The sequence below is a fragment of the Anolis sagrei genome, chromosome 5 (assembly GCF_037176765.1).
Source record: "Anolis sagrei isolate rAnoSag1 chromosome 5, rAnoSag1.mat, whole genome shotgun sequence".
In the NCBI taxonomy this organism is placed as follows: Eukaryota; Metazoa; Chordata; class Lepidosauria; order Squamata; family Dactyloidae; genus Anolis; species Anolis sagrei.
This window is the reverse complement of record NC_090025.1, coordinates 140,095,902-140,167,990: the sequence shown is the minus strand read 5'-3', so window position 1 is coordinate 140,167,990 and position 72,089 is coordinate 140,095,902. Positions and strand designations below refer to the sequence as shown.

Sequence of the window (72,089 nt, the reverse complement as noted above, 5' to 3'; positions counted from 1 at the left end):
CTCCAGTCCTTTGATCATTTTAGTTGCCCTCCTCTGAACACCTTCCAAATTATCAATATCTGAACTGTGGTGCCCAGAATTTACTAAAACCCTTGTGAGCTATTTTAGTTTGAGAGATAGTTAGGCCAAGACTGCATAGTCACCAGAATCCCTAAGTAGAGATTTGTCCTCCCAGATCCTAACGAGTTCTCAAATTTAGGGGTAGTCTATTGGATCTAGGTGCTCATTCTTCCAAAGATCTATCAGATGGCTTACTAAACCTTCCAGTGAAAACATAAGTGGTTGGAGTGGGATTCAATGGCTCCAAAAATATTTTGTGGTTAACAATCAAGGCATGGGATGATTGCATGTCTTGTTTTAAAGTAGAGCTCCATTTCCTGGAAGCTTCTGGAGTATGAACCCCAATTGTTTAGCCATTTCACTCAGTTGTTGGGGAGTTTCAGGAGATGCAGAAATAAAGAGGTCACATGTGAACCACAGTTTCTGTGTTGCTCACTTGTACTTTGACCATTACTTCAAATGTTACCAAATGTGATAATTATGATCACAAAGACCCTAGTACACAGAATTCAATGTGACATAAAGATAGGACATGCTGAGTTTTATAGTTTTATTTTCCTTGCTGTAACTGTCAGAGATCACTTTTTCTCATTCCTTGGGTCATAAAGAAATTTTAAGTAATTACTCTTATGGAATCAATATGCACACTGCTCATGTGGTTAGGACTCCGTATATCAGTTCACATGTGCTGAGGGTCACCTGTAGAGGATCATGATTTTTACATTTTGTTTAGCGGTCTTACCTTCAGGGCATCTCATTTTGCAGTGACTTACCTGCTGTGCTGGTACAACAGGCATTTCACCCTCTAGGCAGATTGACAGCCAGCCTGTGCTTTGTTTGGTTTTGGCCAACTGCTAAATTCTGAATCTTTGGCATATCAGTGAATTCAACTCCTCAATTTGGGACTTCATCCACATTGTTAAGGGGACATTTGCTGTTGCAAGAACATTTTAAAGAGAACTCAAAGCAAATTGCTTGGGCTGAGGCAAATTTCCCTTATATACACTGGAAAATGTGTGCTTTGCACTGAAAGGACAAACTGGTTGTTCTGTTGTTGCTGGTAATTATTTCCACTGCATAGCTGTTGATATATGTTTCTTATGCAGAGTCCTTATGCAGTACTACTAGCATCTAAAAAATTATTGACCTTTACCTTGCAGTTTGGTGAGGCACTAGCACTCTTTGGCAGAGGTGGCTAAAAACCTTATAAAACTACAACTCCCAAGATTCCATACCATTAAGCCATGGCAGCTAAAGTTGTGTCAAACTGTATTAATTCTACAGTGTAGATTCAGCTTTCTATAGTACAACATGTCATAGCTGCCTAAAGTGGTACTGATCAGAGTTTAGAATGGACACTCTTGTAGGCTACAATTCACAGAATTCCCTAGTGAATATGAACATTGGGCAGGTTCCGGGAAGATTTCAGGAGTTTTAATACAAGGCTGGAATCTAATAATGGTAATTTTCCCTGTATCTTTTCAAAGGTCATGCAAGGAGGCACCAAGAGGTTCTTTGTTTGCTGAAGACATCTCTATCCCCTATACTGCAACAGCCACTGATTGGCCCAAGTAGCTCTGAAGATGCTGGAAGAACACACCGTTGTTTTAATATTCTAATAAAAATAACATTCAAAATGTCAAACAATTAGATAAATACCTATAAAATTCAAAACGAAAATTAAATTAAAAAATGAAAGTGTCAACTATAAATCCATTAAGACCACAGTTTGTTGTTGTTTATTTGTTCACTTGCTTCCAACTTTTCATGAACCAGCCCACGCCAGAGCTCCCTGTTGGCCATCACCACCCCCAACACCTTGAGAGTCAAGCCAGTCACTTCAAGGATACCATCCATCCATCTTGCCCTTGGTCGGCCCCTCTTCCTTTTTCCTTCCTTTTTTCCCAGCATTATTGACTTCTCCAACCTTTCCTGTCTTCTCATTATGCGGCCAAAGTACTTCATCTTTGCCTCTAATATCCTTCCCTCCAGTGAGCATCTGGGCATTATTTCCTGGAGTATGGACTGGTTGGATCTCCTTGCAGTCCAAGGCAATCTCAGAATTTTCCTCCATCATCACAGTTCAAAAGCATTTATCTTCCTTCGCTCAACCTTCCTTATGGTCCAGCTCAATGTGGAATACCACTGCTTTAACTATGCGGATCTTCATTGTTACTGTGATGTCTCTACTCTTCACTATTTTATTGAGATTGGACAGCAGTAATTGTTATTATTATTATTATTATTATTATTATTATTAACTTTATTTGTACCCCGCTAGCATCTCCCGAAGGACCCGAAGGACTCGATGAGGCTTACACAGGCTGAAGCCTCAAAACACAATACAATAGAAACATAACACAATAAAACAAAGCAAATCAAACAATTAAGCAAAATAACAACAATGACAATACATCAAGACACTATTAAAACTGGTTCGGCCGGCGCGATGGGGTACAGGGTTAAAAGTGCTGAAATGGCAGGAGGAACGTAGGATTAAAAGTGCGGTGTGCAGTAACATTGGTTGTGCTAAAGTGCTTCTAGGACTTGGGATGGGGGATTCCTAATCTGAGAAGGCACATCGGAACAGCCAAGTTTTTAGGTTCCTTCTGAAAACTGCTAAAGTAGGGGCCTGTCGAAGGTCTTTTGGAAGGTAACACAAAAAAAAATAACACACAAAAAAAACCCTTCACAATTTGATTACAATTTGCTTCAACATACAAATTAATTTGAAATGCAAATGCTAAAAATATCAGTAGAAGGATATTCCTCACTAAAGAAAAGACAATAGCAATGAAGTTCTTGTGGTCTACCTTGATAGGAAATTTCAGAGTCTGGTGGCAGCCATTTCTCACATTTCCAGCAAACATGCCCTGGATGATGGTGTGATAGAGCAAAGGATCTTATGTAAACCTTCAAACCTAGGCTGGTTCATACGGGAGAATGTAATCTTTCATATACATTGATTTTACATCATGTACAATATAGTTCAAAACTAGCACTTAGAAGCATATCAGTAACCAGTGAATCTGTTGTAACAAGATATTCACATGCTCTATATCATCAGCTCTGTTCAATAGTCTGAAGCATATTGTATATTGACATGTTAACACTGGTAAAACCAAGAGTCTTAGTTGGTGGAATGCCCCAAAGTTTTAATAAATGCAGCATTGGTATTCTTATCAATGATAGGTTGAAATCAAAGCTTTTCCTAACTACCCAGTAGATGTATCAATTAATACAGATGATCAACAATATTGGAATATCGCTATCCCATTCCAGAAAATAGAATGCTTGAATCAATGAGCACTTTAAGAAATTCTCAATAACAGGAGACACAAAAGTGTTGCAGCGTATTAGCTCAGTTGGAGGGTCAGGATTAGTAAATTCTCTGTGGTGCTGGTGTGAGAGATTATGGCAGTAGCTTTTGATAGTGAGCAGGAGGAAAGTCTAAGCTTCAGAAATGGTTAAGCCTCTTACAATAAATGAGGGACTGCTAGCTTTAAACTTTGGTGATAACTTAGTAATAGGGAGAAATGCTATTGAATGTTACATGCTGGCTGATATGTTTGTGTTTAACACAAGACAAAAGCAAACGTTGGAAACAACAAACAACCTAGAAAATGAAATGTCTTCTTTTTCACTTGCGGTTTGTGATGCTAAAGGCAACATTCAAATTGTGTACCTTTACTTTCTACCCAGGAATAACTATTTTGTATCATTTCTTCCCTAAGAGGAAAACAATCAGGATATTTGAGAGCAAAATTTAAATATTCTCTGTAGTCACAAAAGCAATTAGTGTTTGTATGTGTGTCTCTGTGTGAACGATTTAATAGTATTCAAAATAGAATTACACAGTTGGAGTACCTGAAAAGAGAGATGTTATGACTCAGAAAATTACTGCACCATGGTCTAATAGCATGTTTAAGCATTGCAAACCCATTCTCAGAGAAAGCTGAAGCATTCTAGCATTAGCCCATGTTCCTAATAGCACAATCTGTGTTCATAAAGTGCTATCTGTTTACTGCACCGTCTCATAGACCACTCCTTTTAACACACTTTGCCTATCCTGACCCTGTTGGGGTGTTATCACAAGAGTCTGCAATTTTGTGTTTTGTTAATGTGCCATCTGGCAGTTAACACAGTAACACAGTTTTGAGATGCTTTGCAAGTGTACATCTCCCCATGCATCCCATCATATAAATTATATAATAAATATGGATATTGCAAGTCCAAGCCTTCTACACATTAGTTTATGTTCCCAGGGGATGGTGTAGTTATGAATAACAAACCTGGCTTTGGGGTGCTATTTGAATTCAGTGTACCATAGCATGATTAAAAGTGTGCAGCCACATCCAAAAGGCAACCCTAGTTAAGAAATCAACACTGATGGCTTATTAAAAGGGTAGAAATTCAGATATGGCTTTTCTCTTGGAGTGTGTTCAGATAATGGACCATCTTCTTGCAAATTTCTATATAGTTTTCCCTTAGCAGACATCCTTGAAGCAGTATCTCTGATGTTTGAATTATAATAGTATTTCACAGATATAAATAATCACTTGATGTAGCATGTATTGTGTTTTACTTCTATTTTAAATATTGTAAGTTGTCTTCTACACTAAAGACAGAAAATTGTGGAACTTGTAAAGCTGGAAAGACTGAAATTGTAAAAGAGAATATTTTCCTTTGCCAGCTGCATGTCCACTTTCTTTTGTAACAATGAAATGGATCCAGACCAAGTCAGTCATGCTTAAGTCCATTGAAATTACGGTGAAAATTGACCATAATTATCTTATTTCTCCCTATGTTTCTGTTTACAACTGACTTTGTCATGGTGTAAAGCTATAGATTTGGATAGAGACTGACAGTATTGATATACACAAGAGTTGCTAACATACTGTGTTATAAGCACAAGAGGATGACTTTTAAAAAAGTAAATATTTAATTTATGATTTAACCAAAAGGAATGTGATCCACTGTCAGGAATGCTTCCTTCAGCAGAATTGTAGGAAGGTAATCTCTCTTGCTCACTGTACCCCCAAAAACTTAGCTCAAGAGACTGGGAGATTCTCTGTAGCCAAGTTATTTATAATACTGAAAAAGGAGGAGAGTGAAAGAAATATACAGGGCATCAAAAATATGTATCCATGTGTAACAGTTTGTAATTCTAGAATTGTTTTACAATCTCCCCTTCAATATATACCCCCTTAACAGGATTAAAGGTTATAATAGAAGAGTAATCACAAAATTACATGTGAAACATTAAGTGAGGTTTATAATGTTGTGCTTTGACAATGCAAGCAGAGTTATAATTGTATTTATAACTCAGATTAAATAATTATTGCAACACCTATTCTTCAATATAAATGTATTTGCTTAGCCTCCAAATAATCACCATAGCTTTTACATAGCTCTTACATTTTTGGGACATACTGTACAAAATCCTGAGGCAAAGCTCACGTAATATTGGATTTAAGTCCATGTTTCCTGCTGAAGGATTTTTATTTCTTATATATATTTCTTTTAATATATATTATCCAGTCTCCAGATATGTTAGTATATGTTTCTTGGGTCTTGAGGTCCTAAAATATTTGGAAGGTGTTAAGTTGGGAAAAGTTGTACTTTGGAATAAGTTTTATCTAAAGAAGGCTTGTCTAACCCACAGCCCCAGACCACTATGAATGTGACCCAACACAAAATTATAAAATCACTTTAAAGATTATGAGATTTGTTTGTGTAATTCAGTTATGTGGTTTTCAAGCACAAACTTTGTAGACAATAATAGAATCAGAGATGTTCACAAATATCAGAGTATTATCCATAATTTGCATTATAATTTCAAACAGTTGGTCCAAAAGAAATGAAAGATGGTTAAAATGAACTAATAAAATAATGAACAAAAGGACTCTGTTGCAATGTCACTCATCAGCTATCATTAGTGTTAGTATATTTTATGTGTGGCCCAGGAAAGTTCTTCTTCCATTGTGGCCCAGGTAAGCCAAATGTTGGCTTCCTTGGACCATAGTGTAAAGCAAGCTTCTTGTAGCTAAAGATATTCCTTGGAAGGGATATTCCTTTTAAGAATAATGTATTTGTCTTTATTTTTTAATTCAATTTATGCATTTTGAGCTTTTTAAAAACCCAAACTCAAATTAGAACTCCTGTGTGATTTACAATTAAAAGGTATACAGTGTAAAATGTTAGAGCATCACAAATGGAGTAAAGACCAAAAAGATGAAAAGAAGCAGAGTACCTAGCTAACACACATAAATTTATTTATTTAAAACATTTGTACCCTGTCCTTCTTGACCTCTGCGGAGAGACTCAGAATGGCTTCCAAACAGGCAACAATTTGATGCCAAACATAATATAAAACACATAATAAATACATCCACAAAATTAAAATTGAGTCCTCCTAGGGATGAGAAAAGCAGTATATAAATACTGTAAATAAATAAATAAATAAATAAATAAATAAATAAATATAATAATTCTAAATAGACATTAAGAACCTGCTCACTAGATTAAAATCACCAGAATTAAAATCGTCATCCAAAGTAGTCCAAGTCTGGTCCAATAAATCTTGTCGTTCCCAGTAAACAAACTATTCAGTGAACGCCTGATCCCATAACCAGGATTTAATCTTCTTCCAGAAGGTCAGGAGGGAGGGGGCAGATCTAACCTTATTGGGGAGTTCCACAGCCGAGAGGCCACCATGGAGAAGGCCCTATCTCTCATCCCCACCAAACGTGATTGCAATGGCAGTGGGACCAAGAGCAGGTCCTCCCTGGAAGATCTACAATAAAGTACTGCAATACCATGTGAAAGACAAACGTCTGAGGAACAACTTACCATCAACTGAAAAAAAGAAGGGAGAAAAGTCCATACATAGTTGGGGTACTTACACTGAAAAGCTAATCAATGGTCCACTGGAGGATTGTGGTCCTATACGGCCTCTTAACCTTGTAGTAGTCCTGTGGTCTGATCAATATGAATTTGCTTGCTATTTTAAAATGACTGTTTAAATTTAGATTTTAAGTACATTTACAACACAACCCCCTCGCCCAAATCACATTCAACATTTCAAGTGTTTGAACTGGATGTAAACATATTAAATGGAAGATGCGTAAACTTGCCTCTGAGAGAAATCTTCAACTGTGAGAAGTTTCACATGGGAGGTCTTCTGCCCTTCTTGTCAAATCACTTTCTGGAGAACATTTGATTTTGGACTTTTCAACTTTTCCATTTCTCATATATCATTGCAGTTGACTCGCTTTGCAACCAACTACAATGTTTCTCTAATAAGTGTTATGTTTTGCTAAGCTTTCTCATTCTTAATCCAGGAGAAACTGCCACTTGTCACACAAAGGGAAAAGCTGCCGTTAAAACATATTTTTCTGAAAAATACAAATCTGAATATAACTAAGCTACAATCTCTCACTTACAGAATCTGGGACAATTCTCCTATCTTGTTATGCATTCCCAGTTATACTTTACAAGACTAATGTCAACAGAAATATTTATTGAAAATGATAAGGAAATAAACGCACAATGTTCGATTCAATTACAATGATGTGCTCAGTTACTTTATTTCACTCAAAATGGAAGAAACATCTCTCCAATTTCAAATGCTTAATGGAAAATGTAACAATTTCTCTCCCACTCATTCTCTATATGTGTAATGGTCCACAGAAGCTAATATCAAACAAAACTTGTTAGTTTGTAAAGTACTATAAGATTGTTTTAGAAAACGATGTCCATTTGGTTTCTATATTACAGATGTTACTTAATATCGATATTTGAGTGTCAGTGCCATCATCCTAGTTATGAATCACAGCAAATTTGCTTATAAACCATATCAGGTTATAGCATAATGATGTTTTCCCAGGGATTGGGTATACAGATGACAAAATCAAAAGGGAATGAAATTTAAAGTAATTGGTGGCAAGGAGAACAATTATAAACTTGAAGATATTGATTAATATGTAAAATAGAACTCCTGTAAATGAAAATGTCCTCCATGAGTCAAGAGAGATCAGAAAATTAACACGAGAAAGTAAATTTAATAACTGAAATATAATTGAAAGAAGATAAAATAGTGATTCAGTGGTTGTGCTGGCAGTTAGCAAATAGTCACCATCAATAATTAAGAGGGTCTGTGATCAAAGATGTGGAAATGCATCAATTTAAGTTTAATAGAAAAGGAATATTTTTCTGAGCTTAGTCAAAGCTATGTATGTCAGACATACCATTGGCATCTCCCTCTCTTCCCCCCCCCCCTCTCATACTGAAAAGATATAGGTACTTTGCAGAAAGATTTTTTTTATTTTTTAAAAAATTGCCTACAATGTGATGTGGCTCTGTAGGCTGAATAACCATTTGACTGCTATGCAGGATAAACTTAGGGAAGAAAGGACAAAGGAAGGCCGAAACTAAGACAAGTCAAACCCGCATTTTGGACTTTAGGAGAGCTGATTTCCAAAAAATGAAGGAAACGCTGAGCAGCATTCCGTGGACACAGATACTAAAAGACAAGGGAGCTACGGATGGATGGGAATTTCTCAAGAGTGAAATACTCAAGGCGCAATTGCAAACCGTGCCAACAAAGAGAAAAAATAGGACAAGTGCAAAGAAGCCAGAATGGATGTCCAAAGAACTTCTAACTGTGCTAAGACACAAAAGAGACATGCACAAGAAGTGGAAAAAGGGAGAAATCACCAAAGAAGAATTCAAACAAATAGCCAACACCTGTAGGGAAAAGGTCCGCAAAGCTAAAGCAAAAAACGAGCTCAGACTTGCCAGGGACATTAAAAACAATAAAAAGGGCTTCTATTCTTATGTCAGTAGAAAAAGGAAAAACAAGGAGGCGATAGGACCTCTTCGAGGAGAAGATGGGGCAATGCTAACAGGGGATAGGGAAAAGGCAGAACTACTTAATGCCTTCTTTGCCTCGGTCTTCTCACAAAAAGAGAGTCTTCAACCTCAGCAAGATGGAGTGGATGAGGGATTGGAGGACATCCAACCCCAAATTGGGAAAGAAGTCATCCAGGAATACCTGGCCGCTCTTAATGAGTTCAAGTCCCCAGGGCCAGATCAACTACACCCAAGAGTATTGAAGGAACTAGCGGAAGTCATTTCGGAACCATTGGCAACCATCTTTGAGAGTTTTTGAAGAACGGGAGAAGTTCCAGCAGATTGGAGGAGGGCCAATGTGGTCCCAATCTTCAAGAAGGGAAAAAAGGACGACCCAAACAACTACCGTCTGGTCAGCCTCACGTCGATACCGGGCAAGATTCTGGAAAAGATTGTTAAGGAAGCGGTCTGCAAACACTTATAAACAAATGCGGTCATCGCTAATAGTCAACATGGATTTATCAAAAACAAGTCATGCCAGACTAATCTGATCTCTTTCTTCGATAGAGCAACAAGCTGGGTAGATGCGGGGAATGCCGTGGATGTAGCGTACCTGGATTTCAGTAAGGCCTTCGACAAGGTCCCCCATGACCTTCTGGCAAGGAAACTAGTCCAATGTGGGCTAGGCAAAACTACGGTGAGGTGGATCTGTAATTGGTTAAGTGGACGAACACAGAGAGTGCTCACTAATGCTTCCTCTTCATCTTGGAAAGAAGTGACAAGTGGAGTGCCACAGGGTTCCGTCCTGGGCCCGGTCCTGTTCAACATCTTTATTAATGACTTAGATGAAGGGCTAGAAGGCATGATCATCAAGTTTGCAGACGACAACAAATTGGGAGGGATAGCCAATAGTCCAGAGGACAGGAGCAGAATTCAAAACGATCTTGACAGATTAGAGAGATGGGCCAAAACTAACAAAATGAAGTTCAACAGTGACAAATGCAAGATACTCCACTTTGGCAGAAAAAATGAAATGCAAAGATACAGAATGGGGGACGCCTGGCTCGAGAGCAGTACGTGTGAAAAAGATCTTGGAGTCCTCGTGGACAACAAGTTAAACATGAGCCAACAATGTGATGTGGCGGCAAAAAAAGCCAATGGGATTTTGGCCTGCATCAATAGGAGCATAGTGTCTAGATCTAAGGAAGTAATGCTACCCCTCTATTCTGCTTTGGTTACACCACATCTGGAATATTGTGTCCAATTCTGGGCACCACAATTCAAGAGAGATATTGACAAGCTGGAATGTGTCCAGAGGAGGGCGACTAAAATGATCAAGGGTCTGGAGAACAAGCCCTATGAGGAGCAGCTTAGGGAACTGGGCGTGTTTAGCCTGAAGAAGAGAAGGCTAAGAGGAGATATGATAGTATAAATATGTGAGAGGAAGCCACAGGGAGGAGGGAGCAAGCTTGTTTTCTGCTTCCTTGGAGACTAGGACGTGGAACAATGGCTTCAAACTGCAAGAGAGGAGATTCCATCTGAACATTAGGAAGAACTTCCTGACTGTGAGAGCCGTTCAGCAGTGGAACTCTCTGCCCCGGAGTGTGGTGGAGGTTCCTTCTTTGGAAGCTTTTAAGCAGAGGCTGGATGGCCATTTGTCAGGGGTGATTTGAATGCAATATTCCTGCTTCTTGGCAGGGGGTTGGACTGGATGGCCCATGAGGTCTCTTCCAACTCTTGGATTCTATGATTCTATGACTTCCACTAGGATTGGTGCAACATGGAAGGGCCAATCCCCATTTCTGATAGCAAGCCCTGTGTGCTCACAAAAACCAATTCTGGAGGATTAGCCTCCAAGCCTGTGTCTCCCCCCTCCCCCCTCGGGCGGTACATAATACTGCAAGAAGTCAGGAGCAGAGAATTGGGGAGAAAAGTACAGGAAAAGAAAGCTCAACTGCAACCATCTGTGCAATATTCAAAATAAAAAATAAAGCAGTGCCGAGTAGTACAAAGTTTGGCTGAGTCTGAATTGCCTTTGCAGTCTAGATTTGGCAGGTGAGTTTTTTTTTTTTTTACACAGGACAATTCTACACCTTAAAATCAGACCTTTTTGGTATGGTTGCTGGGTCTTTAGGTCTTATGGCAATTCCCAGTCATGCTGTCATTAACAGAAACGTAAGCTGGTCCTTGGGCCAAAAGTAACATGCTCATAGAAAATGGGTAATCCAAAATGGTAGGCCTATACTAAAAGACAAAAATAAAAGGCTCCTTCTTGGAAGGAAGCAATCCACATCAGTCTCTGAAACATCAGCTGAAATAATACCTTGAAAGATGAAGAGTTCTTGACATTAGCTGTTGGTGTCAGATACTCATTTATTGATAAATACATTCTAATCACAACTTACCTCTACATGCCTATTTTGACAACATCCCTTTCTTGTAACCCCCCCCCCCCCCATTGTTCAGTGTCTTAGGGAACTTCTGCACTATAATCAATCTTGGATCAGGTTGGAGACGAACCTGTTTTACTGTGCTGGTGATTAGACTGCCATGCCTGGAACCAGTTTAAGGACAGGGATGCCATTGCACATGGAACCTGGCCTCAGACTGCTTTACAGGGTCCTCCCTCCCATTTCTGGGAGAGATGCACAGCAGTGCACCAGAGGCATTTGGATTTAAAAAAGGAGGAAAGTGACAGTAGTGGAGATAATTAAGTAAGTACCCCTTTCAGGGGGTTGTTTAGCCACCTGCTGCCCAGCAATGTCCTTAGAGTATTTTTCTTCAGCCCTGTTCTGGATCCTTTATTGTACTTCAGCAGGAGCAGGTGTCTACAATGTATTCCACATTTTGCACAATTGATTTTGGGATACAGAAGCATCAGCTCCAGTGAATTTTCTTTTTGCTGAACTCAGACTTTCCCCAAACTTTGTAATGCATTATATACCCTTAGATGCATGCTGCAGCATACATTGGTGTTACACATTTTGCAACCACCTTGGTCTCGAGATGACTTTGATCTGCAGTATATGGTTAATGTAGAAAGGCCCTTTGTCTTTGGATCAGAACCAAATCCGGCTTGCTCCCTCAATATGACATCCAAATAGTTAAACTTGGTGGTCTTGTCCCCTCTTGACCTTTTCTTCTGCCTGTTTAGCTAATCCACTCCTTAGACCTTTTATCATTTTCCTCCTTTCTTTCATTCTGTTTTTCAGTTTGCTGTGTGAGATATTATTTTCTAGTGAGATCTTGGGCACATAACATATGGCTCTCACAAAGTAACAGTCCTTTCTTGTGACAGCCAGAATTTTAGGAAAGTATATTCTTTTCTCCTCTTTTTGTCTTTCATTCCTCTCTTTGTTCCTCTTTTTCTTATCTGTTTCTTACATTTGCCTAGATTTTTCTTTGGGGGCCCATTTGGAATCATGTTATCTTGGTAACCTTTTTCTTTTTCTCCAAAAGGCATATTTATATGAATAAAATGTGCAAAGGCTCTTACTGAATAAGCGGTAATGTACTCCATACCCTCAGCATGTTTATTTAGAAAATTTAACAAGTGGCTGGAGGATGAAAGGGAAAAGCCTGAAAAATGTGTCAGCTTGCCTTTATATTAGTTTTATCTGGTAAAATATGGAGGGTACGGAAATTTCTTCTGCTTTTGAAGCATTATGCTGTGAAAGGTATACTGACTTTTAAATTAGATAAACATTAGACTCTCCATAACCTAGTTTTTTTTAATATATTGGAGTAGTTTTTTTTTCCTATTTTGGAAAGTGTCAGAGAGAGAAACACACATATACAGAAAGAAACACACAGATTTTTTTCCGATGAGGAAGCACATAAATTGGCACGTGTTGGAAAAATTTGATAGAATTTCCCTGAGAGTTGCTTGTGATGAACTTGAGATGAAATCCTCCTGTCAATTCTGTAAGGATCCTCAGTACAGCATCTTTATAATGGCTTTCCTAGTTTATTGGATCAACATAGAAGCATGGAATCTCACGTGATAACAATGGCTCTAGAACAGTGGTTCCCAAACTTTTTTTGAACAGGGACCACCTGACCAGTGACCACTTGACCAGGACTACTTAATAAGGGACCACTTTGACCAGGGACCACTCTCCAACATTAGTACAAAAAGGGTTACGAATTAGTTTTTGGTCAACTTTACATTCAGTTTAGGGTGCTACTTAAGAAAATTGCATTGGATAGACCACATCAGCTCTTTTTTCTGATACAGAGCATATGCCATGGTCAGTAACAGTGAAAGAGTGGCAGGTGGTGCAAAAGGAGCAGAAATAAAATAAAATAAAAAGGAAGGAGGCTCGCGGACCAGATTTTCGTCCTTGTGGCCCACTGGTTTTCCATGGCCCACAGGTTAAGAACCACTGTTCTCGAAGAACATATTATAGGCTGCATGAGAGAAGTAGGGAGGACCAGAACCTCAAGATAAGGGAGCCTCCTTCCTTTCTCCTTCTCTCCCACAGTGATTCCCAGCTTTCATTCACTACTCATCTTTCAGGTTAGGAACCATACTCCAAGCCCCATGAGGTCATAGCTTCTTTTGAGCTGCCTTTGTTTGCCTCTTGTCCTTCCAATAATAAGGGTTAGGAACAAAAGCTTTGGGAATGAGTATTTCCAGAAATCCCTAAATTTTGCTCCTATTCTTTCTGTTTTTATATTGGTGATCCATAGTATGTTTTGTTTATCTGTCAGCTCCTGATATGATCAGATACTTTTTATACCAGCTCCCCAGGTCACTTTATTTTAACCAGCTATAAAACTGGAAAGAATAGGAACAAAACCTGTAAGTCTGGATGTGTGGAGAAGGCTGTAACTTACCATATACAGGCACTCATCATTCCTCCATTGACAGGGGTTAGAATGAATCAGATAATCAAGAACATGAGAACAAAAATGGAAGCAATAGAAGGGAATAAGTGCACTTACATGAATGAATGATAAACAAACACTTGAATGGATGAATGATAAACAAATAGCTATATACCAGAGAACGGCAACTTCTTTTAACACTACATATATTTACAGAAAATATAATCCTCCTTTCCCAAAACATTTATGACCTGACAAATAATTACCTGATAATGAATGTGAAAATACAGGATCTCAATGCTTGAACACATTTTAATGTATTCATTCAGCTCTTGTTTTGTTTTGCTTTTACATGGTATGGGATGTTGCTTTGTTTTCTTTTAAAATAGTTTGTTGGCTATAAGGTGATTCCTATTAAGTATATTTTCTCTTTATACAGATACTGGTGTACATTGAGACATTTCTCTAGTCATTATCAGTTCAAGGGACTAAGTCTAACATCATTTCATCAGTGTAGGAAACAAGAGATTCATTTGATATTTTGTGATAGTCAAAACAACAAAAGAAACTTCTATGAATAAACATGATAAAGCAGCAACACAACTCCTTTCTGAGAATCCACACACAGAGTATACACAGACACTGTTATTTCTGGGGAATGTTTCCAGGATACAAATTAAAACAGGTTCTTGTCCATGTAAAATTTGACTAGAGATGGGTATGCAAGTAGCATCCCCTATCACCAATCATGAAATTGGCAATCCTCTTTTATAAATCAAGTATTGCCCCACAGGGAGTAGAATGAGAAAGAATGGAAGGTATGGAGATTAGGCTTATGTCGACATATTGCTTCAAACAAAATCAGAATGGTATTGAATGATGACAAGACAAAGTCTTTGTGGATAGGTGGCTTGAAATCCAGTTTAGGGTTGACCACCTTGAAGTAGTAGCATGTAACATAGTATACCTTGGTCCATCATTGTAACATTAGCTCAAAGCTCAGGATCTTTCTATGATTTTTAGCAACTTTCAATGTTTTCCTGGCTATGATCTCTCATGGATGAGGATTGTTTGACCACGATTACAATATTTATACCTGGTAAACCCTGGTGGTTTGAGTGCTGTGTAGTCGTTTGAGTCTTGAACAACAACTCTGGAGATGAGGGTTTGAATCCCTGGTCAGCCATGAGGGTTTGAATCCCTGGTCAGCCACTGGGCAACCTTAGATAGGTCACACTCTCTCAGCCTCAGAAAATCATAGAATCATTTAGTTTGAAGGGACCTCATGGGCCATCCAGTCCAACCCTCTGCCAAGAAAGGCAAAAGCAGCCCCCACCATGAAAAATTCTTGCCAAGAAAATACTTTAAATCAGAAAAGACTGGATGCAGAACACAACAACATTTATTTAGGGTGGCAGGAAATGGGCTCAGAAGGACCAGGAATGGAGCACTTGGCTATGTGAAAATGTTGCCAGTCCAGGCCCCTTATTGAAATCTTTGCCCCTGGCAGCTTACCTTGCATGAAGAATAGAGCGGAACTGGTTTTAAATAGATTTTAATGTATATGTTGTGTTAACAGTTTATGCCTATGTTTTTGTTTTATATTGTATGTTTTTGTATTATTTTGCATATATGGAAACCACTGAGTCCCCCAAGTTGTTGTTGTTGTTGTTGTTATTATTATTATTATTATTATTGTACTTCTTTGTCTTTTCCATATGTAGAGGTCAGCTTATGCTAACTCAGTGGTTCCCCTAATTTGGTCCTCCAGATATTCTGGGATCTGAAGTCTAAAACACTTGGAGGACCAACATTTTGGGCCAACATTTTGGACCATCTCCTACTCAGGAAGTGCCTCAGCACAGCTGTTGCAAAAGTCCTTGTTCACAACTAATAATCCTTCTGTAATTCAGGCCAAAAGGTAATATCTGTAGACTTTCTCCTGTTTTCTAGTTCTGCTAGTTCCTTTTCCACCTTAGGCAACAGAGCTGGGAACTGGTGCCTCTGATGAATGCTATTTTTTGTCACCTGTTTAAATTATTTTAAACTGCTTGAACTGATTTTCTTTATATTCCGCCCTGAGATCTCCCCCCCCTCCCCACACCCCACACACAAATAGTTCCTTGTACAACAGTGAGAATTGTTAAAAGCACAGTTATGTGGAATCATATTTGTAGGAACTTCTTTGGCTGTCTTATTTGTGTCTTAGGATCAGTAAGACAGATTTTTCTTGTTTCTGTTTCATCTGTTTTATCTCCTTTCCTTTTTTCATGAAGCTATGCTTCTGGTATGTTTATGGTAGTTTTTTTTATTATTTATTCATAAGTGTCCAGTACCCTGATACTGTTGTCAAAAGAGAGTAGAGCTAGTAATAATTGGGAAAAGATAAAACAACGAATTCTAACCTGCTATATTTCCCTTGATTATTTTCACTGTCTTTGTGCAACCTGTCCAATAAATGTTGTTGTTTATCAAGGACCCACAATTCATATGCCACAAATGACAACAGAGCATTGAAAATTTACATCTGGTGTGAGGAAAGGCAGGACTTTCTCAAGTCTCTTTCTAAAGTTGCTTGTCTTAGGGAATTGACAGGCACTGTATACATTTGTACAGCCTTGAGTAATGCAGCTCCCTAATGTGGCATAAGCAATTGAAACTTCAGCAGTGACAGGTTTATACAGCTACTTTGTTTGCTTTTAAAAGAATTATGGTGATTGTCTCATTTCAGATAGCTTTATAGGCTGTTATGTTTACATTTCAGGGAAGAAATGTAGTATTTCAAACTCATGAAAGCTTGCTGCTTTTTTTTAAAAAAAAACTCTACTAGCTTCTAAATTGTTCTACTAGCACAAATCTCTGTCTGCTCATCAGATGCATATGCTAGCATACTGGTCTTGCATGTGAAAATCTTGAAAATAATTTCCTATATTATATTTAACATTATTTGGATTTCTCTGTGGTATGACATGGTATAGCATGTGTGGATACCTCTCTGTCAGATATGGAGGCTGTAATGTACTGCAATTTCCAAAATGTGATCATAGAATAAAAAAATAGAGTTGGAAGCGACCACACGAACCATCCAATCCAACCCTCTGCCTTTCAGGAAGAACACAATCAAAGCACCCCTGACAAATGGCCATCCAGCCTCTGTTTGAAAGCCTCCAAGTAAGGAGTTTCCATCACACACTGAGGCAGAGAGTTCCATTGTTGAACAGCTCATATGGTCAGGAAGTTCTTCCTTTAATTGGTTAAAGTGTTTTACATGTGTGTTTTAATTGTAATCTTGGGCGTGTCCCTTGTAAACCGCCCCGAGTCCCCAAGGGGAGATGGTTGGTGCGGTATAAAAATAAAGTTATTATATTATTATTATACTACTAATGTTCAGGTGGAATCTCCTTTCCTATAATTTGAATCCAAATTACAGGAAAAAATGGCCTACCATATTCTTCTTGCCATGACTACCCATTTCCCCCTCATTACAACTATATGAGGAGCAATTGGCCTGTGGATTCAGCTGAGAGGAACTAGTAAAGGCACAGGTAAAGATTTCCCCTGACATTAAGTCTAGTTGTGTCCAACCCTGGGGTTGATTCTCATCTCCATTTCTAAGCTGAAGAGCCAGCATTGTCTGTAGCCACCTCCAAGGTCATGTGGCCAGCATGACTTCATGGAGCTCCGTTATCTTCCCGCAGAAGCGGTACCTATTGATCTATTCACATTTACATGTTTTCGAACTGCTAAGTTGGCAGAAGCGGGAGCTCACACTGCTCCCTGGATTTGAACCCCCACCTTTTGGTCAGCAAGTTCAGCCGCTTAGTGGTTTAGCCCACTCCCTCCTCCCAAGCCTTAAAAATAAAGACAAGTTTACCAGGCCATTAAGTTTTTCTTAGGCTAAATTTCTCTCCATTGTCCCCCTCCGGCTTTTTGGAGCATCATTTCTACATGCCAGGAGGCCTCTGGAGAAGCCTAATAGTGGCCCAGTAAATTTTTATTTATTTTTAAGGCTTGGGGGGCGGGTTGGGTGGCCCGATGCCATCCCGAAAGTTTTCAGGATGTCATGGGGATAGCCCCCTGGGAAAGCCCGGGTTTTGATGAGAGGTTTAAGTTAAGTCTGAAAGAGCCCTATGTTTCGCAGCTTGCTAAGAAATAGCAGGAGTTATTGTTGAGTGTCCAGGGCCACCATCATGTTTTTGCACTCTTCAGACCTCAGACCCTTTACAAAAAATGTAAGTGATTGGAAAGTCACTTCTCCCTTTTTTACAAAAACAATATTTTATGCCTGAAACATGACTTCCCAGCCCAAATAGCCTTTAAATGACCAACTGTGCTTCCAGGAGGCTTTTAACCATGTGTAACCAATTTCTTTCTGTTACAAGGCTCCAGGAAACTCCAAGAGACATCATGTGTCTCACAGGTCACACAACTTTCATATCATCTCCTAATGCCAATTTGCAAGGACAATTCTGATTAATCCTTTGTTCTCCCACTTTTCCAGCAGCTATTAAAATAATTCAGTGTTATCTCCTCTTATTTTAACTCTTAGAATCATAGAATCATAGAGTTGGAAGAGACTTCTTCATCCTGTTTACTTAATTTCACAAAATGAGTTCAAAGTGCAAAAGTAGTTTGTACTCTATTAAATTAGCAGGGAGTAAAAGGGAAAAGAGATGGAAATGTCCCTTTTCCAGTAGATTGAGACAAAAGCAAATTCTTTCCATCTCTCCTTGATTGAGGATTCCTCCACACTGATAATCTTTGCTATGTTGACTGATGTTGCTTGGCCACACATGCTTCTGCAATGTTGAAGGATGCGAATTTAGCAGAAAGATAAACACAAGATTAACAGCCCAAATATAGATCAGAAGTAAGAAAAAGTGCAAGGCAAGACATTGAATAATTAAAATTTAAAAATTTAAAAGAGGGAATGCCAACGCGCAGACATTAAGTACAATGATTAAACACCAAAGCACAATACAATGGCAAAGCAATGCCTGCCATTAGTGAACATCCATGTATCCTCGATTGCAATTATTTAAACTTAGACTTAGATGAACCCTCATAGTCCGAGGATGATGGTCCTCCAAGTGTAATGTTTTGGCGGTGGGTCCGTAGGTGGCTGTGGAGCCCTATTCTTGATCCTCATGTTCTCCCGCAGTGAGGACATCTGTTTCCAGATGGGAGGCGGTCCCAGTCAGGGTTGCCTTGATGCGCCTTCCTCTTGGCATGTTTCTTCCTTTGTGGCTCTTTGAACTTTGCAGCACTGCTGGTCACAACTGACCTCCAGTTAGAGTGCTCAAGGGCCAGGGCTTCCCAGTTCTCGATGTCTATGCCACAGTTTTTAATGTTGGCTTTGAGCCCATCTTTAAATCTCTTTTCCTGTCCACCAACATTATTTTTCCCATTCTTGTGTTGGGGGTATAGTAACTGCTTTGGGAGCTGGTGATGGAGCATTCAGACAACGTGGCCAGTCTAGCGGACTTGATGGTATAGGAGCATCACTTCAATGCTGGTGGTCTTTGCTTCTTCCAGCACACTGACATTGTTCTGCCTGTCTTCCCAAGAGATTTGCAGGATTTTCTGGAGGCAATGCTGATGGAATCATTCCAGGAGTTTAGTGTGATGTCTGTAGACCGTCCACGTCCATGTCTTGCAGGCATATAGCAGGATTGGGAGGACAATAGCTTTATAAACAAACACCTTGGTCTCCCTATGGATGTCTCAATCCTCAAACACTTTTTGCTTCATTTGGAAAAATGCTGCACTTACAGAACTCAGGCGGTGTTTTATTTCAGTGTCAATGTTGACTTTTATGGAGAGGTGGCTGTTAAGTTAGCAGAAATGGCCAACATTTTCTAACGTTGCACCATTATGCTGTATTTCTGGCATTGCAGAGGGATTGGCTGGTGACTGCTGGAAGAGCACTTTGGTTTTCTCGATGTTCAGTGAGAGGCCGAGCTTCTTGTATGTTTCTGTGAAGGTGTTTAGAGTGATTTATAGATCTTCTTCTGAATGCACAGAGACTATGTTGTCATCAGCATATTGGAGTTCTATAACAGATGTTGGTGTGACCTTGCTTTTGGCTTTCAGTCTGCTGAGGTTAAATAGCTTGCCATCTGTCTGATAGATGATTTCCACTCCTGTGGGAAGCTTCCCATCAACAAGATGAAGTATCATAGTGAAGATGGAAAATAAGGTTGGGGCAATAACACATCCCTGTTTGACACCTGATTCCACCTTAAATGGGTCATTTTGGGAGCCATTGCTGTCCAAGACTGTTGCCATCTTGTCTTTAATAAAGAGCAACAGCTAGACCTGGGTGATTTCATCAATTCTATTTTCTCTCAGTTACCAATTTTAGAGCATCCATTTTATTTAGCTCCCTTTCCACATAATATTAGTTTAAAGGCACATAAAATATTATTGTGGAATATTATGGAATTTTGTAAGCTCTCTGTACTCACTTCTGCCTAGAATAACCATGTTTGCAACACTTTCCCTTTTGTAATGGTTTTTACATATGTATGCTTCTCTAGTATTTCCACACATGCTTTTTGTGTGTGAAAATGGTCTTTTGGCCTGTGTGAATGCCAAGTGCAAACTGTGCAGATATATTCATTTTCTCCTGTATCAGGGAGAAAATGAAACGAATCTCACATCTTCACATGTGAGGGTGATATAGGTCAAGATACATATTTCTACACTGATATGATAACTGTCATTACACTGATCTTTCTTTTAGTGATGTGATTTAAGCAATGTGCAAGTGTATAAGTGCATTTTCAGATCTCTGAAGTGCTATATAGGATGTTTCAAAAAGATGAACCTGATTTGAAATCCCTATATCTCTGCAGCCATAAACTGCCTATGAATGAAACTCTTACCACTTGAAAAGGTGGGGCATAGAGTATCAAATAATTACCATGAGATGCCTCTCCCAATGCACAAATGAGCCTCAGTCATTCATAGGACAGTGACCCCACAACATAAGGCCTAATGAAATCTTCTGTAGGTCTATTTAGATTGGTTTCTGGCTCAAAATGGTTAGTAAAACTTGATAACCCATTAAACCATTTTAACGTAACTTTTTGTGTAATTGTAACATGTTGCCATCATGAAATTTATGCTTTGAAACTGGGTCCATCATTTTGAAAAACCTCATTTATTGAAGGTGGAGCAAATTTATTTTCTCCTGCTTCAGAGAAGCTGCTCTGATCCAGTGGGTTCAACTTATAAAAAAGTAAATTCCGACTAATAAAGAAGGGACTTTCTGTTGGTAAAAGTTGTTTTATTACTTCAAAGAGTGATGTAGTTTCCTTTATTGGACATTTTAAAATGAAGGTTGGATTGCTTGTTCTCAAGGATGCTCCAGTTTAATATTACTGCATTAATAAGAGTTGGACTGGATAGCCTCTGAGATCCTTTGCAGCTCTACAATTTTATGATTCCATAATAAATATCCTGTAGAAGGAAAGGGAAAGAACACAAATTGAAAACCAAAGAATTGCAAACACACAGCATTTTGAACAGACATTGTTGACTTTATATTCAGGAACTATTTCATACTATAGATCCTGTTGCAAGATATTTTGAGAATTAAAACCAGATGAATCCAGAAATAGCCTTATTGGGACTTGCAAATAATTAAATCAAGGATAAGACATATAGGGTGTTAAACTTTATGTTCTTCGCAGTCAATTTCTTGGTTCATACATCAAAAAATGCTGATCTCCCCGACAATACAGCAATGGATTAGAAAAACCCTTGAACTGGCTGAGATAAATAAGATATTTATATTAAATACAAGAAAAATCAGTGAGCAACTTGTAAAAAACTGGGAACCATTGTGCCATCATTAAATAGTTGAAGGGATAGCAGGTAGAAGATGGAGCAAATTTGTTTTCTGCTGATTTAGAGGAAAGGAACAGCCCCAGTCAATTCAAATTCCAAGAAAGGAGATTTCAACTAAACATTAGAAAGAGTGTCCTGACTCAGAGAGCTGTTTTGCGATGCAACAATCCTCTCAGGAAGGTGGTGGATCTTTCTTCGGTGGAAGTTTTAAACAGAGATTAGGTGGCCACTTCTCAGGGGTGCTTTATCTATGGATTCCTGCCTGACAGGATATTGGATTAGATGGCCATGGAGTCCCTTTCGACTTTGTGATTTTATAATTCTGTGAAACTGCTACTTTGAGATAGAAATTCCCCGGAAAGAGAAGAGAGGAAGCACGTCTCTCTGTCTCTCATCTTCCCCAAAGATATAGTTTCATCTGTGTCTACTCATTCTTAATTTTTAGTTTCCTTCTCCTGCAGTTCTAATTTGAATGGTTAGAATCAAGTGGCCTCTAAAATCCAAAACTGGAAATCAACCTTCAGGCTTCATTCTTTTATAGCTGAAAATCTTGCCTACTTGGCTTGATTAATTATCAGCAATATATCCAAATGAGTGCTATCCTTTCACAGAGTGACAAGTTCCGTTACCTTTATCTCTTTACATTTAAGGTGATCACAAAAGACTATAAAAGCTCACTGTTATCTCCTCAATGGGAACCAAACTAAACAAACAAAGGTGTGTGTGTATGGCTGAAGTATTGTCAAAGGCTTTCATGGCCAGAATCACAGAGGTTGCCTGCCACAGATGCAGGCAAAATGTCAGGAGAGAATGCTTTTGGAACATGGCCAAACAGCTCGGAAAACACGCAACAACCCATATGGCTAAAGCTTTGTTCTCCCATCTCCCAATCAGCCATTGAAAGCAATATGAAACTGCAAAAAATCAGGGAAATATATGGATAGGACAACATTATATAAAGAAATGTACTCTGATTCTCCTTTAAGGATGGTAATGCAAGTCTTACTTTTTGAATTCTATGCTACAATAACAAATATCCCATAAATAGCTACTTTTATTATATTAAGCTTTGAACATTTTGATGTGCCAGGCTTTGCACATGATTTTAAACATGTACCTGTTTCTTTTTTCAAATGCACTTTGATTTATTTCATTGTATCAACAATAATACACACCAGAATTACTGAGTACAAAGTCTTCGATGTTCACTTTAATGTTTCCATCCACAACTGCTGGTTTAAAAAGTGTGCCATTCTTAACAACGAATGCCTACAAGACATTGATGAGGGGAAGCAGGGGGATTTGCCAGCTGCAGTGGCAAATCCACGGGGCAGGGGAGCAATCCTGGTGTCTCATGGCCCATGCCTTTCCTCAACTACAGCTTCCCAGCACATGTGGGGAAGTTTCACTGTGTGGCTTCTTCATGCCTTGGCCCGTTGCTCCCTGTGACACACAGGAAGCGTACCATGTTCTGGGCAAAGCATTGTAGAATATTTGCACCACAGTTCATCTATGAAGCCCCATCAGAAGTGAATGTGTGTTGTCTGATGGACAATTTGGGGCTCTATAGGTTAAGTGTGCTGCAAGTGTCCTACAATGCTTGTAAAGACCAGTGTGAATAACATATCAGCTTGAAAGAAACTTCCTTCTGAGAAAATAGGCAAGTATTTCTACTAATTTCACTTCAATGTAACCACCTGGGCAAATCGCTACATTTTCACCTACTTATCTGATGTTAAATGAGGTCTTGATTTCATGTACTGTTTAAATGTGCAATACAAAGTCTTTTCATAGTATTTCTCTTGTTCCTTTTCCCCATTCACCATTGCACCAGGAACCAACTATCAGACTGGCAAGCATAATTGCTTCTATTCTTCTTCTACCTTCAAGAGAATTCAGCCCCCACCTTGCTAAGGAATGAGATGAAACCACTGCACACTTGTCTACAACTTTTTTTAAAAAAAGTTTCTCCTGTCATCCCTCAGGGTGATTGACAGATTTGCAGATTCCTGAGTATTCCACCTTGTCATTTAGATTTGTTCAAAGCTATTCTAAAGACAGCAAAACTAGGATGATTATGCAAGGTATGAGACTCTGCATATTGATGGACTCCTTTACTTTTGGGAAACCAAATATAGTGAATTGACTACCTTGAGTGAATGAAATAAATCAACTGGGGCAATGTGGGGATCATAAAAGGTAAGCTATTTTAGGATAGAGATGTGTGAAAAAAATCTCCCTGATCTGGGACAGGTTATCAAATAAAGTTTAAAAAGAACTGACAGTGAGAGATTGTAAGGCTTACTCCACTCTGGAATAAACCATAGCATCTCTTGCGGAAGCCAGTCTTCAAATATATTATATGTGCTGAGAAGCTTTGACTATGCTGAGTAGAGCTTGGAAAATATACTTTTTGGACCACAAATCCCAGAATCTCACAGGACTGATGTGAGGAAGGTATTATGTTAGATGTCATCTCACAGGACTGCAGATGTTAGATGTTAGCTTAAGATACCAGACTGATGTCTGTTACTTGGAGTGAAGTTCATTGAGCATTGTGAGACTTTGAGTAAACTTTGATTAGATGCTCAGTTGAATATGGCTAATTAGCATAACTTAAATTAGAATAGCATTATGTATTTTGTATACTGTAAATAGACATAAGCATAGTTAAAACTGGATATCACTGTTTCACAATTACTTGTGAAATCAATCCCATAGTCAAGTACAGTCTTACTTACCAGGTCAAAAATGGAACAATTGGTTACATTGGAGATTGCACTTACACAATCTTTGAGAGTATGCAACAATTTTAATTATTATTTTTTATACTGGCATAGTATGGCAACCTGTTTTTGACCTATGTTTTGAACAAATGTGGGAAAATAATTACATTTCATTTCCACTAGATAAAATAAAATATTTTAAGGCCATAATTATATGATAGATTATTTGCTATCCCAACAACTGAATTTATGGAAAATTCTTCCACTGAAAAACATTGTGATTTGAGATGATTTCCTCCTTGTGTTTAACATTTTCTGTTTTAAACATGGAGAACTTGATTAGAAAAACATGCATGTGTGAAGTCATCAGGGAAAAAAGGAATGCAAGGTGTTTTCTAAGAGAACAATGCTGAAAGTAGAATGTCTTATTTCATGAAGGTTTTATTATAAAAAGTTATAAGAACAAATGTTCAATGTCCCTTCATATGTACCATTACTTAGAGATATTGGAGAAATTTCATAAAATTAATAACCAAAGTACATAAATGATATATTAGTGGTAATGCCCATAGAAGTTATCTCATAACCAAATTTATAGAAAAGACACAACAAAAAATGATGAGTTCAGCCTGTCCATGCATAGACAAAGAAATATTCCACATTCTTATTATTTCTATTGTGATAGCCGATGCTGTTGTATGATTAAGGCTGCATGCTGAGATAAATGAGTCGTACCAGGGACATGTCTTGATGATATATCACCCATTTTCTTCAAAAGTTTAAATGTGAGCTGAACTAATGTACATCTGAACATGAGAATGATTTTCATAATGAATCTTTTATGTACATGCCAATTGGCCTACAAGAGTAGATAATACATTAAGAGAACAAGATAGCCCCCAATGTCAGACCAATGGCCCATGGATCTGACTTTTTTTCTTTTGCTTGTGGAAGTTATCAGTTCAAGAAGCAGTTTATAAAACCGGAGAACAGCTCAGACTGCTTTGGTCTCAGGGAAAGTCTTCTAATTACCTCCTAATTACCATAATTTATTCTTCAATCCTATGTAGAATATGTAGAATATGTTGCAGTCCACATGTTGTTAATAATGTTATCTTCTTTCATTTTCCGTAATTAGGAAGCTGATATTTCAAGAAAGCAGCTAAGTTTTATTTTTTAAATATTTATATTTATAAATTCAGTCTCTTTTCCATATTTTTGGAAAAAAATTTGCAAGTGCTTTTCATATCTAAGAGTCTTTACAAGTTGTTCATACAAGCCCTGTCTAGATTACAAGCCCTGTCTAGATTTAAAAGCTTTTACCCTTTCAGGGCCATTTTTATATCTGTGCCTGATGTGTTTTATCCAGAGGAGCTCACTTCTTTGTTCCTTAGGACTCAGGAGTCTTCCTACTCTCCCCCTTTCATCACTGTTGGATCTATGGATCCTTTCAGATCATACAATTATAGCAGTATGGTTCCACTTTGCCAACATTTTATCCAATGCAATCCTGGAGTTTGCAGTTTAGGGAGATTATGTGGTGTGAAAGGTCGTTGTTGTTCATGTATAAGATGCTGCAGTGTAATAACACTATCGAGTCATGGCACCTCGCCCCTTCAAATATTTATAGAACATCAAGAGACTTCAGGCCAATAATATGATTTTTCTTTTTATTAAAATATTTTCCATGGACCCAGAGCTGTGAAATGCCAAAGTGCTAGAGGTCATGGAATGGACCTAGCAGCTGCTGTTCCCTACTCTATTAACTCTTATATCTTTTATGTACTGTGCCAATTCCCTAAATGAAGTGCATAAACTATATCAAATGCATGAATCAAAATGACTTTTGAAGTCAGCCACCTTTCCATACCCCCAGTTTTACATAATCACTTGGGAAAGGAGCTGCTGGTTAGGATCCCTCCAGCTATTTCCCAAGCCAGATACCTATCAAATCTTGTGTGTATATAAAGACAGATGATCCTCTTTGTCAACAAAATAAGCTCAGGATGTTTGTCCATTTCACTTGAGGCTGAGAGTCTGCTGCTCCCATGGAAGAGAGGGCTTAGTAGATGAATGCATTAACTTTCTATGCTGGCAGCTAAGCCCTTGATTGTCTGAGATCACCACCTTTGCATCACAAGCTTTGTATCTTTGTCTCACATGGAACTGGATACTTGAGTTAATCTGGGGGAATCCTTGTAATGGATTGGTTCTTTGAACTGACCAATCACCAGCTGTCATTCTTCCCGCAATGGGAATCCAGGTCCGGATCCTAGCCTGCCTCTTTCTCTGCCAATCAGGGGAAAGAGTGGGAAGTCTGAATAGGTTTCAGAACTGCAGAAAATGTCATGTATTTCTCTGTGAGTGTATGCTTGTACCTTTTGAAGCACATAGCTTGTACTTGCATCATTTTTTGGCCAAATTGTAATTAACCTCTGTGACTTTGCCTTCAACCTGGAGAGCTTGTTTCTCTGTCCTGGCTGATCTGGTTTAGCAGATGCTCACCAAGCCAAGGACCTTTTAACTGTGGTCCTATCTGAAATCACTACAACAGGGCACTTAGTTTTATTATGCAAGTACTCCCCAAGTTACAATAAGAAAGGTTCTGTAGGTTTGTTCTTAAGTTGAATTTGTATATTAGTGAAAATGTAACTCTAGCCAGATACACACACACACACACACACACACAGGCTATGGATAGCTTAGGGAAGGGTTACAACCATCTGTTAGGAATTATAGGAGTTGAAGTCCAAAATACCTGGAGAGCCAAAGTTTGCCCATGCCCGTTCAAGGCCTCCTGATGTGATTCTGAGATCACCTTCCAATGGATGTTGACTACAATAGAGTCATGTTGGAAGGCTTAGAATATCCTAGAGAGAAATTCTATCAGTTTTCAAAAAGCAATTTCTTTATTTTGTTTTTTCACTTTCATAGACTCATAGAATCAAAGAGTTGGAAGAGACCTCATGGGCCATCCAGTCCAACCCCCTGCCAAGAAGCAGGAATATTGCATTCAAATCACCCCTGACAGATGGCCATCCAGCCTCTGCTTAAAAGCTTCCAAAGAAGGAGCCTCCACCACACTCCGGGGCAGAGAGTTCCACTGCCGAATGGCTCTCACAGTCAGGAAGTTCTTCCTAATGTTCAGATGGAATCTCCTCTCTTGTAGTTTGAAGCCATTGTTCCGCGTCCTAGTCTCCAAGGAAGCAGAAAACAAGCTTGCTCCCTCCTCCCTGTGACTTCCTCTCACATATTTATACATGGCTATCATATCTCCTCTCAGCCTTCTCTTCTTCAGGCTAAACATGCCCATGGGGGTCATGTGCCTCTAATATGGAGTGTTGAATGTATATATTATCTCTTTCCTAAGCAGCAAGCTTAAGCTCCATCATTTCTATCTAGCATGACTGTGCAGGCTACGAATGGTTAGAATCACAATATATATTTCCATGGCAGTTTGATTGTTAAAAGACATCAAACAATAGTCACGTAACAGACAGCAATTGTCACTGCCCAGTCTTCTACACATCTCAGTCCCACTCCAAAGCAAATTCCAATCCACCTGTGAATGTTAGAGTAAGCAACCCTTGCATGCTTAATAATTGCTAGTTTGTATGCTACTCTTTATTTGTTTTCTACCCCTCTGCATCTTTTTTTGTTCTTGAATCATTGTAACCCACAGCCATTTTTCCCTTCCTCTCCTCCATTAGACCATTTGATTATAGATAAATAATTTGTTATAAATGCTAGTTTTATGTGCTTTGCAAAGGAAACTAAGCTTATTTATTTTCTCCTCAAAATTCTCTGGGTGGGTGGATAGAGGGATGACAATGGTTTTTATTCAGTTTCTGTTTTTTCCAAAAGATTACAGCAATTCACTATTATGTTTCACATTTCTCAATAGCAAAACAATGGGTAGGTCCTTTCCACTCCCCCCAGGGCCCACTTTCATATTTGCTCTTTTGGGGTGTTGTTTGTTGTTGTTTATTCATTCAGTCGCTTCTGATTCTTTGTGACCTCATGGACCAGCCCATGCCAGAGCTCCTTGTCCAAGGCACTCTCAGAATTTTCCTCCAGCACCACAGTTCAAAAGAGTTTGGGATGTTACAAATGAACATGTATAAAGTCCCCTTTTGCTCATCTAGTTGAATGATAAAACAGCTACACAAAGAAGGAAAGGACTGGCAAAGAATAGCCTTTAAAAGCCACATGCTTTTCTTTTTATTCTGTATTTTTGTCTCATCATTGTTTAGTCTTGGGAGCATTTTAAAAATGGCTATTGCTTTTATAGATACAGAACATTAGTTGGAGTGATAAAATGGAACTAAATAAGAATTAGCAAATTGCTACAAAATGGATAAAATTTGCTTAATTAATCTACAAAGTTTTAATTAACCTCTCCAGTGGCCCAGTTAAAGAACAGATCTTTCTGAAGATATTTTGAAAATGGAACAGAAATTATTTCCAATTGCACCATCAGTTCTATGCTCCCTTCCCACTATGCAATTAGTTTTATTCCTAATTTAACAAGTAAAATTAGAAACATCCAGTAGGGGAGGAAAGAATAATGAAAATATTGTGAAAGCAATTCTGAATAGATGGAAATATGTATAAATGGCTCCAGCTGGATGGCAATTCTGCAGTGGAAGCTTACTTCAGAAGGCATGATAATAAAAAAAGCACTTTAACTAAAACAGATTGCAATGAGAAAATCCTCTCTGAGATAATGTGGGCTAGAAGTGAAAATCATTTGACTTGGTATGTTCCTCAGTTCAAGAAGAACTTTTAAGGCCACCTTAAGACAAACAAAAAGCAAAACCCACTGCCCAGAGACATCTGAGGGCTCATCCACACTTCCAGAAAATGCAGTGTCAATGTCACATTAACCTGGGGCATCCAAACAATACACTGAAACTGGATCTACACTGCCACATAATACAGATTATCAAATTAAATAATTCTAATTATCTGCTTTGAACTGGATGAGTCTATACTGCCATATAATCCACTGAAAGCAGATAATCTGGATTTTATATGGCAGTGTAGAAAGGGTCCTACGCTAATGCATAGTAAACCTTTCAATGTGGCTTACAGCCAGGTTAAAAAAAATACCTGTAAAGATCTGGATCTTTTCAGGTATGAAGACAGTGGAGGGTCAAATCACCTAAAAATACAGTCCAACGTATAATCTGAAATCCAAAGCCAACATCCTAGATTTAGTCCCTCACATAAAGTCCAAGGAATCACAAAAGGTCTCACTGCCACAGCTCCAACAAAGACATTGTTACCAGCAACTGCTTAAAAGCCCTGCTATTTATGCTGGTTTCGCATCTTTTTTCGGTTGTTGGCCATTTTTTTTTGCCAAGTAGAAGGACCTGTGAACTTGTTTTCTTTCTCTCCACATCTTCAATATGATTGGAATGCTTAACTCCTTGCCTTCCAGCTCACGGGACTGCTCCTGATCTGTAGCCGGAGAAGCAGTGGGTTCTTCACTGTCCAAGTGAAGGTGCTGCTACTCTGTGTTTGTTTCACAGTCTCTTCCTTGCTCTCAGAGCTGGCCACAACACCTGCACCCCCACTGCTGATATGTCTCCTCTCCATGATTAACTCACTCCCCACTAATGATGGAAAGAACGTATCAACAGCTTGTAATCCCACAACACTTCCATTGCTTTGTGTGATTTTATTATTATTTATTTAAAGGGGACTCAGGGTGGCTTACAACAAAGGCACAATTTGATGCCTTGAAAAAATATAAAATAAAACAACATATAATTTAAAATCACATAATTAAAAACATATAGATTAAACAATTACTTGAAATCATGCAATCCAAAAACATATACCAAGAGCCATTCCAATTGTCATTTGTATTGTTCATTATTGCACTGAAACCTCGATTGTTGCACTAGGAACCACTCTGCAAATGCTTGGTCCCACAAACAGGATTTAACTTTCTTCCTGAAGGACAGGAGGGAGGGGCTGATCTAATGTGCCTGCGGAGGGAGTTTCACAGCTAACGGGTCACCACCAAAAAGGCCCTGTCTCTTGTCCTCACTAGTTGCACTTGTAAGTGGAGTGGGATCGAGAACAGGGCCTCCTCGGACAATCTTAACCTCCAAGATGGTTCATAGAGGGAGATATGTTCAGAGAGGTAAACTGGGCCGGAACTGTTTAGGGCTTTATAGGCTAAAGACAGCACTTTGAATTGTGCTCGATAGCAGACTGGCAGCTAGTGGAGCTGGCACAGCAAGGGAGTTGTGTGCTCCTTGTACCTTGCATCAGTTAGAAACCTGGCTGCTGCCCATTGGACTACTTGAAGCTTCTGAATAATCTTCAAAGGCAACCCCACGTAGAGTGTGTTGCAGTAGTCTAATCGAGATGTAACAAGAGTGTGGACTGCCATGAGGGATCTGTTTTGCTTCTCTGCTGGCATATTAACAGTAAAGTGACACAAGGAGGTAAGATTTTCCTCATTATTTGTTTATTTCTGAATGTTTTCAGTTATAATTAACTTTTTAATGGTCAGCATTAGTGTAACTGAAATTGCTTAAACAAAATTACAGTACAGTGGAAGTCTGGGGAGGCAGGGTTATAAGGGTATTGGAAGTACAATTGTGGGATCATGGACTGGAAGTTTGGCACAACTCCGCAATGGAATAGTGTTCTAACAAAGGCGCGCATTCCAGTATATATACAGTATCTATGATCACACAACAGCTATGCAGTAGCACTTCATGTGATATGGGCGGATGTCAGTTTTCTGGAATGCCACATCCTTCATTGCCCACTTCACTAAAGAATAGTACCACCCTTCCTCTTCCTTGACAGCAGCTAAAATGTTGTTTGTTATCCTTGATTATATACTCCCTTTGACAATATGCTGCACATTTTAATTACAATACAAATTATATGGTACTGCCATGTAGCAGTAAACAAAGAACTAATTTGTGTTTCTTCTCTTCTTATCATTCATAGACTAATTAGGTTCTCTATGAGAGTCCAAGTGACTCTTAAATAAAATGAAAACTCCTGAGGATATAGAGGTTAATTTTGAAGTGCTTACAAATATTCTGCTAACATTATAATTAATAGTTATACTTAAAACACAACAGTTGTCTGCAGCTCAAATAAGTTGACTGTTAATTAGCTTATAAGCATTGGCATAGTTCAAGATGCTTTAACTTTCTCTTGTTTAGTTCCTGGAATGGCAAAGCAATACCTAGTTATCAACCACTGTACAGATAAAAGGGAAACTTTTGTAATATCCCTGCAGCTTTTATTTCTGTCAATGGTTTCATCTTGTTCTTGTGAAATGTAGGTTAACTCATCAAATATGCCTGTTGGTTCTTCTCTTGTTTTGGCAAGTATGTAAGAGAGAGAGGACTTCTCACAGGATTTAATTCATATATATTACTGAAATGCAGCCAGCTTTGGTCTGGAAAGACAACAGCTGTTTAACAGGAGTAAAAAAGATGAAATGTAAATTGCAAGCATATGTTGCTGGTTAAATATCTAACCTGGTGACAACTGGGATGACCAATTGGGTATCACCAAAAGGGAAGAGACAAATTTGCATAACACTTGCATATCCCAAGTATATAGAGTTTGCAAAAGTACAAATAATTCCAATAATAGAAATAGAAATATTGTAGATTTTACCATGATAAGAACATGGGAAGAAATTGGCTTATGTGCCTAAGTATTAATGGGCAACTTCAAGGCCTCAGCCTTCATTCTGACAGTTCTTAAACAGTAAAGCAGATTTGGATTGGATTCTATGTGTAGTATAAATATAATATTATCTAATGGAAAGTATATAATGTGGCCAGCCTAGTTATGATTCAAGACATATAAGGAAACTATTTAAAAATGCAGAAAGAGAGGACAATATTATCCTTAGTGGCTAATTCTAGAATGCTGTTTTTTTTTTAAAAAAAATGTTGAAGCTAAGAATGTCATTTTTTGCTAATGTCATTCCTGAAGGAAGCAATGTATAATTGCATATGTTTTTTACTTACTGCAAGAACAGTGTTTCAAGAGTATTTGCAGTTCAGGACTTATTTTGTCCTAAAGGTACAGATGGGGTTTTTTTTGCCTTCATAAGTACATCTGAGCTGCTAGCTGGAATCCAATATCTCAGATGAAATTTGGATGTGTAATCATGTGTTGCCTCCTGATCAGGCTCCTCAAACCTATCTTAACAGACAACAGGCACACTGTGCTGGTTACCAGGGCACTGTGGGAAGATGATTCCAGTCCATTTCCACCAGTAACAGGAGTCTTCCTTCTGATTGTTTTAACGTATCTCCCCTTACGAACCAGTGAGGACTTTAAGATCATCTGGGGAGGCTCTGCTCTCGGTCCTGCCTTCGTCACAAGCATGTTTGGTGGGGACGAGAGACAGGGGCTTCTCAGTGGTGGCCCCTCGGCTATGGAACGCCCTCCCTAGGGAGATCAGATCTGCTCCCTTCCTCTTGACATTTCGGAGGCAAGTTAAAACGTGGCTATTCGAGCAAGCGTTTACAAATACAGAGTAGCTAATATAGGAAATCGAATGACCTGACAATGGAATTGGACAATGCTTGAGAATAATGAGATGCTGATGATGTTGTTTTTATTGCTTTTGTGATGTCTTATACTGTTTAATGTTTTTTTAATCTATATTATGTATACTGATTTGTTGGAAACTGCCTTGAGTCACCAATTGGCTGAGAAAGGCAGTATACAAATACAGTTAATTAATTAATTAATTAATTACTTTTAACACAAGTCATCATAAGACTGTGAAAGCCAAATTGTCCTACAAATAGTATCTGAAAAGCACTTTTGGAGCCCATTAGCAGAGCACTGATCAACATGGTAGCAGTTGCTTTGAAATTTGCGATTGTGATAAGAGTTGTTCAGAACTAAGTAACATAGAATGAGCCCTCTGTATCCACCAGGGGTTGCTTCTAGATCCTCTGTGGATACTAACACTTATTAATGCTCAAGCTCCATTATATACAATGTTGTAGTAAAATGTTGTTCTTTATTTACGATGGCACACAACTCAAATGAGTATAGCAGGGAGTTTAAGTATCTGAAATAGGAGCAGGTTACAGCAGGGCATGTGAACATATCAACATAGTGCTTGACACATAACAAAATTATGGTTCGTGTGTGTTTTTTTTTCTTTTTTTGAGCTATTCTTGGTTGAATACATGGGAGCAGAATCTGTTGATATGGAGGGCTAATTCTATGTTTGTTCCAACAACCTCCTGAAGACAACTCAAAATCACATTTGCAGTAGCAAACACTATATCAAAAATTGGGTCAGCTAAAGATTCCAGGAAGTTGGTGTTTGATAGAAACACTGTAAAGAACAGGACGAAAGAAAAGTTAGTAAGATGAGATTTCTGTCAGTATTGTGTGGCAGAGTAATAAAGTAAGAGAATTATTTAACCCTTCAGCTTTATATCAATGCAGAAAAGACATATGGTTTATAAATATGAGTCATAGAGTACATTTTGAGGAAATGCTATCTATAAAAGGCACAGTTTGCTAGAATTTAAAAGGAAAAAACTTAAATTCACACATGATTGATTTAAAGTGGATAGCACAAGCCTGTGAGTTTTGTAAACTGCATATCACTTATTGAAGAATGAATGATATGTGGTATGCATTACTTACTTAGGGAGTCTAGTATGCATTTCTTATATGTAGAATTGGTTACAAGGCACTTCTAAGAGATGCAGTTAAGAAAAATATGGTGCTGTTCTGCCCAGTGTAAAAAGATCAAGGCAATGCTCTTTTCTTAGTACGAACACAGACATAAAAAACATTCCAAAGAATTGTTATAGAAAAGGCCTTATAGCACTCACCATAGTAGAAATTTTAGTGGAAAAGAGGTAAATAGTGTAGAAAAGTGCAATAATATATATAACAAGAGACATGGAAAATCTTAAGGCACCAACCAAAATACATACCCAATCGTTTCATCATTGGAACAACATGTACTTCAGTAATGCAAAATGAGTTAGAGTGTTAGTTTTTCCATAAACTATGATTTTATAAATGAATTATTAAACTGGCATAGGGATGAAATTCAATGCAAAGCTTTATCCTGCAATCTTATACATGCCTAACATGATGTAAGTCCTACTGAGATTTGGGATGCACCCAAAATCTTAGATATTTGATTTGCTTTTCTTTTTGTAGAATGTGAATTGTTGGTAGGAGAGAAGAATATGTTTTTGAGCAAGTATTTTTGCGTTGATTTCCCATTCCTGAAATTTTGCACTCTTGGCTTAACAACAAGGTTTATGTCTTCTCAGTGAACATAGATACAGTATGTTTTATGCTAGTTACACCTGAGAGACAGGTAAGTAGACAGTGATTTTTAAAAGACATATATAATAACAGCTAAAGCAGCTGTGAACACTTACTTTACTATGGAGTGAGTACTATCCACCCATGGGCTCCATTTAGCAAGCCTGCTTTGTGGCTTGCAGTTTGCTGAAGACTCTTCTGAAGCTTCTCATGTTAAAAGCTAATAAAAGGAGGGGAAAAGGTCAATTGCTAGTGCTGGAGTCCTTTTAGAGTGGTCATTGAACACAAAAACTTTATAAAAACCTATCAGCCCTCAAACATAACAATTAAAAGTGGATTATTTGTCATTTCTGTTTGTGTTTTCATCTGATTTCCTGTGTTTTGTGAGTTGATGGAGCCTACAAAAGGTCAGTTAGAAGACAAAATTAATTCCTTCACCCACTACAGTCACCTATACCTGCTGCATAGTTATACTATATGTTGTTGTTCATTCGTTCAGTCGTCTCCGACTCTTCGTGACCTCATGGACCAGCCTACGCCAGAGCTCCCTGTCAGCCGTTACTACCCCCAGCTCCCTCAAGGTCAGTCCAGTCACTTCAAGGATGCAGTTATACTATATAAATTAGTTAAAGTTAATATTATGACTAACTTCTGCAATATTCTATTGTGACACGACTCCACATGGTAGATGTGGCTTCTGAAGCTGTCCCACAATTCTCTTTCTGTCTTGCACTGTTGCTGTTGTCCTGCACATGAAGGCTTTTATTGATAAGAAATCTCAGCAGGTACAGCTTTTATCTCTCAGACACAAAAAACGCGTACTTGCCAAGACTTTGTTATTTACACAGAACCCTTCATTACTGTGCTAAGGGCCATGGATTGGTTATCTGCAATGTTCCAAATTCCATGTTCCAATTTAAGAAACTTGAGAGGGAGGCGCACTGGGAAATCATCATGCGCCTCGGAGGCCCCGGCTTGTTTGAACTTCCCGCTTTGGAGGGTCGCGAATGGCGCTTTCTCCCTCCGCGAAGGCGACGAGGCCCTCGCCGTGAAGGGAGCAGGGCCTTTCTGGAAGCCTCCGCCTCCCGAGACCCGGCTCTGCGCTTCTGAGGAGGTTTCCGTGGTGCTCTCCCCGTCGTCATGTCGACGGGCTTCTCTTTCGGGGCCGCCACCATGCCTTCGGCGACGGCCTCAGCGGCTGGGACTGGAGGCGGCGGCGGCTTCTCCTTTGGGGCCACCCCCAGTTCAACTGGAGGACTAAACTTTGGGACATTGGGCTCAACAGCTACTCCAGCAACAACAACAGCTTCATCTGTAGGCTTTGGAACTGGACTCTTTAGTTCAAAACCTGCTACTGCTTTCACGTTAGGAGGGGCTAATACAGGAACAGCGACAACTATTGCTACAGGATTAACATTAGGCACACCTGCATCTACTTCTGCCACTACCACAGGCCTTAGTTTAGGATTCAGCAAACCTGCAGGATCAGCTACACCATTTGCTTTGCCAATCACTTCTACCTCTTCTGGTCTCACACTTTCTTCTGCCCTCACGTCAGCTCCAGCAGCAGGAACTACTGGCTTTACGTTGAATTTGGGAGGCACTGTTCCACCAGCCACAAGTGCATCCACAGGCCTCTCCCTGGGGGGAGCCTTGACTGGTTTAGGAGGCCCACTCTTCCCAAATGCAAGTACATCTACAACAGGGCTTGGACAGAATGCATTTGGTTTGACTCTTGGAACAGCTGCAGCACCTGCTGCTGCAGTTAATGGAGGCCTTGGTGGCATAGACTTTAGTAGTTCTTCGGATAAAAAGAGTGACAAAACAGGAACAAGAGCAGAGGATAGTAAAGCCCTAAAAGATGAAAATCTACCTCCAGTAATTTGCCAAGATGTTGAAAATCTCCAGAAGTTTGTCAAGGAACAGAAGCAAGTTCAGGAAGAAATTAGTCGAATGTCTTCCAAAGCAATGCTTAAAGTTCAGGAAGATATCAAAGCTTTGAAGCAGCTTTTATCGGTAGCTGCCAGTGGATTACAAAGAAATACTCTTAACATTGATAAACTGAAAGTGGAAACTGCTCAGGAACTTAAAAATGCTGAAATAGCATTAAGAACACAGAAAACTCCTCCTGGCCTTCAACATGAAAATACAGCACCTGCAGATTACTTCAGGATATTGATTGAACAGGTACACGCTTTGGTCACATCCCGCCTCGACTACTGCAACGCTCTCTACGTGGGGCTGCCCTTGAAGACGGCCCGGAAGCTTCAGCTAGTCCAACGCGCGGCAGCCATGGTGTTAACGGGAGCAGGACGCAGAGAGCATACAACGTCCCTGCTGTCCCAGCTCCACTGGCTGCCGATCCGCTACCGGGCCCAATTTAAGGTGCTGGTATTATCCTACAAAGCCCTAAACGGTTCCGGCCCAAAATACCTTGCAGACCGCATCTCGGCCTATGAGCCCACGAGGGCCTTGAGATCATCCGGGGAGGCCCTTTTCTCGGTCCCGCCTGCCTCACAGGCACGTCTGGCGGGGACGAGAGAGCGGGCCTTCTCGGTGGTGGCCCCCCGGCTGTGGAACACCCTCCCTGTTGAAGTTAGACAGGCGCCCTCCTTGTTGGCCTTTCGTAGGAGCCTGAAAACATGGCTCTTCGAGCAGGCCTTCAACTGAGAGTATCTTGAACGACACTGGAATGGACTAGGATTATGAAATTGGCTATGACCCCAGGACCTGACGAAGCGGATTTTTTAGTATAAGTATTTGTCATGTTGTATTGTCTGGTTTGTATTGTCTAGATTTATTGTACACTGTCCTTTTTTGTTGCTGTTCACCGCCCCGAGTCGCCCTCGGGCTGAGAGGGGCGGTCAATAAATGCAAAAAATAAATAATAAATAAATAAATAAATGTTGGCGATGTACTTGCCATTAGGTGGAGTGGAAAAGGCTTAGCTTGCACCTGCTTGGATTTAGAGGCATATCACAAGGCACCAGACAGTAGAACAGATATATCCCTATCTTGTAGCTGGTATTTCAGCTGACAAGTGTCATGTGTGTATTTTGCTGATATCCTGAGGAGCTCCTGTTCCTAAGAGCCACTTAATTCCTCAGATTTATTCTGAAGCAAGAAAAATTGAGGTCTCCACCATCCAATTTTGGATCTGAGGGGGCTTTCTTTATTTCAATTAGAACAGTACCTATATAAAATAATGAAAATAATATACATAGTACAAAAACACATTACACACCACCAACCGTTTCTAAACAACAAACTATTCAAACTCAAAGAACAATTGCAAAATAAAAATAATTACTAAACAAAGAAAGACAAAAGGGAAAATGACTTACAATATGACTTTTAATTTCCTCATCAATGGTATATCTGATACTAAATCCTATTTCTCCCATTTTCATGTTACGTCACACTTCTATGTCTTAATCTTTTAAAATTTTAATTCTCTAACCCCACATTTAGTACATCTCTTCCTCTCTTCCCAATCCTTCATAAATTCCTAATAGATCTTTTTCTCTTATCAGTTTGAAGGGGACTTCCAAGTCAAAGCATAGCTGATTTAAAAAATCGGTTGCCTATATCACGGTGCTCCTTTCTCTTTGCATGACCCCTGAAGGATAAGAAATACCCAGAAAGACATATTTACTAGGCTACTTTGCATGATACTATAACCTTTGTGGGGAAGAATTCCATTCTGATTAAAAACAAATCTTTTTGAACAGTTAATAAATTTTTAAGGTCAAACAGAGAGCTGAAATTCAAGACATAATGTTTTTAAAGTTCAGGTAAAGCCGTAAATCATATTGTTAGCTGAAAAAGATGCAAGACGTTTTCTTTACCTGGTTATAAAAGCTCTACTATTATATTTTCAAATAAATGAGCAGAACTCTGGGATTAATGGAACATTTTTTTACATAATTGGGATACCAGCCTCAGCCTCTAAAATAAGTAATATGGAATACTTGTTAATCATTTTTGTGGTTATTTTTTTCTGTCCCTTAGGAAACAGGCTGATTCTGTGACCTTTTCAGCTTAATTCTAATGCTGTAGTTTTCATGTGAGTGGTATTCAACTCATTGTTTAATATTACTAAAACATAAAAGATATTGTCATAGAACTCAATGTATTCAAAGTGAAACAACTGCCTTACTTTTATTTGAGCATAAGCTTTCTGAAACTTAAAAACTATTGGCTACATATTTTAAAGCAGTTACATAATTGTACCTGGGAAACACTAACCAAGACCAATTTAAGGATTAAACACTGACAGTTGATAGCTTCCATTTTCCAGGGGTAATGACTCTATTTTGTTGAAAAAAAACTATCCAGCTTACTGAAAGATGTCCCTCAAATAGATTCAGTATCTTGGATAGTCTCATTAAAATTTAGATTAAAACTAAAATACTAAAAGATTGCTACATGGACATGGAAGCCACAAAGTGCCAATTTGAACTGGACATGAAGTAATAAATCCTTCTTTCAAGAGAACCCAAAAACATTAGAGAAAAGCCAACAGCAATTTGTAACTAAATCAAGTTTTATAAGACACTGAACCACAGTTTCCAGTTCGTTTTTGAGATTTAAGCAAGTGGTGCTGACACCAGGATATCTGAATGAATTTTTTTTAATCACATATAGTCAATCCCACATTAGTGAGTTTAACTTTTGTGGTTTTGATTACCGGCAGCCCCCCACATTTACTTGGGTTAGTAAACCTCTAACGGTCCTTCTACACTGGTCTTTTACTGCAGCTTGGAGTTGGTTTGAGAGTGACTGGTTTTTCTGTGCAAGTGATTAAATTGACAGGTTTGGAACTAGTTTGAAGCCAGTAAATTGATTGCATTAACCATGGAACCTGGGACCTCTTCATATGGGGCAAATTTTGGCAGCAACTTCAGTTGCACAGCAACTTTGCCACAGAGCCCGCCTGCTCCCCCATCACACTGTAGAAGTACTTCCAGGGCAGCTGTGTGGCAAAACTGGTGTTGAACTGGAGTCACTGCTGAAAAAAAACTGGTAGCGGCAACATGGGAGGCTTTCCATGTTGCATTGCCCTCAATGGGGCAAGCTGGCTGATGGACACTTCACCCCATGTCATGAGGTAGGGGGAAACCAAGACAGTGCAGGGGGAAGGATGACAGGTCGCATTGTCCCTTGGGGAGGCGCCACCAAAATCACAGCAATCTGCTGCGATCCACGGCAATTCCAGCTGCGCATGTGACAAGGTTTCTTTCCTCAAACTGCTTTGTGGGTATTTTCTTCCCATTTCCAGGAGAGCTGTGCATCAGCACTCCAAAAGCATAGGTCTGAAAACTCAAATGTGAGAAAAGTGTACAAATATCTTCAGAGAGTGTTTGGGAGACTTTTGAGCAATTTTGGAACCTTTGAGAGCCTTGAGATATCACAAAAATTGTCCTGAAGGGGCATACTTTGTCTACCCTAGATAAATGGATAGATTTGGGTTTGGGGATCTCTAGTTGTAAGTATTTTTGCTAAATTCATACTATCAAAAGTCAACAATACAGATTTCAATTTTGCAACAAACTCATTAGAGAGCCCTTAGATATTTCCTCTTCTTTGTCATTCTGAGACTCCTCAACTGGAACATGGTAGATAATAATATTGACTCCACGGTCATTGGCAAGCAGTTTTGTCAGGTGAAGCACTGTGAACACTAAAATAATTATGCAAGAGTAATATATTATTATTGGAAAGCACAATGAGACCAATAATAATTAACCTCCAGCCTTATTGGTGAGTACTCTAGCACTATGTGCAGGATTCAGTACATTTTCAGTGGTATGCCAAAAACCAATTTAGAATGAATTCTGGGAAGGATGTATTTCAAGACCATTTCCTCACAAACTAAGATGATAAGATACTGGTCCAAACTGCCACTGTATAAAAATGGTAATGAGTGGGAAAAAGCCTCCATAAAGACATACTGTGGTCTAAATAAAGTCAGGCTTGGTTATTAAGCAAAGAGCATTGAATAATTCATCAGAAGTGACTTCCTTGCCTAATTAGCTAGCATAAATACTTCCATTTAACTAGAGGTCATGCAAATTTCAGATGAATGTCCTCCAAAATGGACCACAACAGTTGAGTTGAGTGTTCCACAGATCTATTTCTTTACCACCCTGGAGTCTGCCTGACAGCCACACTTCAGCATTATTCCCTTCCAGTCTGAATATACTGAAAATCTATTGTGCTCTCAGATTCCTTTTTTCAAGACTCCATCTTGTCCTCTATATTGATTAATGTCTACATTAAATCACCAGGTAGATCATGCAGGCATGGGGTTGTCTCAATGATATTCACATATGAATTGATACTTTTCCCCCTCTTTTCCTTCCATTTCTTTTCAAGAATATGATCCAAAACTTGAATTTTTCAAGTGCTGTCTGACAGCAAAGACTTTCATCATGACACATATGTTCCTGGTCAAAAAGTAGATTGACAATAGGATAGAACTATTGAGATAGAATTACTGACCACCAACATTTAGAGTTGTCATGAAAGATACACCTGGAGCTTGTAAGTATAAAGGTAATGGCTGGAAGTACCTTTCTCTAAATTCGTTTAATGTGTGAGTGCTGCCCATTCTTGGAAGGCAGGATATCATTTTGGTGCTATATTTCAATAAGTCCTAGACTATACTGCTATACACTACTTTATATGGGCTAGACTCAGAAGGCATTCCACTAAAGTTATGACTGTGGCCAGTCCAGCAGATTGCGTGATTCTTTTACCATTCAAGTACTTTGAGTTTCAAACTCTTTCCTAGCTCAGTTCAAGGAGCTGGTGTTTGCTTTGAAACTCCTTAGTGGATTCAGGTCAGGATAACTTAATTATCTAAGGATATTTTTAAAAGCATGCCATGCATTGCATCTACTACAATTCTCAGATTATACAGAGTGAGAGGATTGTTGTGAACTTCTCATGGGTGAAAGAAATTCTCAAAATTTTAAGGAGTGCTATATTTGGAAAACAGCAGATATATTGCCTCCCCCCCACCCCACAAAGTCTAATTTTGTCAAGTTTGTATTTTTGCAGCTGTTAAAAGTGACAGAGCTGTACTGCTGTAGCAATAGGGGTAGATAGCAGAAGAAGACATCACATTTTCCTCCAATACTTCTAGATTTTCATTACCTCCTCCTACAGCAAGGTCAGGAATAGTTACATCTTGCCTGGTTGGAAAGGGAGAGTTTCCAGTGCAGTTCTTGAAGCTTCATAAGCCCCTAGTTCAAAACAACAATAACTTCCACAAACAGCAATTATGTCCAACCTTCTCAAACAGATGTATGAGGCCCTTTCCACACTGTGTCTGATCCCAGATTATCTTTCAGTGCAGACTCATATAATCCAGTTTAAAGCAGATCATCTGGGATCAAATGCTGGGATATAGGGCAGTGTAGAAGGGGGCAGAGTCTGTTTTGATATAGCAAATATTATTCCCACTGATCTGTTAATGCCTAGTTTGATGTTGCTTGTGGCATCAGACCAACTGAGAAGAGCCAAATTTAAGAAACAATATTTTTATTGAGAAAAAAAGAAAAAAGTAATATTGATGTTTTTTTCCAAATATATTTTCAATGTTATTGCAATGTTTATGCCAACATATAAACACACACTTTAGTAATATAATAGGATTATCAGATTCAAAACTGGGGAGAATGTCTGAGCCTATAATGGTTCTATAGAATTAGGGATTTCAACAGATTTTGCTTGTCACACCTAACAAGCAACAGCTGCTTCTATGCAGCCTTTGAAAGTACAGGAGACCTTTTCAGTTTTTACTCTGGCAACTCTGAATATAGATATAGAGAGAGATGAAAGTGAGTGAGAGAGAGAAATATAGCCGCAGTAGGATGGATGATGCTTGTACTGTATGGAATTTTGAAATAACTTTGTACATTTCAAAATGAATCAACAAAGGGTTCCTTATATAATCCTTATATTAAAACAAGAATGGGCTTAAATTGAACTTGGTAGCACTTTTTGGCCACGTGGAAGAGATACTCAGTTTCCCAGGGAAAGACTACACATTGAAGATACCAACATATATAGCCCTATTCTAGGTATCTATCTATGTGTACCAGCGAGAGGAAGGATTTGCTACAGGCATTTTGTATACAAAGAAATATATTCAGTGGAGAGGAAAAGATTATTTCTTTTTGGGAAATTTGTAGTAGAATGAAATCTAATTTTTAACTATTTGGGACTTGAAGCAAGCAGCTTGCAGATTACTGAAAGATTCCTTTGTTGATCTGAATTTGCTGGAAAGAAGAAAACACATCTAGCATATGCTAATGACAATATGCACTGTGCATTTTACTGCAGTTCATCATAATTCTGAACAAAGAGAAATATTACAGATGCTACAAATATTGTTGGCCAGCTGTGCTCCTTCTGGGGTACAAAATATTACTGCTTAATTGGGTAAATCCTTCTAATGGTCTCACCGTAGTGTGCATGATAAGCTGTTTGTAATTATCACCAGCTCCCTCACTTAACCTAGGATTTTATTTTCCCTAATATTAATTTTTCTCCTTATCTTCACTGCTCCGTGTGCTTAGTTACCCTTTGCAAAATTGTCCGCTTGTTATCTTTGCCTCAAGGGAAAAACCTCATATTGTTAACAAAAACACATGAGGTGTTTTATTATTAGTGATTGTTGCTCTTCCTACATTTGGAGGCTTTCAGATTTGTTCCTGAGAATTCACATTTACATGTAAATGCAAGATTGAACTTCTGGTCAGTTTCATTCAAGATAGAGAAAAATGCAATTCTCTATACATTTAACAAATTTATTTTAAGGACTGAAAAATACAATATTTGCTACTAAGCAGTGCTTATGAGTTAGTTTAGTTCTTTAGAAAGTCAGCCTTCAATGGAAACTATACCTGAGAAATTATTGTATCATCCATTTCTAAAACATGCTTGCCATAATCTGTCATGTAATGGTAGGCAAAACAAAAGCTGCCACTTAGCAGGGTATTTATTAGGAATGGTCAAAACAGGGAGGGAAATTTTGTGTTATGTTTGAATCCACTCTCATGCAGACAGTTATTCAGTACTAGATGAAAGACTGTCCATGCAGACAGTTATTCAGTACTAGATGAAAGACTTTGGGTATTTGGGTATTTTCTGCTCACATTTACTCATTATTTGTTTGAATTGAAAAACAACATCACATGGCTATGTTCTCACCACCCCCCCCCCTTTTTTGTCGTGTCAGGAGCGACCTGCAAGTCGCTTGTAGTGTGAGAGAATTGGCCGTCTGCAAAGATGTTGCTGTTGGGGTTCAGCCTGAGTTTGAACTTGAACCTGATTCTCTGTTTGTTCCTCCTGATGCTAATGAAAGTATATTTACTGATGCTAGTGGAAATGTACCTTTTGATGCCAATGCTCCTGAAATTAGTGAGGAAGAAACTGCTGTAGGTTTGGAAAATGCCAATGTTCCTGAAATTAGTGAGGAAGGAACTTCTGTAGATTTGGAAAATGAAAGTACCAGTGTTCATGAGAATGTTTCAGAGAGAGACCTTGAACTTTCCCTCCCTTCTGCACCTGTTAACTGTAATGACAACAGAAGGGGCCAAATTTGGGAAGACAGAAGTAAATCACTCAGTTTGCGTCGATCCTCCCGAATTCAAGAATTAAAAACATTGGCTTCAAAACAGAAGGGCGGTTCACGGAACCAATTCTTGAGTTTTAATTGCAATACGCCGAGCTGATTGTCTCAGTTCAGGCATCGTTTCGGAATTGATGAAGACGTTGGCAGTTCTCCCGGTTCCCTGGCCATAGTTTGGGAAGATTTCTAGGATATCAAGTACGGTTAGTGGATTGCTAACAGATTCCAGTATTTCCCAGTGAGGCTTTTGGTTTTGCTTTGTCCATTTAAATTCATGTTTGCTGATTTTGCTGTGGCTTTTGACTTGCATTTTTCCTTTATTTTGTAACCATTTTTCTTCAAAAAAAAAAAAAGGATTGTTTTTCACAGCCAAGTGTGGTGGATAGTTATCTTAGGGCCTCGTTCCCTGCTCTGGATTGCAACAGTTGCCCAGGGGAAGCCCGGATGATTTTGATGTTTTATCATCCTTGTGGGAGGCTTCTCTCATGTCCCCATGGAGTTGATAGAGGGAGCTATCCTGCGACCTGTCGGCACCGGGGGCTCCTTTCTCATCCCTGATGGGTCTTTGCTAATGAGACAAAAGAGCAAAAGCCAACCCAAACTAAATCACACAGCAAAGAGTTGCAGATCCTAATTAGTTCCGTCTATTTTAGTATTCTTTTTCCAGAGGTAAGAGCAATTATAGATATATGTGGAATCATCACAGATATGTCTGTGTGACAATTTCTGCTTTCCACACAGACATCATCCATTCGTTTAAAAAAATAAAGGATGGATTCAGGCTCGGTCCTGCTTAGAGTAAAACCAGTGGAATCAATAGAAGAAGTTAATCATCACCAAATTAAACCCCACTGAGTCACATGGCTTACTCTAAACATGATTAAATATGGATCCTTTCCTATATGTGTCCGTAAGTACTACAATATTGTTCAGCACATTCACATCGTTCCATGAATTGCTGTGTATTTTCATGCACCCTTTTTAATTTTCTTATGAAACTATTTCCAGAAACTCAATGGTTAATTTACAGCATAGTGCAAACATATTTACTGCAAACACATTTCAATTATTTTTAATAAAGCTTGTTCTTACTTAAGTGTGTTTAGTACTGCAGGCCAAGTACTATCATTGAAAGCTAAAATTTATTTCTATACCTTAAGAGCACAAAACCTAGTTTTTGAACATGTGTCCACCTGTGTCATCTTTCACTTTGAAATATAAGTCCCGATGGCGTGATTATACTCACTGCTTGTTTTCAGTCATTCCCTAGTACTTCCTAACTGAGAATCTGCTTCCCTGCCCTTTCGCCCTTGCCTGACACTTTATTGAAGCTATGAGCTGACATTTTCAGTGAAATCCCAAGACTGATTAACAGCCAATGTAGTCCTTTTCACAGTAATGGCAATTTTGGCTCAGTGTACATTGCTTTTATATTTGGATCTCCTGAATCACATTTGCTATTGTGTTTCTTAGTTATCCAGTATGGCGAAGTCTATTGGGGAAAATGAGAAAGTATTCAAGATTTTCTTCTGTAAAACAAGGAATTGAAACAAGGATTATATAAAATTATTATTGTTACCCCTTCAAAAACTATAATTTGTAAGAACTCATTTAGGGGGAAGTCATGAGAACATTGGGTATTCAACTACTTGCACCTGCCCATGTCTTTTGTAAACATGGTTGCTATAATTATAATACCATATGTTACCCGTGATTGACATAATATGATTAATATAACACTTGTGCCAGTCCTTCTAAAGCTGCTTAAGCGTTATGTATCACTTAGCAACACTTCGCTAAAGATTAACAGTTTGTCCTTATTTCTTCTGGAACTGTTAAAACAAATATCAGAAGTTTTAGAAATATTATAATTGCTGTTTAAGTTTTTTTAAAAAAAAATCACTGAAGGACAGAGCTTCATCTGTTATTTTTATGTGTGTGTGTGTGCGCATTGCATTGTGTTAATGAACCCCAAAGCAATAAGAACAAACTGTCAATGAGATCCTGCCAAAAAACTTCAATTTAGCATCATTTGGGCAATGTGCCACATTTGGCAATGGGCCACTTGTAATTTGGTTATTTGGAGATGTATGCAAACATGATCACATCTCTCTATCTCAGTGTTGCTTGTCAGTAAGATGGTAGCTGAAGGAAGTTCATAATCTTTGATCATAATCTTTGATTCTGTCATGCTAAAGCATTTCTTCATGTGAGAGTCTATCCAGGGTAGAATTCTATAGTCATTGATCTATACAAAATATATTTCCATTATGAATCAAAAGCCAAAAATTATTAATCTTGCTTAGTGACATGTAAAATAATATACATGTTTATAGGGCAGCCACCTAAAATGGTACCTCTCTGGTAAGTTTTTTTTTCTTATTTGACTATGCTTCCATCATGAAATGATTTATGTTAAAGATAAAGCTAGTCAAAAAGTTTGAATATTGTAAAGTCCAGTCTGTATCGACTTAACCTTCATCTATAGAGTGAATGTGTGAATTACAATGTAATTATCTTGTCTAGTTTTTTCAATTTAGTACTTGGCTCAAAATAAAAATAAAAATAAAATAAATTCCTATGATGAAGAAATATGTCAAGGAATGCATTGCTTCTGAGAATATATAGTTTAAAAAGTAAATGCCCAATATTCTTCTAGGCTTGAGCAAGGTAGAGAAAGTGAGGGGAAAATCAAGTATCCTAGGTGAATGCTTCAGGAGTAAGTGGAACACTAACATTATTGTAGCAACACCAACAGCAAGATCTCATATATGCCAGTTACCTTATTGCTACCCTGCAGAAGTGGTATCCTCAAACTCTGAAAAGGTACTCCTTGGTGTTTCCTTGATTCTAAGATGTGTCAGCAGTGACAGCGATATAACTGTTATCTGCCATGCAGCTGTATAATAAAAAGAAGACATTTAATGACCTTTTTTTTGACAAGTAAAGTGCAGTGAAGGGTCTCCCCATAAAGAGATGTGTACCCCACGGCATTCCGCTGCTCCCCGCTACCCCAGCCGGAAGTGAGGCCAAAGATTCTCTAACGGCCTAACTGGAAGTTCCAGAACTAGACGCTAAACTACTGCAAATGTTTTATCCTCGGCGTCTGCACCTGGCCATGCAGGAACCGAGGATAAAATGTCCTTCTTGGGATGCAGACCCAAACTTCTCTGTATGCAGCGGCATGCAGCCGCGTGTCATCGAAAATGTCTATGCGTGTCAATGCTGACATGCATGTCATAGGTTCGCCATCATGGATTTAGACTATTATTTCCATTTTTGAGCCTTTTAGATTTCTAATTTTAGTTCCTCCCTCAGTTTTATAACACTGTTGTTGTGGCTCAGCTGGAGCCTCAGTAAGAGCAGGAAGAGGATGATGGGTTTCAGATTTCTGAACATGTTCCTATTGTTGATACAGATGATGTTGATGCTGAAGACGAGGGATTGCCTTTGCTCTGAACACAAAGACCATCTACACCATGCTGTTTGACTGGATCTTGTGAAAATAGATGCTGTGAAGTTCATGCTACAGAATCATACGAGTAAACACTTTCCCAGCATGAAAGCATTCCTTTGACCTCTAACCTCTCTCTTGTTTGCAAGCCTTGTACTCTCTTGAATTGCAAGTGATCCTCCCTATCTAAATCTGCAGAGCCTTCAAGGTCGAATAACTCATTATCCTGGAGCTGGGAATCGGTAGCCTGAGAATCAGCAGGCAGAGAGCTCACAGGCTGGTTCGCCTCCTCCACCTGCACCTGTGAAGTTTTACTAAGATCAGAAACATCTTCTAAGACAACATCCCTTCCCATGGGAAACTGGAACTCCTTGTCTTCAGCATCAACATCGTCTGTATCAATAATAGGAACAGGTTCAGGAATCTGAAACCCATTATCCTCTTCCTGCTCTCCCTGAGGCTTCCAGCTGAGCCACAACAACTGTTTTCTTATACAGTAGGCCACTGTTGTCTGCTGAGGCTTGGCTCCAGGACCCCAAAATCCATGGGTGCTCAAGTTCCATTATATACAATTGTGTAGTAAAATAGTGTCCCTTGTATAAATAACAAAATCAAGGGTGGGTTTTTTTTAATTTTGTTTTGGGTGGTAGGGAATATTTTCAAGCTATGGATGTTTAATCCATGGAGAGAAATGGCTGACTGCATGGCAGCCGATTGTTTTATAGTTAGGCTTACAGTACTTTAAATTTTGTTTGTGTGCTTGTTTGTGTATATTTATAAGCTGCCTTCAGTTGGAAATGTTGGGCATTAGTTTTGGAGCTTTTATTTGTTGGGAGTTTTGGATGGTATGATTTAGATGGTTATATCTTGGATGGCTTCTTTGTATGCTTCCATTTACCCCATCCTGACGATCATATTGGTGGCCTACAGATAATATTTCTCCAGGTATTGCTAAATCCTGATTAATTCTTTGGCATGTTTCCGCTGGAAGCCAAAAACATAATTAATTTCAAGAAAAATATTATTCAAAACTTCACATATAACTGAAATTACGTTCAAAAAGTCTGCATAATAAGAAAGCCTACTTATTTGGTCAGGAGTTCTGATAGTAGCAACAGTAATAGCAGGTGGTTTGGAAAATGTAGGTGGATTCTTTTGCACAAAATAAAACATACTAAAATCAGATATAAGAGGTCCATATGGTGTAACCTTCGGCACACATGCTGTGTAGGCGATAGTTGTACATCTGCAACTGCATGTGCTGACTCTGTCATAGACAACTTGTCAGATGCCTGGTTCTGGGTGCTGAAAACTCGTTTTACTTATTAAATACAGTCATATGGCATTACCAAAATAGAACTTTCTCAGATGATCTGTTTTTGTTGCTTTTGCCTGGAATAAACTGTTCTTGTATTGACTCAGGAAGAAAGAGGGGACAGGACAAATCGCAAAGGTGTTGAATCAGGGCCTGACATTGAGTGGTCTGAACCAGAGGGTTTGGAGCCAGTACTTTTAGTGAATACAGCTGCCAGTTTAAATACATTTGCCAAATTTAATTCAAAGAGAAAACATAATGAATGACTGTTTTATGGTTGGAGTCCCTTTTTCCTTTATCCCCAATAATAGACTTATATTAGTATGCACAGTCTGAAATAAAATAGGAGAAGCCCCCAATTTTATTTTAATAAAAAACTCAAGTTTTCATCAGAAAGCCTTTAATCTGGTTGTCATACTTCCTGAACAACAACAGTGATTCTATAAAAAATTCTATCTTTGCTAGCAAATGTTAGCTGCATAGAGGTATTGAAAAAAATCTGTTTGTTTATTGAAGTTCTATCAACAGGGTGTCAGCTCTTCATAGAATGAAAGATTTTCATTCTGCATTCTGGGACTGAACAAACAACTTATATTAGATTCTGAAATGATAAATAATGACTGTTGTAACAAGTACTCATCTACATGCATTTTATTCCTAAGGGATGGAGTTAAGTCATAAAATAAACCTCATCTAACTATTAGCAACTCAGCCTCTACTTCTCATTTCCATTCCCTTCAGACTTATGTTATCTCTTATGCTGGCAAACATGTTTCAAAAGCTTGTTTATGTTTTAGGTTGACTCCTAAAACATAAACAATATAATCACGGGCTTTCTTTGGGCTGAGATGATATAACCATAGAGACAAACAACACTTGCTCTGTGGTGGCAAACTAGGAAACTGTAGAGAGCCACCAAAATGTAAGTTCTCCCCCCTTTTTGGAGAAACTTGTCCTGGTCAATTTTGAAAATGTCTATGTTATACTTAGCAGTTAAGTTAATTTAGGAATCTACGTGGGGTTGCCTTTGAAGACTGCTCGGAAACTCCAACTAGTCCAACGGGAGGCAGCCAGATTGCTCACCGGAGCGGCATACAGGGAGCATACCACCCCCCTGTTATGCCAGCTCCACTGGCTGCCGATCCAATTCCGAGCACAATTCAAGGTGCTGGTTTTGACCTACAAAACCCTATACGGTTCCGGCCCAGTGTATCTGTCCGAACGGATCTCCCTCTACATCCCACCTCGGAGTTTAAGATCTTCTGGGGAGGCCCTGCTCTCGACCCCGCCTTTATCACAAGTGAGACTGGCGGGGACGAGGAGCAGGGCCTTCTCAGTAGTGGCCCCCCACCTGTGGAACTCACTCCCCGGGGAGATCAGATCAGCAACTTCCCTTCTCTCATTCAGGAAAAAGCTGAAAACTTGGATGTGGGACCAGGCTTTTGGAAACTCTGGCAGCTAAAAAGAAAGATCATAATGATGGGCAAATAATGACGAAACCTATTGGACCTATGGAACTCGAGACACTGACCATGAGACTGTTTATTGTTGTGCTATTGTGTTATATATTGATGTTTTTAATCTGTTAATTGTTTAACTATTGTAATTGTTTTTATAATTGTATGTATTTGGATAAGGGCATCGAATTGAGCCTTCTTTTTGTAAGCCGCCCTGAGTCCCCCCTCGGGCGTGAGAAGGGCGGGGTATAAGCAACAGAAATAAATAAATAAATAAATTACAGAAAATAAAGCAAATTCAAGTGCAGTTCACACATAAAACACTTGAGATTCAGAATGAGAGGCTGAGGGCGCATCCAGACAGGCCCAAAAACTGGGACCTGTCTCGGTTTTTTCCAGACATATCCAAACAATGCCTCCAGTAAAAACACATTAATTCAGAATAAACCAAAGTTCCCTTGGTTTGTTCTGAATTAATTTTGTAACCCATTAGATCTGGGCCTTCCTGAAAGGTTTGGGTCTAATGGGGTATTGGGCCTGTGGAGACTCGCTTCCAGGTAGTCCTGGGACTACCTGGGGATGGGTTCCCTTTGCTGTCCTGAACCTGCATTTTATTGAGATGGCATGTAGCCCCCCTCCAGAAAGCCCATGGGGGGGGGGGGGCAGTGGGAACTCAAATCAGCACTGAAGTGGGTTTTAAAAATCTGCTTCTGTACAGTTTTTAGTCCTGTCTGGAAGTGCCTGAGTTAGAGAGGCTCCATTTAATACAGTTTAAAGCTAGCATCAAACTGTGGCAGCCAGATATTTATCCATAAAAGCACATAAATGAAAGTATTTAATATGCATTGGTGCTCTGTTTTTTGTATAATCAGGATCCAGCCTCCAACTGGTTCCAGGATTTTGACTGCACAGCAAAATCATTTTCTTAAATACTGGTTTGAAACAGAGTAGATAGGGCCTGAGTGAGGTCACAATTTGTTGTAGCCTCACAAACATTGTAGGTATAAATTCTTTTATAGTTTATGACTAAACTTCCATGGGGCCACAGCAGAAATGAGTTTCAGTTAACTGCAATCTAGCTTGAATCAAATTTAAAAAAACCCCAAATCAACTGTTTTGAGTTTTTAAAGTATCATTTTTTTTCATTGTGCAATTTTTCAAATATCTGTCTGTTCTCCTGATTTTTTGGGATTTGTTGTAGGAATAAGAACTTTTTAAAAGTGGGATGTCTTAAACAAAAAGTGCACTATACCTGATAAAAGTAGCATGAAAGAACAAAAAGGGAATGAGCATTTACAGACAAGGGAAATTACGATTGGCAATGTACATTACATGGAATTAGGCTTCATACAGCTTGCATTGTAAATTAAATGTAATCAATAAGGTTGACAATTCCAGATAAGATTGACTGTTAACCTTCTATGCTTCTTTAATCAAAAATGTATTATTGCTACATTGGTAAAGAGAACTGAGCTCCTTTTCAATACCACAGGTGATAGCTTTGATGAGTTCTATAAATTGAATTTATTTAGTGTGGCATAATCAAAACAATATTGCCATGTTTACTCTCACTAGCATATTGGATCTGATGGTTGATGGTCATCAAAGGACAACCGTAATGTTATGTGTTATTTTGTAATATGCAGTGTTATATTTATACATGTCTTGTTTATGTTGCTACTTAATTCTTTAGAGGCCACAGAGAGTTCACATCATCCAGAAAAGACACTGTGTACATTCCTGCAAACCAGTGAACAAATACTTTTTCTAAAGGCATCTTTCTGACCATTATACTTGCCTTAGAAGTCAATACTGGGGACCTTATCCCATGCCCTCCCCCCAATTTTAAAACAGTTCTAAGTTACTGAGGCAATGAAAATTGACAAAGCCCACCCAAAGACACAGGGGGACTTTCTGTCTATACCTATCAATATTCGGTAGTCAAACACCATAAAAAGCCCCAAAAAAGGGAGGGCGGAGAAGATGGTGTGAGACAGTCTTCTGGACTCAGGAACCGGGATATTCCATTTCAAAACACATGAGATAAGACCTGTCAGAATCACCTACATTGAATCGACTCTATGACTTGCGCAAATGGGCTGTCCTGTGGGCAGTCTCCTAACCAGCAGTGAGTTCCCATTACTCTGCCATAATGCAACTACTCGATCCATTTCTTTTTGCATTTAAAATTCAGACGTATCGCTACTTTAGTAGATCACTATATTTATTTGCCTTTAATAACACACATTAAAGCTGAAACTTTCGCAATGTCGAAGTAAGACCTAATTTTTTGAAAAAAAGGGGGGAGGACGAGATAAGGATGAAAACAGTTAGTAATGGAGAAACCAGACAACATATGGTAAGTAATGAATAATGGAATATAGTGATTTGCAATGCTACAGGACTTAATGCTGTAATTACATGACACCCCCCCCCCCCCGCCACACACATGGGCTATGCTCCTGCAGTCTATATTACTTAACACTGCCAAGTTTGCTATAGTTATGCAATCTATAGCAATGGAACATGGTGATTTTGGAAAATGATCAAGGTTCTACTCAGGATTCTATGTCTGAGTCTGCAGAGGTTTCAGTGCATGAGGCTGAGGGAAATGCTGACCAATCAAGGCTAGATAGTGAAAGAAATGCACTAATTGGCAAACCGAGGGAGTCAGGCTTTGACTGAAGAGGGCAGAATTATCAAGATCGCCACCTGGAATTAGGGAGAAGGTGCTCCGCAATATTGAGAGAGAAGAGGGGTCAGTGAGAGGTTTCCCAAGGAAAATGGAATGCTTTTGCCATGGTTTTGTGAATAAATATAGGGCCTGTGAATCATAGAATCATAGAATCAAAGAGTTGGAAGAGACCTCATGGGCCATCCAGTCCAACCCCCTGCCAAGAAGCAGGAATATTGCATTCAAATCACCCCTGACAGATGGCCATCCAGCCTCTGTTTAAAAGCTTCCAAAGAAGGAGCCTCCACCACACTCCGGGGCAGAGAGTTCCACTGCTGAATGGCTCTCACAGAACATGAAGTTCTTCCTCATGTTCAGATGGAATCTCCTCTCTTGTAGTTTGAAGCCATTGTTCCGCGTCCTAGTCTCCAGGGAAGCAGAAAACAAGCTTGCTCCCTCCTCCCTGTGGCTTCCTCTCACATATTTATACATGGCTATTATATCCCCTCTCAGCCTTCTCTTCTTCAGGCTAAACATGCCCAGCTCCTTAAGCCGCTCCTCATAGGGCTTGTTCTCCAGACCTTTTATCATTTTAGTCGCTCTCCTCTGGACAGCTATAGTCTTCAGTGAGTCTAACGTTTAATTTTCAGGTACAATCATGTCTTTTGCTTCATGCCTTGTATCCATGCCGTCATGTTCATGCTAAGATTCTTGTATGCTGTTTACCTTGGATTTAAGTTCTTGCTTTTGGATTTATTGGTTCAAGTTTGCTTCTGTTTCTTCTATGGCCTTAGAATTCTGGAAACCTTTGGGAAATGAGAGACTCTAATTCCTGTGGACTTGTGTATTGGATATTAGGACACTCCTGTTTCCTGTCTTGGATAGGGACTGGATTATTGCATTTCTCAATTGACTGGTCTATGGACATTTCACTATTACTTGCTTAAATGCCTTTTACCTTTTTTGGTTATTGCTATATTTTTCTTCAATAAACTGCTTTGCTTATAAGAACTTTAGTGTGTTTACGGGTTCAAAGGTGCCATCCCCAGCCTTGGTGTGCAACACCAAGGGCATGGGGAACCTGTCACCCCACACCCCTCATTGCCTGACTCACCTAAGTCCCTATCCCACGGGGAGAAGTACCTGTCACTCAACTTTCCCTCATTGATCCAAGGCAACATGGGAAGTCTTCCATGTTACCTCCATGGCAGCATGCACCGGTTCACCTTTTTTTTTTTTTTTATGATGGAGCCCTGCCGGAAGTTGCAGTGTATTGTGGAATGTAGGCTCTGTCATTAAAATTGCATAAATAAAGAAAAGGATAGGTGAACTGGTGCATGCCACCAAATTCATCCCCCTCTGATGACATTATAAGACTTAACATGCATAGTTGATAAAGTTACATTTTTTAAACTCCAGCTTTCAATTTTCTCATCCCTGTGGCCGGACATTTCTTAGAATTGAACATTTTTTACAAGTACTTTGTCTGAGTTTACTAAAAATTAAGCCCAATGGAATTCTATGCGATTTCTTTTAAAGGAAGCATTTAGTAATACCTTTGTACCATGAGAAGTATTGGAAAAGCAGGTACTGGAGAAAGAATGCCTTCCTCAACAAGAGTTACAATCTGACTCATCCCTCATACCATGGCTGCTATTAAAACCATTTTAAAAACACATGCAGATCAAGTTTCTTTGCTTCATGTACAGTTTAGCCTTTGGATTTCAAACCACCGGAAGCTGCCATATGTTTTAAGAAGTCATAGAAACCCCAAGTTCCAAAGCAACCCTATGTCATTTCTCTATAATGATCTTCTTCTAAAATGAGTAGGCTGCTTGTGAATTATTCAGTAGTCCAGCAAATAGTTTATTCCCTTTTAATCTCAACCTCCTCTGTTTTTAAAGTATTGGGTTATTTTTTTATTCCCTTTAATTATATTTTGGACTTGTAATTATTGATTGCTATAGCCTAGCAGACATTCTACAACACTGACTTTAAAACATGTCTTAAAAACAGTCTTTACTATTGCTACTGGCCTTTGATTATACACAATTGTGTCTGCAGACTTACTCCACTTGTTTACTAAGTGGAGTTGCTTTCAGGTGGAAAATAATTGACTCACAGTAGGTCAGGCACTGGTGTCTTGGGCTTCTTTTATGCATTCTCCAAGTATTCTTTGAATTAGCTGTGGTGGAATTTCCAGTTCAATGAAATTCTCTATTACTCCTTTTTTTGAGCAAATTACAAATTCAAAACAAAAGAATATGAAAACAAATCGACCTCATTATCCAGTTCTAGCTGCGTTTTGGGCAGAAAATAGTAAAAGACAAATGTAGAAAAGCAAGAGACACAACATTCATTGGAACCATTGAAACATGGCGAGGAACAAAGATGCCTGAAGGCAAAGTTTGCCTGAGGCAAATCATTTTTCGCTGACATACTAATAAGAACTAGATGGTGAAAGACTCAAAAGACAGACACTTTTAAAACATTTTCCAGGGAACAGTTAGCATATGCTAGTTATTTTTCCAGAATATTGAAAAATAGACAAACGAAAGGACAGAGATTCTGTCACCAGGACTGAAATAGCAATGCTTGGATTAAAAATCCCAAAATCCTCCAATAAACATGATCTTAGTGGCTGGGGTTTCTGGATGTTGTAGTCCAAAAAACCCTAGCTTTCTGAAGCTCTGAAATAGTCATAGGTATGGAAAAGTCCAAATAGTTTACTCATCAGAATCACTTGGTTCTAGCAACGTTATTGCTCTCAGGCCTTCAGTTAAAATGTCTCCTTCACTTCAGGATGCACAGGTAGTAGGTTAACAGAGCCAGTATGATGTAATAGTTTCACTGTTGGATTATCGCTCGGGGGGGGGGGTAGGTGGGGAGAGTTTGAACCACCAGTGATCCATGGCAGATCATATTTCTCCTCAGTGAGACTTGGGCAAGTCACAATTTCCCAGCTTCTGGACAAATATTTACAAGATACCCCAATGTAAGTTTGTCTTAGGGCAGTGGCTCCCAAACCTTTTTTTGACCAGGGACCGCTTGACCAGGGACCACTCTCCAACATTAGTACCAAAAGTGTTACAAATCAGTTTTTGGTCAACGTTAGATTAGGTTTGGTGATTTGGGATACCAATTCATAAAATTGCATTAGATAGACCACATCAGCTCTAGTTTCAGATACAGAACATATGCCATCCAGGAGTTACCATCTGCTCACCCACAGAAAACCAGATTCAGTCATCTAGAGCTGCGGATCTTATTTTAAGTTTCACAGCCCATCAATGGGCTACAGCCCATGGGTTGGGAACAACTCCCTTAGGGTCATTGTAGGTTGAATATGACTTGAAGGCATACAGCAACAACATGGAAGTTATAGCCATTACTTTCAGAAGTGTGCAAAGTATATTCTAGGTGGGTGAGAATTATTTCTAATTGATCCTCCAATTATTACAGTATTTGCATAGACCTGTCATGTCACTTCTGCTTTTCAATCAAAAAAGCATTTATTTTAGAGTGTCGATCCTACTCTTTCTTTACAAAACTTGTGCAAGAAAAATATTGTAAGTCTTCCTTCTGGTCTTAATTTATTAGCAGATAGATTGGCAAGTGAGACTTGAGAATCACTTGATACTTAGGCTGGATTTACACTGCCCTGTATTCCAGGATCTGATCCCAGATTATCTCCTTATCTCAGATTATCTGGCAGTGTAGACTCATATAATCCAGTTCAAAGCAGGTAACCTGAGATTAGATCCTGGGATATAGGGCAGTGTATAAACAGCCTAAGAAGTTTATTAGACATAGGCCTGAATTCTGTTGGTAAGCAACGTGAGAAGACCAGTTCAATTAACAGGATTCACCTATATGTTAAGTCATCAGTAAATCATTGATGCAATAGGTCTAATTCTTTTTGGACTACCTAATATAATTCAGATCATAGTCCTCTAAATGGAGCATAATTGCCCTTTATCTGATCCAAGAGCAGCTGGAGAAGATAAAGGCCTTTGCCTCCTCACCCCAGAGAAAGAAACTGCCTAAAGTAGTTCCTACCAGAACTACTTTGGGGGCGGAGCCTGGAGGGCAGTAGCCTCCCTCCAGCTCAGTCTTTGCCTGACGGCGAGGAGGACAGATGCACAGTGCAGGTCTGGGGCAGTTAAGCCTGGGCCTCCTGCCCCAGTGGTCCGGATCCCTGCAGGACAGTCTTCTTCTCCAGGCTGCTGGGCAAGCCTTTTGGCTTCTATGCTCAGCCTCTACAACGATGGGACTGTGTCATGATACAGGGTAAGGGGCCTAGTGGGTGTGGGGAGGCCTTTGGCCTCCTTCCCCCCTGAGGCCCATTCACGGAGCTCTTAGCGCGCGCGCACACACACACTAATGCCTGGGGTTGCTTAGCATTGCTGGTAAGCCCCTGGCTGGCAGCCTGTTGGGATAACTTTGGTGAGGCACTCCATGCCCCAATTTTCAAGCCCCCAGGGTGGGAGAAGCCATCGCTCCTCAGCGCCGTTAGGGATACTGCGTTATTACAATGCTCAGGGACTGCTTATAACGGCAGATGCCTTTCAGGTCAGTTATGGGGTGGCGTTGGCCCCATTTCCCCTGCCTGCTTTTGTTTGGGCCCAACTTGACCTGCATTATATACATTACATTTTCTCATTCACAGCAATGCCCCTTGTTTTGATAAAGGCATTAGATTTAGCCTTTACACTGTTATTTTCCTCTCCCTCCTGAGATAAAAGGTAGAAGGGCGGGGGGGGGGTGAGCCATTTCACACACCTTCTGCTTGCTTGACTGTGGGGTCTCCCCCCCTCCCCCCGGCAGAGCTCCATTGGGCTTAAGTTTGACCTTCAATATACATTGAGACTGTATATATACATATGTGTGTGGGTGTGCTTATGTGTGTGTATATATATATATAATATGTCTATCTATATATGTATTTATATAGGTGTGTGTGCGTTTGCATGGATATATCTATATCTATGCTTATAATACGAAACAGAAACTAGGCCTCCCTCATGGCCGTCAGCCATTTTAACACTACCTCATGGCCGGCAGCCATTTTGGGGGTGGCTGGTGCCCATATGGCCCAACTGAGTGGCGGCCATCTTGGACCCTTACACAGACAATTGGGGCCAAGTTGCTACTTACAATTATAGAATCAGTGAGTTCTGAGAGACCTCAGGGGGCATCCAGTCCAACCCCCTGCCAAAACCAAAAATATTACATTTACTACACCCCTGATAGATGGTCATCCAGCCTCTGTTTATAGGCTTTCAAAGAAGGAGCTTCCACCATACCAAGGGACAGAGAGTTCCACTGTTGAACAGCTCTCACAGTCAGAGAGTTCTTCCTCATGTTCAGATTGAATCTCTTTTCAGTAGTTTGAAGCCATTGTTCCATGGCATCCTGGTCTCCAGGGCAGCGGAGGGCTTGCTCCCTCTTCCCTGTGACTTCCCCTCATATATCATACAGGGCTATCATGTCCCCTCCAGCCTTCTCTTCTTCTGAATTGAGGTTGTTTCGCCATCGAATGCTGTCAACAACCCACTACTAAATTACAGGATATTACTGTTTCATAATCATCCTGTTTTACCTCCATGCGGCGTTTACAATAATAATAATAATAATAATAATAATAATAATAATAATAACAACAACAAAGTTATTATATACTTGGCCAGTCACGATAAGATTGTTAATCAACACAAGATATGTGGATATACATATATATAATGATATGCACATATCTAGCTATATAGTCATATAATAATCCACATCTATCGATCAGCTATTATAATTCAAATTATATCATTATAGAGTTGATGAGCCCTCAGGGCCATCCAGTCCACCCAAAAGACGGCTATGCAGCCTTGGTTAAAAGTTCCATACAAGACCATCCAGTACTCACGAGACGGAGAGTTCCTCAGTTAAACGGCCTTTACAATAAAAATAAGGAATAATAATAATTATAATAATAATGTTTTTGACTGTTTTCCCCAAATTAACACATAATCAGCTATACTGTTGATGGCAATGAGGAGACGGCTATGCAAGAGATAAGGTTATATAGAAAGACCCTAACTATAGTTCGCCTAACAGCTACATATATACTGGCCAGATCACAATATCTAACTTAATAAGCAATATATTATATAACAACCAAACATGATTTTAATCACGAGACACAACGGTTCCATGGCTCCACAGATACTTATACAATAACATTAACTGTATACTGATATGTTGTTACAGGATTTTACCCACAAAATATGAGAGGACTGAAGGCCAGGGCCCGGTTGATAAAAGGCCGACAAAATGCAATCAGCACCCCCGGAGCTCGGTGTCAGATGACGGAACATCGATGCAGGATTCAACATTTTTCTAGCTTTCATTGAGGGGGTTGGAAAGGATATTGACTATTTACCGCCTGAACTATTCCTACAACTTAATGGGGCTCCCTTTACCTAAACCACCTTTTTCTTCCAATTTTACATTAGTGCCTGATGCTGAGGGGGAACCCGATCAAACTTTGACCATCACATCCCTCGGAGGTCCAGTGACCAAAATCAGAGCCTTCAGCACCACCGGCTTTATCTGCATTGGCTTTCTCAACGATAACAGCTGCCAACGCAGTCGCGGATGCTGACTGGACGCCTAATCAGTACTTTGTCCCAACACATCTTTCGGAGGCCCAGCAGTTGACCATGGAGCATTCAGCGTTGCAGTACTCACCCACTTGCCTGCCCCAACAGTCCTAGCTGCCAAGCGAGCCAGACACAGTCGATGCTCCTGGATGTTTCAATAGAGTTATCAGGTAGTATTGGCTTGCCTTTACAATCAGTGGGTGTTATAGCTGCACACAAAATTAAACTGGATGCTTAACTTACAAAATATTGCACACTGAAAATAGTCCCCCAGTGGCTCCCAGTTTTAGCACCCAGATGTTAACATTATCCGGCGTTGACACATTCTCCTTTCAAATATCGGGACATCAATCATAAGGCATACTTCATGTCCTTGGAGACGCTTGGCTCTGATACGTCGGGCTGTTTCAATAAAATGAGACAGTGATCCCTCACTTTGGGGATATGTTAAAATAACAAGCTATGGAGACTTGTGGTACCCTTCCCCATTGGGGGACAAGATGATGTTAATTCCAGTAACATATAGATGAGTCACCCGCTCAGGCCGGGCCTGGCGCTCTTCCTGCGCTCATTCAACTTGGCCTGTGACAAGGGACTCCTTACTACACTTATTCAGTGGGGGGGCTTCAACTCTCCTACGACAGAGGCGTTCAACAAGGCTGTATACCATTGAGGGGCGGCTCGGGTCAATAGGTCACCCTATGACTCCAGTCCATGGCTACGCCATACACAAATTAACTATCGGTGTTAAGCTTTGTTCAGCTGAGAACTAATTAAACTTTTCCCCTAAGAAGTTTGCTCATAATAGCGGCTACCACCTATTTAACCAACGTGCTCTATACTAATGCAATTAGGTCCCGGAGTTGTGATGCCCGGACAGCCTATTTGACCACTATAGCCTTCACACATCACAAGATAGGTGTCGTTTTTCGCCAGTGGTCACTGGAATGTTGAGATAAACGCAAGATAAATGGATAGTTGGAGAATTAGGTCTTTAGAATATATAAAAGTTGGTTGGTTACAAGTTACCATCCATTGTTGAAAGACCCAACAGGAGGTCCACAGTTTCTGGGGGCAAGGCTAGGCCAACCCACCAGGTAAAGAAAAATTATAAATTATTACCCAAGATGATTTTGGTGATTCATACAGAAATAATATATTCACAGTCATTAAGCATTGGCTCGGTCAGGCTCGACCATCGGGATCAAGGTGTTATGCTAAACGCTAATAATAACCCATTAACAAGGTCAACACACTAAATGTCTCTTCCAGAAATTTTGGATTATAATTCGGCTGAGATTTAGATAGGCATAGTCAAGGCGTTCGCTGAGAACCGGACTGACAAAGGTGCTCTTTTCATATAAAATTGCTGAGTTATTCCAGCATTACAAGTTGATTGAGTCCATTCACCGGAATAATCATTCTACATAGTTACTGAGGCATAGGAGTTTTAGCCAGAGGTTCAATTTCGAGCGTACGGCGAGATAGACTTTAGGCCTACCTATTAAGTTGGACCTCTCTGGTTTAAACAAGGCTAGGTAACAGTTTCCTTATAATGACAGCCTCATGTCAGTGGATAGAAGGATCAATGATGTACTACTCCAACTAATGCCAATGCAATCATTACCACGATGGTCAGCCAATAAATAAATAAATTAAAATTAAAATAAATAAATAAATAAACACTTATAAATCAACTAAAGCTGATTTAGGACGAGTCATGACCACAGTATAAATTACGGGTTACATTTCAGACAGACAACGACTCCCAATACTGTTACTATTTCCCTTGGCTACAAAATGTTTCAGATAATCACTGAAGTGGACATACCATCGTCGTGACACAATTTATATAGTTACAATAATTCTACTAATAATTACTAATAATAATATTGAAAATAAAAAGTAAGAGCTAAGTCATTAAATAGACAAATACCTTAAAACACACAATTCTTTTAGTTGTTAAATGTCACAAATTCTGCAAGAGTTCAGGATAAGGTTCAACGGCAGATTATATATATAGACAGACATGGACAGATATATATATACATCGACACACTCGCACACACTTGTGAAACTTGGCATTAGGTCAACAAAATTGCTACTAAACTTTACCACGATAGGCTGGGCCACACAATTCTAATTACAAAGATACTACAGGGGACAAGTTGGTTACAACATTGTATGTACCACTAGTCTCTCATATCTATGGCTAATACTTGGCCTAACAACCAACACGATTATTAGTTGCCGCGTGATCATGATCAAGGTTAGCGATATCTGAGTTGACCGAATAGGGTCATTTATACGATATACCCAAATAATAATAATAATAATAATAATAATAATAAAAGTATTGGTTAAATCAACCGTAGCGAAAGCGAGTTATTACAGAATGCACAAACATGGCGATGGGACTTGATTCCAATTAGTGAAGTGCTGACAACGCACACTGAACTTGAGATATCGCTTCACCATGGTGCTGGACAAACCATGTCCTGTGTGAGGTTCGTCTGAGCCTCGATAATGATACTTTGATCCTGGGAAGCTTGGTTGATCTAGACCTTGAGGATGCATTGTCAGGAGATCAACACGGGGCTATAACTTGTTTGTGGGGGAGAGTGGTACGACACCCCCTCCCCCTGGTTTCTGATTTTCTTTTGAGTTTTGCAGCTGCAGTTTGGCTGACAAGTGGAGGACCCCCAGCCGCAAACATACCACTATCATCACACACGTTGACAATATCTTATTACAGTGTTGTTGTTCATTCGTTCAGTCGTCTCCGACTCTTCGTGACCTCATGGACCAGCCCACGCCAGAGCTCCCTGTCGGCCGTCACCACCCCCAGCTCCTTCAAGGTCAGTCCAGTCACTTCAAGGATGCCATCCATCCATCTTGCCCTTGGTCGGCCCCTCTTCCTTTTGCCTTCCACTTTCCCCAGCATAATTGTCTTCTCTAGGCTTTCCTGTCTCCTCATGATGTGGCCAAAGTACTTCAACTTTGTCTCTAGTATCTTTCCCTCCAGTGAGCAGTTGGGCTTTATTTCCTGGAGGATGGACTGGTTGGATCTTCTCGCAGTCCAGGGCACTCTCAGCACTTTCCTCCAGCACCACAGCTCAAAAGCATCGATCTTCCTTCGCTCAGCCTTCCCTAAGGTCCAGCTCTCACATCCGTAGGTGACTACAGGGAATACCATGGCTTTGACTAGGCGGATCTTTGTTGCCAGTCTGATGTCTCTACTCTTTACTATTTTATCGAGACTGGACATTGCTCTCCTCCCAAGAAGTAAGCGTCTTCTGATTTCCTGGCCACAGTCTGCATCTGCAGTAATCTTTGCACCTAGAAATACAAAGTCTGTCACGGCCTCCACGGTTTCTCCCTCTATTTTCCAGTTGTCAATCATTCTTGTTGCCATAATCTTGGTTTTTTTGACGTTTAGCTGCAACCCAGCTTTTGCGCTTTCTTCTTTCACCTTGATTAGAAGGCTCCTCAGCTCCTCCTCGCTTTCGGCCATCAGAGTGGTGTCATCTGCATATCTGAGGTTGTTAATGTTTCTTCCAGCAATTTTCACCCCAGCTTTGCATTCATCCAGCCCCGCACATCGCATGATGTGTTCTGCATACAAGTTAAAAAGGTTGGGTGAGAGTATGCAGCCTTGCCGTACGCCTTTCCCAATCTTGAACCAGTCTGTTGTTCCGTGGTCAGTTCTGACTGTTGCTACTTGGTCCTTGTACAGATTCCTCAGACACAGTATTAAATCCATTTGGGTGGTTACAGGTTTAACACATCTGATATGGCGCACGTCACCACATCACTATAACTATCAACATAGAAACAATGCGTCAATCTTAGTTTATTTATTCAATACCTGGGCAGCTTTTGTTACAAATTAGGCTAGCAATTTGCAAGAGCTGTTTCAAGGGGTGGGGGGATGGAGCTAAGTAGACACTTGCCCTCATCCTGTGGGGAAAACAGCTAGGAAGAAATACATTTGGTGTTCACCCGAAGCATCCCCTTTTGGGAGAAGCCATTAACATAAACATCACCGGTCGTTACCCTAACCGAGGTGACTACTGGATAAATGGCTTTCAAATGGGGAGGGTCTTACCTCAATATCCTTGAGGAAGATTCCTTCAACATTGGCTAAAAGGTTACCCTGGTTTAGGTCACACGGGAACCGGGTGCTTCGCCCTTGTTGAGCCGAGGGGTAGGCCGGGAAGGGACACTACCTCGGCTTTAGTCACCACACGTTCATGCTAGTCTGATTAAGAGATTTGTTGCTGAGTTAATTAGGTAACAATAAAGTTGCCCAGTTTTAAATCCATAACTTGTGTCTGGTGTCTTCTTTTGGGGGGTTGGCAGGCAATTCCATATATCAGATAGAGAACCAACAAATTATTAATATTATTTTACCGTATCAAAGGAATGTTTTCCTATGTTCAACTAGAGTTCAAGCTCACTGTTTGTCATTCCAATATGAGTCAGACTCCTTATTTTTCTCACATTTTAGTCTTGCCTCAATGGTTTTATAGCATTACATCCCAGCAAGATGGTTATTACTGGGCATGTTGTTTTGACCTGTTCAAAGTATCATTTGTGTTATCAAAAGTTAATGCAAGTGGTCAGTGCCATGGATGTTTGGAGTCTTAAAAGGGTAGATTTCTCATTCTGTTTCTGTAGCATTTAAGCCTAACCTTGAATGTCCTGGAAACAAATCATGTCAGTTCAAGTAAACTCATGATTTGCTGTGAGGGTGATGTTGGGGAGACTCAACATTTGAAATTGATAAGCAAGAGACCTTGGGCTAAATTTAGATGAACTAAGGTTAAATGGTATTGATCAAACATTATGGCTCGAGAGGATGATTCTAAAAAGCTTTCATATAATTAGTATGATATAAACTCACTGAGCAGGAGGAAATGTTAGTCCCAAGAAAATGAAGGTATCAGAAGCAGCATGAACATCCTTGCCAATTATTATGCAGAACTTCAGTAATTTGTCTTTGGATGACTTTGCTTATCACTACAAAAGGGTTCCTAGAGGCAAACACAGGAATGTTGGGAATGGACTGTTAATTGTTATTTCTACGTTGCAGCCCAGCAGTGCTCCAAAAATATCGTGGCTTATAAAGAATCAGGCCCTCATAGCTGACATTTCAGCTAATGTGACATTTTTTTTTATTGAGCATCAGTGTGGTGTAGGTATTTGTGCTTTGGACTGCCACTAGTTTGGGCATGAAAATCCACTGGAGTGATCCTGGGTAGGTCGTACACTCTCAGTCCCAGAAAACCCTGTGATGTGTTCGCTTTAAGTTGGAAATGACCTGAAAAATATAACAACAACAAGTACTGGTATTGTTACTGCTTATTGTAGCAGAAGAACAGCCCATCAAAGGCTTAGAAGTTGTTTTTATTTAGAAGTCACACCAGCTGATTAATTTCTTCAAGAGAGACAAACTTTTCGAAGCCAAACAAAGCTTTTCACCAGAGGCATTACATGATTGATTTTCCTTGTTTATACGTATTGTATCATATTGTCACTGTAAAGGTAGCCTTACACAGTTACAAACTGATAAAGCAAGCTTGCAGCTGCCCAGTTTTAAAATATTTTGCTGGGCACTTTAGCCCAGATGATGTTAAGTTTACTGGGACATTAGGCAAATACTTTTTTTTTTCTAAATTTCTTAATGGTGCTGAGTTCCACTAAACATCATACCCTTTCAGACTATGAACACAAGGAGTTGCTTTGAAATGGCTCAATGCAATCAAATCCTGGGAGTTTTAGTTTGGTGAAGCACCAGCACTCTTTGGCAGGGAAGCTAAAGACTTTGTAAAACTTCACCCTAGGATCCCGTCGCAAACAGTTGCTTTATAGCAGGGGTCCACAAACTTTTTAAACCGAGGGCCAGGTCACAGTCCCTCAAATTGTTGGAGGGCCGGATTATAAGTTGAAAAAAACATGAATGAATTCCTATGCACATTTCACATGCCTTATTTGTAGTGCAAAAACACTTAATTGCAATACAATAATTAAAATGAAGAACAATTTTAACTAATATAAACTTATTAGTATTTCAATGGGAAGTGTGGGCCTGCTTTCAGCTGATAAGATAGGATTGTTGTTGTTGTTGTGTGCTTTCAAGTCGTTTCAGACTTAGGTTGACACTGAGTGAGGGCCGGGTAAATGACCTTGGAGGGCCGTATCCGGCCCCCGGGCCGTAGTTTGAGGACCCCTGTTTTATAGAGTAGCCAGAACATTGCTATGTATATGCCTGTCAAATAATATTTATACAGAGTTGTCAATAATAATGCTAAAAATACTGGATACCGTTATCATAAGCAACAAGAAATTAGAAAACAAGAATAGGCTTTTCTACAATCTCTTCAATCTGGAACATTATATGGGACAGGGTTGGGGTTTTCTTAGTTTTTGTTTTGATGGGAAAGGGGATACAAATGTAAGACTGAACTCCTTTATCTGATGTTCTTTTTTCATTGCCAGGTTGATAGGGTATGACATGAGTTTCATGCCTCTGAAATGTGATTGTGAATAACTATAGGCAAATAATGATAATTGAAATAAGGAGGAGTGTAAATTCACCTGTGAGCCTTCCCTCGTGACTTCCGTACACTGGGCCTTCTGAAAAAACAGTGTGCCCATGCCAAGTATAGGAACAAGTCATAGCATATATGGAAGCCTTTGCCATTTACCCTGTTTGTTGCAAGAAGGCATCCACAGCTGAGACCCAAACACAAATCCTGTGTTTATTGGATTGTTCATTGAAGACATCCTGCTGCAACCACATACAAAATGTCTGTGCTTTTCCAGCCTTTCCTCATCAACCTACCAATGCCAATGCTGCTAATAAAATGTCCATTTAGAAGATGAGGGACATTGAGTGAGTGCAAAAAGCCTTGAAAAAAGAGTGTAATTGTTAAGTGGCACATGCCTTTATTTCCAAAACAGTGAGGGATTTTTTTCAAACAGCACAGAAATCCTCAGATACTGCTCTATCTCAAATTGTTTGCTCCAATGCAGACAAAAGCTTGTGTATATAGGAGACTGCATGGATGAATAAACACATGTGTTAACAGGACTGTATGCATTGCTTGGCCTCCTTCAGCATTTGGGATTCCTAGTGCATAGCCAAAGTCAGATAATCAATGATTGCACCGACTGTCTATTCAGAAGAGGGGTTAAGGGGCTATCTTCAGTTTTCATCCACTCCTTCAAATCGATTATTTTACTGGGACTAGGCAAACTTAATCCTTCCATTTGGAATACATACTCATACACTTGGAATGCATTTGGGCCATTCATTTTCAATTTTAGAGTTTTTATTTTGCATCAGACAATAACTTGTCTTTTCTTTCCATCGCTTATGATCAATAAGCATGGGATGTTGAAGGGTGCTTTTACGTCACTTGGACTTTTTGATTGACACTCTCGATGCAGTGTTGCCTAGATAGAAAAGTTATTCTGTTTTGAAACAAAATACAATTTAAAGAGCCCTTTAGCCCTGCAAGAATTTCAGCTGCTTTACTCCCTACACTCCTGCGTGATACTAGTTACTTAGTGCTTTAAAATTTAATATTTGACAGTTCGTGTCTAGTGTAAACCAGGATGGCACTAACAAGCAAATTCTTTTCATTTCAAAAACCAATGGTCATAATTGCGCTTGACTTTGGAGATATTTCTTGGAAAAATCAGTGATGATTACTTGACAGACCTCTTTTAACAAAGGTTACTTTACACAAATATATTCTTGCTACTTAGCATTTTTTGCCTTTAGGACAAGGAGGAAGTTCACAAAAGTTCCTAAAATGATTGAACTATTATTTCAGTGGTGTAGAAGCATTGGTAGTCATTCTGAATTCACAAACACATCACATCTTCCAACCTAAAAAAATGTCAGGGAAATACAGACATGTATAAATAATTCACTGGGAAACACAATTTTCATTGAGTTAGATCTGACCCTTGTTTTTGACTTTTTGGCATCTGAATCCAAAAATGACTCCAGTTTTTTCTATCACCTCAACTTTTTAAGGTACAGAATACCCCCCCCCCCTTGTTCCAAAAATCATACAAAATGTACATACAAAGGAAAATAAAGAAAATACCCTGAATATACTGTTAATTTATAGTTATTTTGTTCACACAAAGGCTATATATTGTTACTGTAAATCAAACTGCATACAACTAGTAAAGTTATGCTACCAAACATACATATTATAATAAATATTTCCTCTTAATCTTTTCCTGGAATGTTTAATCTGTGGACAATCCTGCCTGATGCTACAACAATAGTTAGCCATCATATGTACATCCCACTCATCTTGATACCATGCCCCCATGCCCTTCAAATCTTGGTGGAATTGTTCACCTTGCTCATTACTGACTGCAGCAAGGTTGTCTGGTAGGCCTGCAAGATGGCTATGCAGAAAATGCATCTTGATGCTCATGTTGCAACCAAGCATTTTGAAGTTCTCCAAGAGTTTCTGGACAATTTGGTGTAATTCTGTACTTGTGCATTTCCAAGAAAGTCCTTGACAAGGTTTTTGAATGGCAACCAAGCATTCTTTTGGAGATGTGATATTGCCCCAATGAAATGGTCATCTTTAATGAGATGCTGAAACTATGGACTGTCAAGCACACTGGCCTTTATCTTTTCAAACGACAGGCTAGGAAATGCCGAAATGTGATACTTGAAACAGTCTCTTTTAGTTGGCAAAGCTTTAACAAATTGCTTCATGGGACCTAGTTGTATGTGCAGAGTGGGAATATACTTTCTGTCAACAAGTGGCTCATCTAGAATGTTTGGATCACCAGTTTTGAGGTCAGATCTTGGAAGCCACTTTGACTCCACCCAACGTTTCTCACGAGCTCTGCTGTACCGCATTCACAGAAAACAGGGTTACTTGGTGTATTCATATTGCTGACCAAGAAGGAAGCAGACCATTTTAAGACTGATGATCTGATGATCCATCTGTGCTCGTGATATTGCAACAGATCAATTACTCTCTTTGTCTCCCTATTCTTCACAAAAGCAAACTGAATGGCCAATTGGGACTGCACCAAATAAACTTCCATTGTGGAGGAGGACAAGCTGTATTCTAGATTAGAATTCCCAGTTCCTCAATTGAACCATGTATGTTATGGCAACACGCAAAGCCATCATCACTTTGAAAGTACTGCAAAATTGCACTTTCTCTCCATTGAAAGTAGGATACCTTCACTCCACTTTCAAGCAAGTTTTTATCATGCAGTCTTGATGCTAGCAGTTCTGAAGCCTTTTTGGATAGTCCTAAATCACTTGCCAAATCATTCAACTCATGATGATCAAATTCATTACAAACTGAGTCATCTTCAATTTCAAAATTTTCATTGTTGCTGTCAGTTAGTTCTTCACCATAACTCCTGATTTTCAAAAGAGGGTAGTTCAATGAAAACCAGCACTGGGATTTCTGCTGAATGAGGTACTGGGCGTATAGCTGATGGTAGACTAGGACACTCAATTTTACATTTATTTTTGTAATCATATCCCGATGTTTTTACTATACAAAAGTAGCAGTCACTTGAATGAGCTCTGGTCTCTCACCAAACTATAGGTATACTAAATGGTAATTTATCATGTGTTCCCTTTGTCCACATTCATAAACTTTCGACACACTGCTTGCACACCTTGTGAGGGGCCCAAGACTTATCTTGATCCCAAGTTTTCCTTTAAAATATGCAAAAAAGGCTTACCTGACAAATGAAGCTTCACCTCCACTGCAAGCTGTGGAGGTGGAGCAGTTTGCCTCCACCTTCGGAGAGAATCCTAGTTCTGTTTGGAACCATCTGGAAGGGGGCGGAGCCAGGCTCTCAGCTCTGGCCAGCCCCCTTCCTCATTCTGAAACTGATCCAATCACTCGTGTGTGGTCTCGTTATTTCGGGGGTTGGCAGGCAAATACTGACAAATGCACTTTGACTGGGAATGGTGAAACTGCCACAGATATAACAAAATGAATCAGGATTATTTAGGTACTTATGTCAAGAAGTAGCAGAAACAGACATGATCTGAAGGAAAGGACTATACTTTGGAATATGATTCACTATAGAGTGGCACACAACCTCTCACCACACTGTCTAATATGGCACTGAATAGGTTAGACAAGTATAAACCTTTCACTGGTCTCCAAGGTCGTATGTCATTCACAGTGTGTAAAAGGCATTGAATGTAATCTGCTCTGAGTCCCTCTGGGGAGATAAAGTGGAATATAAATAGTGTCGTCATCATCATCATCATCATCATCACCATCAGTCCCCACCCTCCCTACATGAGGGAGGTTTGTTCTCAGCTAATAGAAGAACACTAGTGCTTCCCTTGATCTAGCCTAGAGTGATCGCATTAAGTTAAACCATAGAGAAATCAGCATGCCTATTTTAATCTGAAACAGCTTAAAAATCGAACTCAACAGGAATTATATTAATACTCATTCCCCAGTCATGAAAGAATACACCTTACCTCTGTGTGCAGGTAAACTCTCTTTAAATGACCTATGACCAATCTTTGGTTAGGAAACCTTATCCTGAGTCTGTACTGAATACACACTTTTTACATTTCAGGCACAGAAGTTGTGTTTTCTGAGAACTGTTGAATTTTTCTAAAATGTCTGTGTTTCCTGTCTGTTCATTTTGTGCCTGCCTAACACTAACACTAACATAATGTTTAGTCAATCTAGATGCTCCTTCTTCAGGAAGGAATGAACCCATCCAATCCAAAGTCACATAATCCATGTGACATCAGCACGACATTACCTCACCCATTAGATTTGACTATATGACAATTATAGTTAAATGTAAAAGTTTGGGGGGGGGGGTGTCTCTGACAAAAGCATTTAGTAACATATCTTGTCACATTGGCTTAGTTCTAACTCATGAAAGTATTGCTTTCAAGGGCATCCAGTTCCTGCACTGAGTCGCCTGCGGGCTGATATGGGCGGAATATAAATAATGTAAATAAATAATAAAAATAAATTTAGTTTCTTATAAAACTGTGATGAAATTTGGTAGATGTTTCTTGGAAATGTTGCCTGATTGGTTGTAGGTAATGTTTCAATGTAATGTTAACACATAGTAAAAGTTAATATATAGAAGAGGAGGAGAGGAGAAAGAAGGAAAAAAAAGGAAGGGGAGGAAATAATTTAACCTGGAAGAGACTACTATTAGAATAAGCAATCTTTGCATGCCTTTATTTATTTGTTTGTTTATTTGTTTATTTATTTCCTATACTTGTATGCTGCCCTTTTCACCCCGAAGGGGACTCGGGATGGCCTCAGAACTGGCAACAGTTTGATGCCCAACAAACAACCAGCATATTCACTCACTGGTATTTTGAATGTTCAAATGTTTCTGTTTTATTTGCTTTTCCATATCCTCTCTCTTCTCCTTTCAAGTAATTTTCTCCTTCCCTCTCGTTCCTCTCTTAGACTGTATATGTTATTGCGAACAAGCAATTATTAAGTACAATTTATTTATGTGTTTTATAAATAACACTAAAGCTATTTTCTCTTTCTTCTAGGCCCTGTGAGGCATAATGGGTGTGGTTGGTGCATCTGGCTGATTGTTCAGCTTCTGTCTTAAATAGAGTGACTTAGAGGCCCATCACTATCTCTCACATTTCCCAATAATCGAAACCTAAGGATATGAAGTTTCTCCTTCATTGAGGTAATCTAATGGTCTTCTTGTCTTGGATCAAGGCTCACAGTCTCAAGTATATATATAGAGAGAGAGGGGGGGGAGGGGGGGAGAGAGATAATTGCATTATAACTTCCAATTGTTTGTTGTAATAATAATATAAATAAAACTTTATTTATATACCGCTCCATCTCCCCGAGGGGACTCAGAGCGGTTCCCAAGTAATATCACAAAACATACAGAGTAAAAACAATATAACCATAAGATTAACAAACAAAATATAAACATAAAATTGTTGCCATAACACACATATATTAAAAGTAATTCTGCCTGTTCAATGCAATTAAAAATTTAAAAGCCGGGCCAAGATTTGTGCAAGCCCAAAAATTCTAGGGGGCCCGGGAATTAAGTGCAATGCTATGGCAGGCAACAATAATATTAGGTCTGTGGCTGTCCTTTCCAGGGCTGATTAGAGGAAAGATTGTGGCGCAGCTGGCTGAATGTCAGTTGCATTAAGATCACTCTCACTAAAAGGTCATGAGTTCGAAGCCAGCCCGGGTTGGAGTGGGTTTCCAAC

The 72,089-nt window shown here is 39.4% G+C and overlaps 1 pseudogene; it reads left to right on the top strand.

Annotated features, from left to right (window-relative positions):
• Positions 1–35,595: 35,595 nt before the first annotated feature.
• On the top strand, positions 35,596–47,767 carry LOC137097130 (nucleoporin p58/p45 pseudogene; annotated as a pseudogene).
• Positions 47,768–72,089: the final 24,322 nt, after the last annotated feature.